This window comes from Solanum dulcamara, chromosome 9, assembly GCF_947179165.1.
Source record: "Solanum dulcamara chromosome 9, daSolDulc1.2, whole genome shotgun sequence".
Classification (NCBI taxonomy): Eukaryota; Viridiplantae; Streptophyta; class Magnoliopsida; order Solanales; family Solanaceae; genus Solanum; species Solanum dulcamara.
The window spans coordinates 66,865,632-66,937,720 of NC_077245.1; the positions used below are offsets into that span (position 1 = coordinate 66,865,632).

Genomic DNA, 72,089 nt, shown 5'->3' on the forward strand with positions numbered 1-72,089 from the left:
TATAATTAAATAATCTGTGAAAGAAAAATATAGTGTGAGCGATATTTTAGAAAGGTGGTAAATCAAAAGAGTGTTATTTTTTTTGAGTGTGTGGTAGTCATCTTTGAGTATTGTACTCGTGATTATACAGTATAAAATTCCTTATTATAGTGATATCAGTTGCTCCTCTTGGCCCGTGGTTTTTCCATTATTTAAAAAGATTTTCACGTAAAATTCTTGTTGTCATTATTTTTTTCTTTTTATTTTATTATTTTGACCATATATAATTCTGTGTTAGTCCGCATTTTTTCAACATGAAATCTAAACAAGATGAAGAGAGTGGGGATATTTGATTTAATATTTTTTCTTTTATATTTAATATCTTGTGTGATATTGTAAAATGACATGAAATTTCATGAATAGTCGTCTGTATCACACATATATTTATCGGATGTGAAAAGGGTTTAAAAGATTAAGTTTCATTGAGTTTAAGTGTCCAGTTGATAAAATCATGAATAAAAGGACTCAAATGACAAATCGAGCCAAGTATAAGGGTCTCACAGGTCATTCTGCCAAAATTAGCATATATATATATATATATATATATGTTAGACCAAAAGAAAGCACCATCATGTGTAAATTCACCTTGCTTAATATTATGTTATTTTAGAATTTTATTATTCTTAGAAAGAGAATCAAGGAGTATGATTACAACTTAATTAAATTTGTTTAGTTGAGTTCATTTGGTTTAGGATTCTTTTTATATTTTAGGACTCCATATATTTTGGGAATTTTTGTATTATAAAGATAAATTAAATAATAATTTGAGGAAAAAGGATGAAAATACGATTTTGTCTAAATAAAAAACTTTCAATGAAGACTAAAAGGTTCAAACTACATTTCTAAGAATTTTCATGTTTTTAATATATACTAGTTAAATGTTCATGCTTTGCACGTGTGTATTGAATTAAATAATAATAAACATATAAAAAAGAAAAAATTACTGTGTACGTTGTATTATTAAGTACAAAACTTTAAAAACTCAACACAATTTTAAAGATAAAAACATAATTAAAGAGAAACATGATTACTCACTATCAAACTAACAATTAAGGAGCCAAATTAAGTGTAGTGAACAGAACTTCATTGTTAGTAACTTAGTATCAAAAGTCATTGATATTGAGAATCAAAAGAACACAAATTTATACTTGGCACCAAGTAGAAAAACTTTATTCAGAAATTTTGACTTAACCCAATAAACAATTCAATTCCAAATTCATCACATGTTCAATACCTATTAAAGAATGCATCTTTAAGAATAAAAGAGTATCCAATAACTAATTAATACTAACACCTAAACACGCAATTCTGCAAACAAAAATATTTCTTTTTTCTTTCTTATTTTCCCCTTTTTTTAATATCTATTATATTAAAAATATTTGAGTCATAGTGAGTTTGTTTCTATTAATATGTATTTTAGTTTTAATTTAAACGAACACAATATGAATAAATAGTGTCAAAAGAATTTAATATGATTTTTCCTTCTCAATTATGTAATTGCTTGTGATCATATATAGTGCTAATAATATTCTCACTGATTAGATTATTTGAACTCTGTAAACCAAATGAAAAAACTGATACATTATTTATTGGAGTTTCACTTTCATTTGCACTCAAAAATCCTCGTTAACAATTGTTATTATACCTTGTATATGATGTGTCCTGATCCTCCTCTTCTACTAATACAACAAACATGGCCAATATATACACTATTTAATCATATTTAGTAAATATACATTCATTATTTTCATTACCTATCTAAAAGTTAAACATAATGACTTTTCATAAAACAGATAAATATTTAATAATTTTTCTAAGTGAAAATGCTGCGATTGAACAATTTTTCACTTGATTAGAAACATCAACACAAGATGGAGTTCCCTCATCTTTGGACAAACTTCTTCACGAGTCAATATATAATTTCTATTATTTCTAAAAATCTGATTTTGTGTTTAGCTTAATGTTTCTAAGAGCCATAGTTAAACATTTTCCTCCTTGGACATATGCAATAACATTTTTAAAAAGTCAAAGAAATGAATATTTATATACTCATTAGAAGGGGTTAGAATTGGTATAATTTTTTTATCTCTATTAAAAAGCATCGAAATCTTAAAAGACACTAAAAAGACGAATCATATTCTCAAGATTCAAGTGCCGATAAGATTTTTTTTCTTCAGAATTGATAATAAATCTTGAAAATTATATTTTAGGTTACAAAAAAAATCTTATTTAGCGGCAAAGTCGTGCTTTAGTCTTTCAGCAAAGAGGCATTACTAAACAATGTACTCTATAGAAAATTAAATTCACAAAAGAACAACCAAGTACACGATTTTAATTTGCCGGATAGAAATTATGATCAACTCCGTATCATTACCAGGGTCGTTTAGTAGAGTGTATTAGAAATAACAATGCATGCATTAGTTTTGTATATTAATGGTATTTTGTTGGGCATTAGTTATACACTCTATTGTTTCAATACATGCAATGAGATTTAATGTATGCATTAGCATGTTAAAGATCGAATTGCACCTCAAAATCTTTTTTTACATCTTTTTCACTATATTTGTGGAGGGTATATTTGTAAACTAATTTTTTTTAAAATAATTATGCTATGCATGCCATTTTAATACACCGAACCAAATAATGCAAGCATAATTAATGCAAATATAACTAATACAGTAATACACTCTATTTAAAATTATTCTTATACACCCTACCAAACGACCCCTAATGTCTTGTCCACACAAGCAAAAAGAAATTAAACGCAACATACATCCTCTTAAACAAAAAAAAAAAATTCTTTCTCATATTAGTTTGTCAACACAATTTGTAGCCCGCCTCCCTTTTTGCTTGTTAACCTTATAAATAACGTAGTAAAATTTATTTATTTTTGACTATTATATCAAACACACGTCTTATATACATATGAACAATGTGAATCCTAATAGTAAATAACTTCATCATAGAATATGAATCCTAGTGTATATCTCATATAAATCCTAAATTAGTATAATCTTATTCAATATATTAGGATAATAGCTAAATAATAAGTATTTGAGGACAATAATAATTGAAAAATTTGCCGAAAGCAATAAAGTTTTGATTGATTTTAAACTTTTAAATATCGAAAAAAATAATAAATATGGTGAAAAGACAATTTTATCTAAAACAAAATTTTTTAATAAAGGGTAAAAAATTCACTCAACATTTTAAGGACCTTCGTACTTTTAATATATATATATATATATATATATATATATATATATATATATATATATATTCTCTTTTGAATTGATCAGATGAATGCTTCATCTCTGCCTCTTTCTCTTCAAATATATTATTAATAGTTTCATATATTATTTTCCTTAAAATTTTCTGATACAAAAATTAAAAAAGAAATAAAGGATATAAAGGGGTTTCTATTATATCTGATAAATAAGATGGAGGAATCCACGGATCGTAAATGAATTTCACGATCCAATTGCGAAAAAGAAAGAAAAAAAAAATTATCAATGTGCATTAATCGCTACTAGAATAAAGTGAAATTAAGTGCTTTGTTAAAAAATACTTCAAATATTTTTAAAGTTGAGAGACAAATTTGACGGAATTGGTAAGAAAAAGGATATTATAGAGACATTTATAACAAGTTAAAAGCTTTACTTTTTTAGAGTTAAAAGTATCAAAAACACACTTAAAACTATCTCAATTTTTTGAATTTCATATCTGAACTATTGAGAGTGAATTTTCTATATGAACTATCGCCTAATAGTTAGAGAAGCACACGTCGATTAATTGCTGACGATGTGTGTACTCACTTTTTTATTTAAAAATTCTCACATGACTACTACACAAACAAAAAAACATCACCATGGCAAACATAAATAAATTAATATTCGATTAAAATTTAAGATTAGAGGTTAAAACTATCACCGTATAAATTAATCTAATCAACATCGGGGTGTTTCGCCAATCATTAGATGATAATTCAAGTAAAAAAAATGATAGTGCCATGGAAAAAGATACTACTTGTGAAGATATATGAAAATTGATGAATTCCTTTGAAAAGATCAATACATATCCCTCGCGCATGGAATATACCAGCTCATAATATAGCTAAATTCTCTCTTGTCCATTTACATAAGTGTGTATTGGAATTTTAATTGTTATTATTTGCACACTTTAACCTCAAAATCTGCCATTTCATCCCTACTGTATCTTTGATAACAGATCAAATCACATCAAAACAAACCAAACTCAGAAATTTATGCAACAATTAAGAAAGGAAATAAGGCAAGTATACAAAACTAACAACCTCTTTACATGGTCTCCTAAACTACAGTAACTGGTCAACCATAAACTTACTGAACAACTTCTAATCCTAGTTCTAAGTTCATCCATATCTGTACACAAGGGAAGGTGCAAGTCTCCAAGAAAATGCTGCAACACTGCAATGCTCGTTGCCTCCATTGCTCCCGTAAACACCAAAGTAAAAAGCCAAGAATGAATTGCCGCCCAGCTTGAAAAGCCAAGAAATGAAAACAATACCTTAAACTCTCTGTCCATACTCAAGCATCGTTGCAGTGCAAGAGCAAGTTTAGACATGAACGTTTCCTCCAATTACTTGCCTGGAAAAACTCCTTCCCTGCTTTCAGCAGATTGGTACTCATCTTTCGATTCTTGAAAGCTACTTTGATTGCCATAACTGCTACCATTTGAATAAGAAGGCTGAAGCTCGGCCAACCTTGCATTTTCATGCCTCTTTTGAATATCAGCAGCATTGAACTGCAAAGGTTCAGAACCCGATGAACTCACAGAACCAGTACCTTTACAAGCATCTGTCTTTTTGGCAAAACGTCCTCCCGAGGCTCTTGCCCTCCTCAGTGCATGCTGATGTCGAGACTCGTGAAGATATGGCTGTAACACGAGGAAAGGAGATAGTGTCATCAAACTTCAGAAATGACTACTAATGACATAACATTATATACGACATGAGGGACCTACTAAAATTACAAATATCAAGCCCGAAAATTGTGCCTCCATTCCTCCCAGTCTTGTGACTTGATATAGTTATAGCAAGGGATACAAGTTAAAGGTATTTGAGCGAAACTAATGGCACAAGACTTCCCTTCAACGAACTACAAACTCATGCAAGAGATGGAATAAGAAAGTGGAAGGGAACGAGAGCCAACAGTGAGCAAAAGTGTCAGATTTTATTTTATTTTTAAAAAAAAAAACGCAAAAAAGTAGTATAGATAGCCTTCCTCATTTCTCCTAGACAAGTGGGGTGGATTAAGGGGCACCAACTGCTATACAGTATTTATTTTGATTGAAGGAGAGAAAATCATCAATCCTTACACCTCCCTCTGCTAAAATATAAAATTCTTCATATGCAAAGTTTCATTACATGCAGTCAGATAATATAGAAATCCATTCAGGCTTAAGAAAATCTTCCTCTGCACCAAATTGGAATAGGTACAAGCACTAGGCCAAAGTTCCATATATATTTCCAGAACACTGATTTCATGTGGTAAGTTCTAGTAAAAAGGTGGCAAACAAATTCCGGACAATGAGGAGAAGAAAATTGAAAGAGTGACCCCATGAGAGGGCAGGTACTAACCTTTCTAGGTTTTATCTGCTTCTTTTCAAGTTCTGCTTTAGCACGTGACTGTCTTCGCTGCAAGATCCTTCGATACTGCTTAGCATTAACATAAACTGGTTCTTGAGCCATTTCTTGTGGCAAGGGCATCCTTGCATAGTGCATATCAAGTACATAAGGAGGAACCTGAATAGTGCAACAGTCAGTAAGGACCTCTAAAGAAAATCTCGCCATAGATTAGAGCTAAGACTAAATAATCTGTGGCTAATGAGCATGTCGAGTTTGCCCACCAACCAGATAATACCTTAGCACAACTGACATAATGCTATCTTTCCACATCATGTGTCACTTATTTTTATATGTTCTATTTTGTTCTTTTAATAAACATGGAGCAGCAAACCTCAGTATGTTGAGCAATGTAGAAACAGGTCATAAAGCATTCTAGAGTTCTTTAGAACAGAATGCTTAATATTGGACCAATGGTTTCGCAAGGGATTCTCAACTGTAACATATCATTGGAGTAGAGTCATTTATGAAGCAAAGACAAGCAAGAACTTCTAGTTCCAATGAGATTCAGCTTTCGATACTGAAAACGACAGGGGGACGTTTATAACAATGATTTGCATATGAAATGTCAAATCTATTTGATAGGATGGAATGTGGCCCTGTAAACAAGTGCTATATAGATTACAGTTGACTATGGTATCAAAACCTTCCCACTCAAAAACCAAGAGATCCGAACTCCCTTTTTACTAGCAACAAGTTGTAAATGTTCTCTCTTCTTTTCAAGATTTCCCCTTCCGCCCAATAGCACAAGCTCCCTTTATCAAACCATTTCCTGCAGCTAATGCCACTAGAAATTCTTAGATTTCTTATAACCAGGAGGTCACGGGTTCAAGCCTTGGAAACAGCCTCTGGCAGAAATGCAAGGTAAGGCTGCGTACAACAGACCCTTGTGGTCGGGCCCTTCCCCGGACCCTGCGCATAGCGGGAGCTTAAGTGCACCGGGCTGCCCCTTATATTATGAGATTGAACTTGGGTATATCTATCTCGATCATTCGGGAGGCACTCAAATGACGGTGTCCACAAAATCCAATAATGGTGCTGGAATTGTGCATTCATAGCACCATTGCAGTGATATACAACTTTGGACCAAAAACTTCCACAAGAAATGGGTCATCCCACTCTTCCTGAACATTATTGGTAAAAGTAATATACTTCAAAATATACTAGCACCATTGCAGTGATATACAACTTGGACCAAAAACTTCCACAAGAAATGGGTCATCCCACTCTTCCTGAACATTATTGGTAAAAGTAATATACTTCAAAATATACTACAAGCTCAGACAAGCTCCTGGAAGCAAGTAGTGTCGAGAAGGTGAGTGTTTCTAATGCATCAGTCATCACTAAATTGACAAGAAGCTAGTAGAGGTTCAAGAGAGGAAACAAATGTGAGTTCACATTTTTCAAGCACTGATGTGCTCTGGTACAGAAAGATGAAATACTAAACACTCACATTAGCAGCAGGATCAACATTGTTAACCAAAATATGAGGTGACCTCTCAGTTTAAAGAGCTTAGGTAAAACATTTTAATACACAAATCGAAAAAAGAAAATTGACTTAAAAAATTTCAAACACGTGCATACCAAAGGCTGGCCAAAAGCTGTCATCATCCCGCCATAGTATGGATCAACATATGGATTTGGAGCACAAGCCTGGTTGTCAATCAAAAAGAATCACTTTCACATGAGCCATAAGACTATCAATGAAGTAACTCAACAGAAAGGATAATTATAACAGATCTCAAAACTCATAGAAGGGTCAAACATACTATAGAGTGGCCAACAAGTTCAAGCTGTTGAGGCTGTGCTAGGCTTCCATCAAGTCTTGGAGGTATGGCTGGAACAGCTGGCTGAAAATTCTGATCCGTCTTCCCATAACTCCCATCTGATCTTGAAAATAGATCTCATTAGCACCAATCACATAATCCATACATTATGGAATTAGTTGCGCACCTAATGTAAGTGGATAAAAAGTATCTCTCTCTACACTGACATGGGCGCAGGTATAACCGTCGGCTTTTCTTCATCTCAGAAATTTTAGAATTCAGTAACATGGACAGAAGCATCGGTATGGCAGAGCCACAGAGGTTACCTCACCTTCCAAAGCTTTTTTAGTAAAGAACTTGTACAAAAACGGCTTGCATTTATGCTTCTCCATACTCATACCATTCAATGCCAAAATACATACATATGTATAAAATAGATGAAAGACCAAAACCAAATCTTTAGCATCTCACTACCTATGCTTGTAACCACCATATATACATACGAAAAATGCTTTTGCACAAAGAAGTTGGAGCTGTTATGATAAGAAAAAGGACTCAGTTGCAAATGGATTTGGACAGTGAAATTCTAGGGACGAAAGAACAAAGCTTTTTTTTTTCATAGAACAAAGTTTTTTGAAATCACAGTGATAAATATTTAAGGGAAAAAGGACAAATATACCCCCGAACTATCGTAAATGGTATGCGTATATCCTTCGTTATACTTTTGGGACATCAGTGTCCTTACTGTCCAAATTGTGGAGTGCATATACCCTTTATACTAACGGACATACATGTGTCTTAATCCTATCTGCCGACCCGATATTATTAACTTTCTATCTAAAAATAAAAGCCCCACCCAATTAATTAAAAAACCCACCGATATACATAATACCCACACACAAAAATATAACCCAAAAGCCCCCAAAATCAATTCAGTTTCAGCGATACAAACCCCCAACTGAATTATACCACATAAGAAGCAAACAAGAATATCTATTGACTAGCAAAAATACAAAGCCCTGCAAAACTCAGATCTAAGGACTTCTGTTATGCACCAAGAGTAAAACAAAGCACAACGATCAACGATCGATCTCACATTTAGTATTTAACCAAAAAAAAAAAGACAACAAGGTTTACAGACAAGCAACAAGCAATACACATTATTAACAAGCAATTTTAGCATCTACTGCACTTTTGCCTCCCATATTAACAAGCAATTGGAGCATCTGACGCATCCAATGAATTTTGCAGAGGCTTTTAACTCATCGAAAGCAAACTAGGGTTTCAAGCTGATGAGAGTAGGATAGAGGAAAATACAGAGAGAGAGAACTATAAGGTACTTATAAATCGATTTCTTAGCCGTGAATTCACAGGAGAACGAAGCAAAGAAGAGTAGCCGCCGGAGCTTCATCTGAAACTTAATTGATTTTGAGGGGTTTGGGGTTATATTTTTGGGTGTGGGTATTATGTATATGGGTGGGTTTTTAATTAATCAGGTGGGGCTTTTATTTTTGTATAGAAATTTAATAAATATCGGGTCAGCTGATAGGATTAAGACACGTGTATGTCCGTTAATCATCACTGCGCTGGATTTTCCTCAACCAGTATGAAACCTTTATTCCCCCAACTGGGAAGAAGCCCAAAAAGAAAAAAAGGAAGACACTATGACAATGACTAACAGGGAAATGGAACAGGCTTAAGATCCTTGAGCAAAAAAATGCCCTCAATACTGCAAAGTCAATAAACAACAGATGACTAACATACGACACCTGAACAATGAATAAATGCCTCCAAGAAGAGGAAACTATTTCTAAAGTAAAGACACACAATATCCATTTGAAAGGCCACAGAAGGATACAAATTAATCCACAGAACCTTTCTATCAACTACCATATGCTGAAGAGCATGGCATCCAATAGGCATTGTACACCGTACATGTTCAGATCACTTATATGTTGCCTATCACTACCTTGCAATAAGATGTTGAACTCATTACTTGAAGGTCCTAACTATCAAAAGCATTGACTTAAGAGTTGCACTATGTTCCCACAAAACTAGATATTTCATCCTTCTATTGCTAAGCATGCACAATTTTTCCTCTCCACTCATACATCCTTATTGACAGCATATAGATGGTCAACTGAAAATCTTATCACATACACACAAGACATTCAGCTAAGAAAGCTCATACAAGCTTAAGAAAATAGCAATACTTCCAAAACAAAGAATTTTCCATTTAAGGGAAATAAGAGCCTTTAGCTAGATTGAGCTGCTAAACTAGTTCACGCTTCAAGCACTCGCCTTAACATCACCTCACATCAGACCATTTAAAAGATGTTGGCGCTATAACAGAAAGAAGAAAGTACTTTATATGAAAATGCTTTTAACTGATTCAAGCATCCTAAAGTCCTCGTTTAGATGTCAGGAAAGAGGCCTCAAATGCTATTTTTAGGGAACATTGCAGGAGAGCAAGGGAAATCATTTACAGGCATGGACTTTGAAAAGAAAAGTGAAGTCAGAAGAAAGCATTCTTCAACTTCCCTAAAGCTCTTGTAGGACTTAATTTGCTGCATAGTTTTTCTATATGTTGCCTAGCTCCTTCAATTATCACTGGCAGCCTGTGTCGACACAACAAAATACCTGTTTGGGAACGAGATTCATACCAAATTCTGTCAATGTTGGTCGGTTCTTCCACAAAGGTGAAACAAAAAAAATGACGAAAATGACTAACTTGCTATTTCATATCGGAGCTTCTGTGAAAGGAAGTGGTTAACAACTTACAAGAATTTTCTGGTAGTATGAAGCCTCCTCCTCCTTCAACGACTTACAAGAAATTTACGGTAGTATGAAGAGAAGGAATCCTCACCTCTTCCTCCTTAATCAGATAGAGAGAAGCTTATGGAATGAAAGACAAGTTTGAAGAGAGTATGACAAGTGACTATGGCTAGGATTTCTTAACTTGGTGGACGTGATAGTCTAGGATTCAGATGCCGGGGTTTCTTCACTAGGTGCATATGGGCTAGGCTTTTAGAAAAAGATTAAAAGAACATATCTAGCGACATGTCAAGTAAATTTTAGGGCTATAAAGATCAGAGGCCACAAGCAAAGTTCATTTTCTAGCTCTGGTTATAAGCAAGACGTAGACTATGAAAAATTAGTCACACCAATTTTCTACCACTTAACATAAAAGACAAGCTTATCCAGCATTAATAAAGATGGATTTTTAACCAAATATTAACAGAAAAATTGTTAAATTTAGCGCTTCTCAATAACTTCTTTTTTTTTATGACCGAGGTGTCCGGGCCAGCTTTCACGCACCTTGACTAATTCCACAAAATACCTATCACCTCTCACCAGCAACAGGTACCAGGTAACTCTATCCACCGAGGCTAGGACAGACCGAAAGAATCACCTAGTGTTTTTTGTCTCCGTTGGGATTTGAACCTAAGACTTCATGACTCTCAACCACTTCATTGACCACTAGGCCACACCCTTGTGTGCTAGCGCTTCTCAATAACTAATTGTTGAAAAATACTATTGTTACATATTGTATTATATTCACACATTTATTAGAGGTTTCCTGGTACTTGTAACCATACTCCAATCCATCCCCTCAAATACTACAATGACGAATCCGACTTCAAGATCCTCACCCATATCAATTGCTTGCAACCAAGCAACATAGGTTTTCTTATGGGAGAGCTTTAACTTTTAACCAACTTCTATCTGATTACTTGTGCTATTCTAAATCACTAAGAAACAAGACAAAAGAATCCACAAGGAAGTTAATTCAGGCACTTCCCTTACCTGGAAACCATACGATACCAAAGTAATAATAAGATTGATTACATCTTTTACTAGATGCAGTTAGCAAAGAGAAAATGTTATCAATAAAGTTTACAGGTCAGTGAAAATGCTTGTCCATATTTAACATGTATAGTAGTATCAATGAGATTGCTCTTCAGAAAATGGATTAAGCAAAACAATTTTGGGCAGACAACAAAGGACAATTACTTGGTACTTCTCACAAAAAGTAAAAAGGCCAGACCTTGTCTCTCTATCAATGACCATGATTATTTTATCATTAGCAACATTGAAAATTGAAGATATACCTGCACGCAAAGGTGCGATACTTTGAGATTTTTCAGGAGCATCATCATCTTCCTCATTGATTCCACCATCAGAATGTGATTGGCCATCCACAGATTGTTCCAATGATGATGAATCTGATGCATTTTCCCGCATCAACCCAGGGGAAACAGGGTTATAAACAGCACCGTTCCACCAAGGTTCAGGATATACAGTGGAACGTGGACCATTATATGCATTGGTTTCCTCCCGATTGGTGCTTTTGGAATTTGATGGCATACTGCCGTAGCTTTACTCACAGAGTTCAGCGAAAGAGTGTCCTGATTGAAAAGACAAGTAACTAGTTCAGTGAATTTATTTAAAGAGTAGCACCTCCATATGCAGGTCCAGATACTGAAAACCATACATTCAGATGTCTTTTAAATCTACACTTTAATGGAGGATATATGGGATTCGCTGACTAGCACTTAACAATCATGGCCTTCATTTTCACTTGAAGAAAACAATTTTACCTTTTCAAATCTACTGTAAATGAAGTATGTAAGTTACTAGAACCACAAGGAACCTTGGCAGACTTCACACAATTGACAATAGAAGAAAAAAGACACCATTTTATCTTAACTATGGTTCTTATTTTTTTAACTAGTGGTGTTTGAACCAGCTTGCTCACACATCGACTATTACACGAGTACCTACTACCTTCCACCAATGTAGCTACTAGGTAAACCTACCCACCACCAAGGCTAAGGTAAAATAAGAAAAAGTCACCTGGCATGTTTTGTCTCTGTCTCTGTTGAGATTTGAAATATCCCCATAGTTTTCATCTCATCTCAATGACTGTTAAGACCCACAGATACCTTAATACTGGCAATTTCACCCAAGGGAAATAAATAATAAAATCCCCGGTCCTCCTGGCAAGCCTCACCTCAGCTCCAAAGACAATATTGTTAAGAGGTCATTTGAGGAGTGAGCTACATGAATTTCAACCTGGGCACTTCATCTCACTTAAGCAGCACTTTAGTGCAGGGATTCACCAAGGTGTGTGCCTCATCATCCACAAACACTACCTTGAAATAGTGGTACTGGACAATATATATCTTGGCAAAGTGACATCAATTGTCAAAGAATCATTATGAATATAAATTATTAGAAAAAGAAATTTAAAAAATGTAATACAAGACTTCATCAGGGATCTGTACTGAGCCCTTTTCTTTTTGCCTTGGTGATGGATGAGCTGACACGGTCTATTCAGGAGGAGGTTCCATGGTGTATGCTATTTGCGGATGACTTAGTTTTGATTGATGAGACTCGGGACGGAGTTAATGATATGTTGGAGGTTTGGAGACAAACGCTGGAGTCCAAAGGGTGCAGATTGAGCAGGACCAAAACAAAATACTTGGAGTGCAAATTTAGTGTTGCGATGGATGAAGAGGGTAGGAAAGTGAGGCTTGCCACCCAACCTATCCCAAGACAGAAAGCTTTAAATATCTTGGATCCATCATGAGCAGTGGGGACATTGATGATGATGTCATGCACCGCATTGGGGTAACATGGTTGAAATGGAGGCTAGCCTCTGGAGTCCTGTGTAATAAGAAAGTACCATCTAAACTTAAAGGTAAGTTCTACAGAATGGTGGTTAGACTAGCGTTGTTATATGGAGTGAAGTGCTAGCCAGTAAAGAACTCTCATGTTCTGAAGATGCATGTTACGGAGATGAAGATGCTGAGATGGATGTGTGGACATACTAGGAGTGATAAGATCAGGAATGAGGTTATTCGGAAGAAGGTGGGAGTGGCATCCGTGGTCGACAAAATGAGAGAAGCGAGACTGAGATGGTTTGGGTATGTGCAGAGGAGGGGTGTCGACGCCCCAGTTAGGAGGTTCAAGCGGTTGGATTTGGGGGTTATGCGAAGGGGTAGGGGTAAACTGAAAAAGTATTGGAGAGAGGTGATTAGACAAAATATGGCGTTACTCCATATCACCGAGGATATGACCTTAGATAGAAAAGAGTGGAGGTAGCGGATTAGGGTAGAAGGCTAATAGGGATAGAATGGTGCCTTTTCAACTATCAGTTTAGGGTGGTCGTAGGTCTAGGCGTGCCTTTATAGTTGTGTCACTATTGCCTTTGATTATCGCAGTACTTTGCTATAGTTATTGTTGTTGTCTTGTAAATTTTGCATTGCATTTTATTTTTTATGTTTATTTTTATTTATGTATTTATTTATTTATTTTCATTATGCTATATATATTGTTTTTCTCTCGTACTTGAAACTGTGACTTTTGAGTCGAGGGTCTTTCGGAAACAGTCTCTCTACCTCCATGAGGTAATGGTAAGGTCTGCGTACATCCTACCCTCCCTAGACCCCACGCGTGGGATTTCACGGGGTATGTTGTTGTTGTTGTTGTAATACAAGACTACTCATCTAACCTGAATTAGAAATTTAAAACTGAATCTTCAAATCTAAATCAAGATTAAATGGTTTTAACTTACTTCACATGCTTTATTTGACATATTTCACTTATTTAGTTACTTTTTCTTGCATTACATGCTCGTACTTGTGCGTCTATGGAATTATTTTTCCTCATTGCCCATATCTTTATTAAACACGCTTTAATTCCAATTAAAACCTCAACGAGCTTTCAGCACTTCCCAAAGCTTTTCGCTTTTGACGACACTGCTTGCAACTAGTAAAAGAAATAGTTATCCCTATTGATAGAATTATCACATGTCTCACTTGTCACAACAAGTCAGACATTTTCCCGACCTCATCTCAAAATTCAAGAATTGTTAATAATAAGAGAGACTAATTGATGAGAATTCGTGCCCCCATAGGAACCCTCAATTTTTTCGATGAAAATTCTACCTCCGTCACTTAAAAAATAAATTAGTAAATATATAGTAGATAAAAATATTAAAGTTGGCCTTCTTGATTCCTCCCTTAACAAGAACACTATGAGATCTTTCATATAGAGCTTCTTCATGCACAATAGCTATCAAAGAGCAATTATGATTATTTTTTTATTTCAACTATAGAAATTCAAGATTGAAGCACCCAATATCCCTAACAGAGCATGAGCACAAATGGATTACAAAAACCTAAACCCACAATTTCTAACACCAATCCCATGCTCAAATACATATAGATATTGCCTATTTCAAGAATTCAGAAATACCTATTTAATCAAACAGGGTATACAGAAAAAAACATCATATCAAAAATACATGAAGATTGTGACTTTTCAAGAAATTAGAGTTGCCTTTTTCAAGAAAAAGCTCCTAAATTAAAAAATCAAAGAGAAAACATGGATTCCAATACCAACACATAAAGATGGTGTCTTTTTGAAGAAATTAAGAAATATCCATTTCATGAAAAAGCTGAAATCATGAGAATTGAAGAAAATAAGAATTACCCATTACAAGAAAATTACCTGTACGTAGGAGGAACGAGAGAGAAGAGAGAAGAGAGAAGTGAGGAGTGATTAGTGATTGGTAAAAACAGAAGCCCTAGGATTTTGGGTAGAAAAAAGAGGGGAGAATTAAGCAGTCAATGAACTTTTTGACAAAATTATTATTTTTATTATTATGGATAAAATGCCTATAACGTAAAACTGATGACGCAAACAGATGAAATCGGTTCAGCGTTGATAAACTTGATATGATAGCATCATATGTGGAAGGATCTAGAATCCGTACCCCTCATCTAAGTATGTCCAAACGTTATAGGCTTCTTTTTTCCTCTTTCTTTCTACTCCTCATTTTAAGCAACATAAAAATAAGTGTCAAAAGACTTCGACCCGATTTTTGACCTGGACTCGATTTCTGACTCTGATCAAGATCCAAAATCTGACTCTTAACCACAACTCGATTCTCAACCCCGACTCAGCATCAAACCCCAGCCTAAAATTTGACTCTCGATCACGGCCAGACCTTAAACCCGAATCTCAAATCAAAATGCACTCCCGACCTAACCATGACTCCCAACCCTAGAGCACCATCATGGTTTAGATCCTGACACATGGGGATTGATTCAGCTTCAAGGATCGACCCGGGACTCACCTCTCAATTCATGCCAAGATCCCAACCTCAACTCAAGACCCTTATTCTAAATCTGATTTTTGACCCCAATCTAAAAACATACTCCCAATCCCGACTCCTACTCAATACTCGAATCCTGACCCCAACTCAACACCCGACTCTCGACCCAACTTGAGACCCAAGTCTCGACTTCACCCCTAACTCGAGACTTGAGATCTAGGATCGACCTCCTCAACTCTCAATCCTGCTCCTGACCCAACTCTCGACCTCGATCTAGGATCCAAGACCCGACTCCTGATCGAGGCTCGAGACCTAACCCTAATTTGTGACCTAACTTTCAATCCTAACTTGAATTTGACTCTCAACCCCAACCTTAAAGGCCAACTCACAACCCTAATTTGAGATTCGACTCATGACCTCGACTGGAGATTCAGGTATGGAGATCTGACCTTGCTCTGAAACCTAACTCTAACCTCAATCCAAGACTCAACCCTAACCTTGGACTCGACTCTCAAACCAGATTCAGGAGTTAGGTCCCAGGTCGAGGTCGAGTTTCGAATTGGGATTGAGAGTCATATCTCTAGTCAAGGTCGGACCTGAGTCTCGGGTCCCGTCAGGTGGTAAGGTTGAAAGAGAGTTTTGGAGAATGTTCCCTTATTTTATGTAGGAAAGTAATTTTTCTTAAATTTGAAGGGAAAAAGTTTATTTAGAAAATATTTTTCAAAACATTTAAGTCAATCAAACATGAAAAGGATTTTTTTTTTCTTTTAATAATTAATCTAAGGGGAGAGAGAACAAACAAAGTTAGGTTGAATAATTTTTAAAATTTCATTCAATATCCGATATTTATATTGTGGCTCAATTATATTAGGACTTTTGCCAAAGAATTCATATTAACCGATAAAACACTTACTAAAAAAGTCAATTTATATCGAAAACTCATGACCAAAATCTCCAATTAAGATCACAACCCCACTGGGTAGTTAAGGTTGAATAGTTTATACCTTTAAGATGCAAATTATTAGCAAACTGAGTTGTCAGTCAACACTTGAAGACATTTTAAATTCTCTTTGGTCCTGTTTACCTTGGGTGGATTTTTTCACTTTATGTCCTTTGTGTTTTTTGAACTAATAAAAGAAACACACACAACTATCTGTTTCATCTTTTGGTTTAGACTGTGTAATGTGTCAAAAAAAAATTGAGTTGTCACTTTCATATAATTTTAAATTTTTGATTTTAGTAGACAAAGTTATTTAATATTTATGTCAATTGAGGGTCTACATAGATAAGTTTAGTTTGGTTTTTTATTAAAAAAATAATCAAATTAATTATGTCGATTTACTAAGCTGATAAATCAATTTAATGGATTTTTTTGATTTTAGTTTTAATTGGTTTTTTCGAGTATTTTATTTTTTCAATTTTTTTCCAATTACACTGTAATTAAAAAAGAGATCAAATTGAAGAGTTTGTTTCCTTGATCGTGTGATTTAATGACGTTGCATTTGAAGTTTTCAAATGAAGATTGTTCCCTTGTATATTGTTTAATGACATCTCAAAAACACTTGAATAAATAAAATTATAAAAAAATAAGATGTACAATGACATCTTCAAGACAGTGTCTTAAAAAAGCATATCAAAAATTCACGAAAAGACAGAACGACGCATGTCAATATTTTTAGTTATATTACAATCTTAAATATGAAATCATTGAGAGTTATAAATTAATTTAAAAAATAATTACAAAGTACATTATAATAAATATTTTTTATGTATAAAAAAATAAAATTATATATATATATTATATTGATTTGATTTAAATTCAATTTGAATTTTTTCCTTAATACTAAATTAATAATCAATTTTTTTTATTAATTTAATTTAGTTCGTCGATTCAATTTCGTCTAGAGGGGTGTAATGTAATTTCATAGCGGTGACTTTATCACCACTCTCTTTAAAATATTATAAAATATAAAATACCTAACAGAGTGCACAAGCTGTGCTTGACGCGTGGCACATTTGTGGTTCCCACATGTCTTAACATGGTCCCCATTCATATTTATGGTTGCCTCCTTAGCCACGTAGTGCTTTTGGTGGAATAATATTTTTCTGAAAATTAAAAAAATAAAAAGAAAGGAAAACTATAATTTCGAATCTTCTTTTTATAGTAAATTGCTATTACGAATACAGGTGGATTGCGATAAATAGGATTCGGACAACTTTGAAAAAAATTATATATATTTTTTAGATTTTAATTGTGAGGTTATACTGATATATTTATTTATTTAAAAAATAATATAATTAAATTTATTATGAGATTAAGAACACACGAATTAATTTGACTTATAAAATAGAGATTAAGTAAATATATTCTTTAGTAAACGTATAAAGAACGATAATTTCATTACATAAGCGCACAAATTAAAAAAAATTGAAATATCAATTGTTTTCGTTGTAGTTTCGGTGGCAACTTTATGTGTTGGTTTCGAGATCGAAGGTTCTAGTATGAATGTTCTCTTTGAGTTTGTGTTAAACGAGAAAAATGGTGAGAGGAAACTTAGAGTTGAAAAAATATTGTACTGTCAAAATTTCAACCTTTTATAAGTGAATAGTTCCAACTATTTATAGACTACAAGTCAAGTACATCGGCTAATGATATTGCTTCGCTAGGGCCTTATAGTATATCATCCAATAGAAACACTTCATTTTGACATACTGGTATCCACACCGGCTATAAACCTGTAGTAATTCACGAGATCCTGTATGAACTAGCTGACGTGTCTGTCTTTTCTTTCTTCTAACATGATTTTGGGCTATAAATTTCTACCTTTATTAATGAAACTCTCCAATTAATATGACGGTATGATGGAAGTGGCCGATATTGGATATGCAATGATTTCGATCGCTTTTGTCGGTGATTCTTCGAAGATGACTTACCTTTGGATAATTCATTCCGCTCGCTCTTTAGCATTATTCTAATAATACATATCTTTATCCTGCACGATCATGTATTCATGGTAATTTCCCCCATATAGATAGTCATCCTAGATTTCAAATATTTCTGCAAATTACCATTGAGAAGTAGAAAAGCTTTTAATTTTTTTAGCGAAAAAGAAATTGAAACATTTCTTGCCAGTCAAAAAGACATGTTTTTCACACTAAATGTTGTTTCCCCACGTCCCCTAACACCAAGTGGAAATGATGTATTGATCGAGGTAATGATGACATTCTTCTTGAGAAGTCTATCTTTCTATCGGGAGAGACTCTGGGAAGATCATTGGGAAAGGCTTCTGGAAACTCATTCACAACTGAAATTGACTGGAGGGGTGGTGTCTTAACACTACAGTCTCTAACTCTGACTATGTGATAGATGCACCCCTTGAAGACTAACTTGTTGGCCTTAAGGTATGAAATGAAATAACCCTTAAACATTGTTGAACTACCCTTTCACTCTGAGACCGGCTCACCTAGAAATTGAAACTTGAATACTCGAGTTCTACAATCGACTGAGGCATAACAATCATACAACCAGTCCATGCTTAGAATGATATCAAAATCCACCATATCCAACTCAACTAAGTCAGCTATGATCTCTTTATGATAAATTGAGATGGTACAATTTTTATAGACTCGGTTAGCTAGAATAGACTCACCGACAAGAGTAGAAACACTGAAAGATTCTAGAAGGCGTTCGGAACAGATCCCAAACTTCATGGCTATATATGGAGTCACAAATAATAAACTAGCACTTGGATCAAGTAAGGTATACACATCAAAAGAGAAGTTTTAGCATACTAGTGACGACGTTTAACAAATTTTCCTGATCTTGGCTGCTAGAGATGGCATACAGACGGTTTGAACCCCCGCTTGTCTCTGAAGTAGCACCCTTTTGGGTAATTCAACCTGCTGGAGCCACTAAAGAAGACTGAATCTTGTTGCCCCCATTACCTTGCTTCCACATTGAATAGTCCTTTAGATAGTGACCCAACTTTCCATACTTGTAACATCAATTTATGCCATGAGGACACTCCCCCAGATGGGGCCTATCACACATGCCACAAGGTGGGCTCCGAGTAGACCCTTGTGCACACTACCTTACGATTAAGAGCTCTGACCCTTGAAGTTCTGACTGTTCTAAAACCTCTGATCGTTCCTATTTTTTAGTGCAGGTGCACTCGCTGATGACCTCTTCTGAAAGAAATACCTGTTACCATTACCATTCCTCTGTTAACTGGGCTCATGAGCCGCTGACTTTGCCCTCTTATTCTAGTGTTCTTCACTATCCCTTTTTTTTTATCTTCCTCAACCTGTTGAGCACACCATGAGCCTAGATATATTCATGTCAAAGATCAAAAGTGTAGCCTTACACTCTTTATTCACATGTTTGCCCAACTCAGAGAAAAATTTCCTTATCCTAGATCTCATATCTGGAACCATCTCCAGAGCATGACAGAATAGCTGAATAAATTTGAGTTTGTACTCTTTCACACTCAACTGAATTTGAGGATGTACTCTTTCACACTCAAGCCTTCCTACTCAGATTCATAAGCTTTTCCACTTTGGCCTCCCTTAGCTCTTAGGGAAATAAATGGTTTAGGAATGTTTCTTCAAAATTATTCCAAACAGTTGGTTCACCATCCTCACCATGATCTTTCTCTCACTGATTGTACCAAATGTTTTCTATATCCTTGAGTTGATAATCAGCAAGTTCAAATCCCTCGATCTTAGTAGCATGCACTGCCTTAAGAATCTTTCACATTTCATCAATGAAGTTCTAAGGATCATCTTCTACCATGGACCATTTAAACACTGGTGGGTTCAGTTCATATTAAGGAAATCCCCGATCGTTGTCGCAATTGAGGACTCTTGGGGGCTGGAGTTAGTGGTTGTAGTACCTTGACGACCTGACTGAGCAACAATCAAATGAGAGAGTATCTGAATAGCTCCACTAAACTCCGCCTCAAAAGTAGTAGTACGGGGATGTTGAAGAGTAGATGGTTGTGGAACCCTCATTGTGTTAGCAGGTTCAGCTTGAGTTCTAACACTTTCCTCCTAATCTGTGGGGCGATTCCCATTTCTGGTCTGCAACTTTAGGTGGAGGCATGCTTCTAACATTATTTCTAGTGGGAGCCTTGGTACTTGTGACGTTTCTCTTACTAGCGGTATGACTTGGAGGCATGATCTAAAAATATTTGAACGCACAATTTTGAAAAAAACTTTTATAGAGTTAAATTATATCGCACGAACTAGAGTATGAAAGAAGAATGATATTTCCTAATATCTTGTAACATCCCTGTTATAGATGTGGTGTGCTTCACACTTATAAGAATGACTCTACTAGACCTAGCTTCATAGACATCCTAAGACACTTGAACTTTGTGCTCTGATACCAAGTTTGTCATGCCTCGAGCCTACACACTGGATGTGGCCGTCACTCACAAACTATTTTTGGTCCCAAGTGAAAGACCCCTTGGTTCTGGCAAACGGATCACAATTACAGGTACCTGGGAGTGAACCTTTTCCTTGGCTGACTACTGAGCGAAAAACTATCATATACGCAAAAGCTTTAATAAATGAGAATTTAAAAACATTACTCAACGTTGACCCTTGCATGAACTAATGCGAAAAACTTAGTTGGTACGTAGGGATTGAACTCGACTCAGTGTTAGAGGTCCCTTATGATCCTAAATCTCTTCTGATACCCTTGCTACACTTGGTAAAGGACCTTAAAACACATGAGAAAGCAAGACATCTCCCAGTTCAAGCTCATATTCTTGCGAGGAACTATTCAGATTTTAAGTGTAAAGTTATGAGATGTTACATAATCCTCATGATCCTGTCGAGTCTGAAGAGCATAAAACCTGCATTGGCATTGCCTACCACCGAAACCAGATGCAGTACCTTGCTGATTCAGGCGACCTGAAGAAGCGTTAGGCTAAGTCCACTGACGAACATCTCTACCCTTGCTATCAAGCGAAGGGTAATCTCTCAATCTATGCCTAACCTTACCACAACCATAGAATCCATAAGTATCAATTAAGCATCTCCCCGGATGACTCTTGCCATACTTCTAGCAAGTGAGAAAACTTTGACCATTAAAAGCATTTCCTTGAGGCTTAGGGTTATACACCGTATCCTTGTTGAACTTTTGAAAGGGAGCACTAGATGAAGTGTGGTTGGAGAATTTCTGTCTGAATGGAAAACGACCTCCACTACCGAATATCTTATGAGAGTAGTCACTACTATCGGTCTGAGCCCTCTTAGTCTCCCTAACTTTCTCTTTAAGCTTTTAATCTTCAATTTATTGAAAATGAGTCATCAACCTCGATATATCCATCTCCTTGATCAATATGGAGGTTTTACATTCTTTGACCATCATTTTCAAAATTTCAGAAACAAACTTGCTCATTTGAGCTTTAGAATCGGCTACTATTATCGGAGCATACTATGATCAAATCATGTATAATAAGATCAATCACGACATAAAAAATTTAAATCAATTGAATCAATGAAAGTATTAGGAAAATCCTAGAATTGGATAAGGAATTATAAGAGAGAATGTGAGGTTTCTTTGGGACTCAATGGGTGAAGAGGGCCCAATGATTAACTTTCCATATACCTGAATGAACCCTAGCCTTGAACTTGGAAGAGGAGACTTGAAGCTTGAAGAATCCTAGATTCACCTTGAGAGAAAACTTGAAGAAGAAGACTTAGGGGTTTTTGAGAGAATGAGAGTGAATAGAGAGGGTTTGAGTCTTAGGATCAGTTATAAGTCCTCAAAATAGGGTAGAAACGATGTAGTATAGGAATTAAAAGAGTAGGAAAAGACCCAACTAACCCTGAAAAAATAATTGTCGGACAGGATCTACAACCCTCTTCTATGTCCATATTTCACTCTACGACTGTACTGTTTGTCTGTAGAAGATTGGGTAAATTTCCTGAGTTTGTGATCTTGAACCACGAAACCATTCTACGGCTCATAATTCCATTTATAGTCTATACATTCCATCCGTAGAATTCAATTACTGAAATCATCAAGTCTCTGAAAAACAAACCATGAACTCAAACTACATTCCGTATTTCTTTTCATGACCTGTAGATACCTCTTGTACAATCAAAGTACTGAAATCTCTAATCTCTGAAATTCAATATACAAAGACTATTTACGAACCGTACTTCCATGTACGACCCATAAAGTCTAGTTGCAGAAGTCAATTACTGCAAGTTCAACTTTCTGAAATCTAACCCCACAAAACCAACTACGACTTGTAGTTCCATTTACAAACCCAACTGTTGGCTCGTACAAAGAGTTTTGAGGCTTAACATTTTCCAAATTTTCAAGGCACTAACCATGACTGGCATCCACGACCCATGGAATTATGTATGACCTGTACATTCCACTTGTGGAAATCTGCTCCAGCAATATTTTTTCAAAATTTTCAACTTCCAACAACTTTTACACTTCCAAGGTGTTACAATCATGCATCACATATTGTGCTTTATGTATAGTAATTTTTTTTTATATTAATTCAATAAATGTGATACATAATTAGTAAAATACAATAATTTTGATGTAATCAAAATTAACCTTCGTTGAATTTTGAAAACACTTTTAAATTAATAAATATTAATTTATTAATTAAGTAATATCTCTACAAAATAATAATATTTTATGATTTCGGTCATATTTATTTAAAAAGATTCTATTATAAATTAATTTAATTTTGATTTTAATTAAAAATCAATCTATACCGAACATGAACGCCCCTACACATTGGTCTCGTCAAATGCCATATAAGGAAAATAAATGAACTATGAAAAGAGTTGCGTTTTACCTCTTTTGAGAGACTGCAGAGTGCAGATAAATAATCAAGACAAAATTAATATATTCTGTCACTCTCCTATCTCGCTTACGTATTTGGTATCTCCTTTAAAAATTCTCTAGTTTTATCACTTTTCTGTACGAGCCCAATATTCTTTAACAAGCATTCCAAATAATGAACCCTCTTTATTTATCAGCTTCTTTGGCTCATCAAACTCAACCAGCTTCCCTGAAAAATTAACAACGATGCAAATTTTAAGCTTCAACATATATGATGAAATAGATACTTTCTCTGTACCATCGAGGGTTACGTTGAGATGGATAAGATTCTTCTAATCTTAATTAGAGGTCTCGAGATTTGAGACCTATGAATGAAAAAAAATTAAGTACGGAACACTTTTCCCCTTGCGTGTTGCATGATTAAAAAAAAACAACTCAATGCACAAAGCATTACGTATTTATGCAGTGTTTGGAGAAGGGCCACACCCCAAGAAATGTGATATAGACAACATATCGCAAGCGTTAATGGAAGACTAGGTGTGAAACAAAAAAGAAAAGATATTTCCTCCGAGCATATTTACTTGTCCATATTTGACTTGACACATTCTTTAAGAAGCAATAAAAATAAAATGATATTATTACACTATCATCCCTAATTATTACTCTCTTTGTCCCAATTTGTATGGCACTATTGAAATTTTGAGATTCAAACGTTTAAATATTGACCGTGAATTCAGAAATAGAAGTTTTAAGATTTTTTGAAATAAAGTTTATATATTTAAAAACTACATAAAAAGTACTATAAGTTATAATAATTAATAATTTTTAAAATACATTTAACGAAATTTAGTTGAAGAAAAAATTCATTGACTCTCGTATATTTGAACATGGGGAGTCACTGCTAAAAAAACAGTCAAAACCAACCTTCAGAGTAGGTAATTAGAGAAAATCAACCTAAAATCGTAGATCGAAAAAGTGTGTGTCAAAAAAAATCCGACCTCAAGAAGAAAACCTTTTTTTTTTCTTTTGAAAAATCCCAATCTCAGGAGGTCGGCTTATATTTTTTCAGTTTTTGGCACTAAAAAAACCGACCTCCGGAGGTTTCTTTCGTTAAAAAAGAAATTCTAAAAAAATGACCTGTCGATTTTAGGCAGTTTTTAGTAGGAAGAATAAGTTATCTGAATATTGGGAATGACTAGTAATAATAAGGATAAAATAGGTATAAAATAATTATAGTCTAATGGACTCATAAAAGTGACTGAGGGAATACTTCCTCTATCCCAAATAATTATTTTGGAGTGTGACATAATTGGGACAAAGGGAGTGTAACATTATTATTAGAGTAATATAAGTAACTCACCATCATTTATTGCTAAAACTTTTGTGTAATCCATAACTGTTGGAATTCTGTGAGCTATTGTTATAACTGTGCAGTCTGCAAATTCTAGCCTGATTGTTTTCTGGAGAATTGCATCTGTGGCATTGTCAATGGATGCAGTGGCTTCATCTAGCACTAGAATTCGACTTCTTTTCAACAGTGCGCGTCCGAGACAGAACAATTGTCTTTGTCCCATGCTCCAGTTTGATCCATCTTGTAGAACTGCAATTTAGTTTGCCTTATACTACACTATTGTTATCTTCTAATATAAACAACAATGAAATTGCTATGTGATCTTATGTTAGGTGATCAACATTTTGAAAGTATTTCAAAAACAGGAGTCGTAAAGGGTGATCTTGAACTTTTGGCCTCGCTTAATAAAATATTTTTAAAATGACCTTTGTTGCTCAGCAGGCATAAGTTTTAGTTGTAGTGTATCCATAAGTTAGTTTTGAATATAGTATAATTTGTCGAGAAAAACAAGCAATTTTTAACTATGAGGAGGAACTTGTTGTCAATTGAACAGGTTCACTCATGCCCGATGGGCAATGGGAAACATAGGTCATTCTTTAAAGATCTTTTTAACCAAGGCCAAAGTTCAAGAATCATTCTTACAAATAACCCCTACATGTTGTGTTTTACCTGAGGAATCTAGTCCCCCTTCTTTTTCTTGGACAGCCTCTCTAAGCTGACACTTATCAAGAACCTTAAAACAACAAAATTCTGTTAGTAACTTAGAATCATTAGCAATGAGACAACATATATATACATATATATATATATATATATATATATATATATATATATATATATATATATATATATATATATATATAAAACTTACCTTCCATATCTGGTCATCACTATATTTTGATAAGGGGTCTAAATTGTATCTGACAGAACCTGTAAAGAGTGTAGGATCTTGTGGAATAATTCCAATACACGACCTAAGGGCATGAAGACTAATCGTTGAAATATCACATTCATCGATGATGATCTTGCCATCTGTAGGCTCAACTAGGCGAAACAATGCACTGATAAGAGTTGTTTTCCCACTGCCTGTTCTGCCTACAACTCCAATCTTTTGTCCCCCTTCAAATGTACAACTAATACATTGAAGAACTAATGGAGCATTAGTCCTGTACCTCACCTGTTTCAAAACAAACTTGCAAGAGATTAGCAGTGTTCCTGAACAAATTGACGGTTCTTGCTACTGAGAAAAAAATACCTTTAGGTCGCGAATTTCCACTTTGCCACGCGTAGGCCAACCAGGTAGAGGGTGGCTTATTTGCACTAATTCAGATTCTTCACTAGGTATTCTCATGTATTGCTCTAGCCTTTCTATAGAGATTATAGAATTTGCTACCGCGCATTGCCATCGAACACACAAAACAAGAGCTGCATTTAGTGTTAGGCCATAGGAGAATGCCATTCCAGTAAGTCCTGTTCAGCAACAAGGTTCAATCTGTGATTTTCTGATACGCGCAAGTAGGCCTGACATAATGTCATATATCAAAGCATAAATGGAACAAACCAGATATAGCACTCCCTCTGTGAAGCCATGTCATGCCAAGCATCCAGGAGGACATGATAATCGTGCATATGATCTCCAAACGTAGAATTAACCATTCAGTTGCTGAGAAAGTATGGAAAATCGGCCTAGCATTTTTATCAATAAACTCCAAGTTCTTTAAAAGGAAACGGCCTTCCTGTCCAAAAGCTCTAATTGTCATTATCCCAGAAATGCTTTCAGCTAAATGATTGGCGACTAAAGACTTTGTCGTTCCATTTAATCTCATCAGTTCTTTAGCAGAAGCATTGTAGTATCTCTGCATGACAAAATGTGTTGATAAATTACACATCTGAAAGCTATAAGGTGATATAAGAACTCAAAAGTTATAAAAATGTCTATTACCTGAACTAATATAGTTACGTAAATCATAAGCACGATGACCAACAGGACCTCTGGAGCGAAAAAACACAGGATGACATAGGTAGAGTATAAAATAATGATTGATCCAACAGTAAAGTTTATTAAGAAAGGCAATTCAATGTCAACACTGCTTAAATCCGAAGATACCTGCGCACAACAAATACATAATCTTCAATGATCAACCAAGTAAAACTAATTTGCAGTAACATTATTTTCAGCCATTCTTACCCGACTAAGCACTCTTCCTAAAGGCGTCGAGTCAAAAAAAGACATTGGTGCAAAGAAAAGAGAGCTTGACAGTGTAGAGTAAACTGATTTTGATGCATCAAGCCCCATCTTTACCGTTAATAAGGATCTTAAAATCAGAAAGATTATTAAACCAAAACCAATGACTGCGTAGACGTTGATTAGCTTTAATCTGCTAACACTGGAATCTTGAAGGTCTATAGCTAACTTGTAGCTCTGTATATACTGCCCAACTACAAACATTGTGTGAACAATGGTTGCCAAGGAGAAATACAAGAATCCTTTGTCATTCTTTAGATATTGTATGTATGGCTTCAATCCAGCATCTCCTACTTCTCGTTCTTCTGCTTTGATTAATTGATCTCCTTTTGAAGAAACTACATCATCATGTTCCTCGGAGGAGACATTATTATCACTCTCTATCTCAGCAGCTTTAGGCCTTTTATTAGAAGCATAAATTTCTTGACATTTAGGATCATCAGGAGTTTTTTGTGCATTAACAAGGTCCTGAAATTCCTTACTCTTTGAGAGCAACTCATCAAACGTACCGGATTTCATGATCTTCCCACTAGATATTAGCTGTGAAATTGAAATAGACTTGGTTAAAATGGAGATCGATTATAATACTCTTTCAAATGTCTAACTAAACTTCTCTCATAACAAACACTCAAGTTTGGCTTCCGCTGACAAGTACTCCAACTTTGAGATTGTACATCTAGATACCTCACTTTAATCTCAACTGATAACTAAACACTCCAACTCGTCCCCACTGTGTCTCGTTGAAACTTGACGCTGATGTGACACATAAATTTTGGAGGTGTCTAAATGATCATTTTGTAAGGTGGAGTGTTCAACTGACACAATGGAGTGGAGACGAGTTGAGGTGTATAGATGTGCATACTCAAAGTTGGGAGTGTTTACTTGCCAGTCGAGACCAAGTTTGAATGTTTGTTTACTTTGTACGATTGGTGCCTTTCTGATCTAGATGGATAAAGATTACTAAGCACTTAAGATGAGAGAATAAGCGGATATTACAACAAAAAACAAATAGAATTAACGGAGTTCTTCATGGAGATAACTAACCAAAATAAAATCAAATGCGGGAAGAAATTCAACTTGATGTGTTACCAGCAGCACAGTTTTTCCTGATAGAGCTCCCAAGACATAATCCTGGCAAATCAAAAAAAGCGGACAGTTGAGAATAATTTTTTCAGTACTGCATATGGTTTTTCAAGGAAGCGAAAATGGAGAAGACTTGATATAAAGTACATTAAATAGATTAGTCGAGGTATGTGCGTCTACAGCACTAAATGGATCATCCAAGAGGTAAATATCTGCATCCTGATAGAGGGCACGAGCTAGTTGAACCCTTTGCTTTTGCCCTCCACTCAAATTGTTACCTCTTTCACCTATCTCAGTAAGATCACCAAATGGAAGCATCTCCAAGTCTTTCACCAGTGAACTCCTTTCTAGAGCTTGCTGATACCTTTGTGGTTCCATATTAGATCCAAATAGGATGTTTTCTTGTATGGTCCCTGTCTGAATCCATGCTGTCTGAGAAACATAAGCTATCTTTCCATAAACATCAACCTGCAAAAACAAAAAGAAGAAACAGCAACATCTTCAGATTATGCCAATACAGTAAATAAACAATTACTAAGACTTACTGTGCCATTTATGTATGGAACTTCTCCAAGAATCAGAGACATGAGGGTAGATTTCCCGGAGCCAACTTCACCACATACAGCCACTTTTTCACCATGTTTAATATCGAGATTTATGTCCTTTAATGTGGGCTTTAAGGAGTTCATCTCCCAAGAAACATCAGTGCAGCTTATACAAATGTTCACATCATCTTGCTTTTGCTTCTTCATATCCCTTGTATGCATGTCAGGTTCGTCAAGAAATTTCACAATCCTCGACAGCGAAACCTTTGCTTCAATAAATGCCCCGACAACATCAGGGAGACTTCTAATGGGCAATTGAACAAGCTTTATAGAGGCTAGAAATGTGAAAACATTGCTGACATGAAGAGGAACTCCAAACAAGTAACAAGCTACAAAAGTGGCAGATGAGACCAGAATAGGAGATGACCAGAACAGGAGGAGGTAGTATCCTCTTTGTGTTTGAACAGATGATAGCCACTTGGTTTCTTCTGATCTCAACTTGCTTATCGTGTCCATGAAATGTTTTTCCCAAGAATATAACTTGAGAACTTTCATATGCACAAGTGCTTCTGTGATGGCCTTTAGCCTTTTATCTTGTGCTATCATGAGGTTAGTCTGATACTTAAGCTGCAACTTGGATAATGGAGAATTTACTAGTACAGTTAATATTACAATCACTAATGCTGCTGATGCAGCTACCCCTATAGAATAGTACATTACACATAACACTAGGACGAGCTGAAGAATTGTTGTCCATATCTGATGAAACCAAAAGGGGAATTCACCTATTTTATGAGCATCAACAGTCACATAATTCATTATCTGTCCAGGGGAATGAGTTTTCTTAGCAGCATTTAAGACATGTAGTTGTTTGTGAAAGACAGCTGCAGTCAGTGAAGATCTTACTTGTAGTCCAATCAGTCTAGTTCTGAAGTGCCATTGCCTCTCTGCTAGAGATTCCAAGCATTTCGCAAGGAAAAAGCCGGCCGTTAGAGCATATCCTTCATACTTAAAGGATTCTCTTCCTTCAGCAACCTCGATGAAAGTATGAAGAAACAACGGTCCTGATGTCAGCGCTATGATCTTAATTAGAGCAAACACCCCCGATATAAGGATGGATTTTTGGTGGCAGAGGAGTATTGCCATTAATATAGAAGGTTTTCCCAAAGGGTCTTTTCGTTTTAGCATATGCACTTTCTCATTGAACAGATCAAAACATGTTCCTGCTCCATCGGCTGATCTTAGATGAGGAACGTCTTCGTCCTCAAGAATCTTATTTTTACCTTTCTTCATTAATGGATTCAACCACCAAAATGAGAATTTTCCAAGAAATCCAGCATTTGCAAATGGAGTAATTTCATCTTCAAATTCTTGTAAAGGCTTATAGAATGTCTCATCATATTCACTTTCGTTTATAAATCCAATGCAGAGCAAAAGTATTGCTCCAAGAAAAGATAGTGCATTTAATATCACTTTAATACTTTCTATTACATTGCGATGATCATATTCGAATTTCCACATAGATGTTATGCAGAGAAACACTGCTAACAAGAATGCAATGATTGAATAAATCTTCACTATAAGTAAAGTTTGTTGCTTGCATAGGCTAATGAATGAACTTACAAATAACCATGTAATGCCATGGACCAGAAGCAGAAGAGTTTCATATTCTTGGTGTTGAGCTTTAAGCTTCCATACTCCAAATGCTATATATCCTAAGCCCAAACATCCATTAAAAATGGCTGAAAAGATAGATAACTTGGGAATTCCATAAGATTTTGAGTGAGATAATAACTTGCTCAATGATATCTTACAAACTAGGATAACTAACAAGATGAACAACAGTAGGAAGTCCACAGATAACAGAAAAATATGATTGAGACATGTATCTGAATTGAACATTTCAAGAAAAGAACTAAAGGATTCTCCACAATATGTATTTGAGAAATCCATATATTCAGTTTCTTTTTGAATAGACTTTTGTATCTCTTGTAACTCTGTCAAGAATAAATAGCTTTTATGAAATTTATTGCAGAGTTTTTTTTTAAATTTTTTTGTTTTTCTTGAAAAAATATTTTAATCAATCAAACATTAAAAAATTAGAAAAACATTTCATCCATACTAAGCACACCTTACTCTTCCAAGAAGTGGTGATTTTGTAATACTCCCTTCGTTTCAATTTGTTTGTCTTATTTTTCTTTCTTGTCCATTTAAAAATTAATGTTATATTTTTTGCAACTCTTTAATTTAAACTTTCCGCATAAATTAAAGAATATTTTGATACATTTAACGTATTTTTAGTTTACGACCATAAGATTCAAAATTCATCTTTATTTTTTTAAATTTTGTGTCAAGTTAAAATCAGTCAAATAAATGAAAAGGAAGAAAGTATATGTTTTGGTAGATGAAATTTACATAGTTGAGTGTTTTTTATTTGGACCATATGAATAATACTATAAGATATATAGGAGTTGAATAACATATATGAACTGTTAAAAGTATTGACCTTGAGTGTAAAATGTTTTTAGTGCATAAAATGTTTAGTATATTACACAATTGAATAAAATAATAATAAAAAAGCTTTCACGTTACAATCAATAATGGACCTTGCGTATAAAATAATTAGTACATTAATGAGCATTTAATAATGAATGTCAAATTCTGCGATAGAAGAAATGTGAGTTAAAGGAAGGTTCAAAATGTCTTTTTATTTTTGTCTAAGGATATTTTACTTAATTATTGCATGTCTTGTAGTATTTCTTTCCCATTCCTTCCGTAAGTAAGAAGTAAAAATTAATTTTATATTCCACTTAATTTGACTTGCAGGAACGAATTACTCATGCTTGTAGTTGTCACATTCTCGGGAGGCTCGATTTGTCGGACACGAAGATGTAAGGTCAGTTCATGAATTTAAGGAAGATGTTTCATCTTCCTTTAGTAAAAGTTATCAAGCTTTAGAGATATGACCAACCGATCAAAAGATTTATTTATATTTTTATTAAATTTGAAAATCGATAAAGATAATATTGAGTTGAAGGATGTTACATTAGCTTTTTTGCTCAATGAGAAGATGAGAGAAAATCATGGACAGGCTCTCATCATAGAAGTAGAGGCAGGAGTTTTCAAAGGAGTTTGAATAACTATGATAGATCAAGAGCTCGTGGAAAGTCCAAGGTCCGATCAAAATCAAAGACAAGAAATTGCTATAATTAAGATCAACTAAGCCACTTCAAAAGAGTTTGTCCAAATCTAAAAAAGGACAAAGATGAAAGCAGTGGCCAAAAGAACGATGACAATACTACTGTCATGGTGCAAGATAATGACAATGTTATTCTCTTCGTAAATGAGGAACAAGAATGCATGCACTTAGCAGGTGCAGAGTCAGAATGGGTGGTTGACACAACAACATCTTACCATACTACACCGGTAAGAGATATATTTTGTAGATTTGTAGCAGGTGATTTTGGCACTGTAAAAATGGATAACACAAGTTACTCAAAAATTGCGGGGATCAGAGACATTTGTATCAAGACTAATGTCGGATGCACATTGGTACTGAAGAACGTGTGTCATTTACCTAATTCGCGAATGAACTTAATCTCGAAAATTTCTTTGGACCGAGATGGATACTACTTTACAAATAAAAAATAGAGACTTACCAAGGGAGTATTGATGATTACAAAGGAAGTTGCTCGTGGCAGGACAAATGAAGAAATATACCCAGGTGAATTAAATGCGGCTCATGAAGAGATTTTTCTGTAGATTTATGACATAAAAAATGGGTCATATGAGCGAGAAAGGATTGCAAAATATTTTTCAAAAAATCACTCAATTTTTTTTGCCAAAGGTACGACGATAAAACCTCGTGACTATTGTTTATTTGATAAGCAACATAGAGTCTCATTTTAGACATTGTATGAAAGAAAGTTGAATATACTTGATTTGATATACTCTGATGCTTGTGGTCCAATGGAGATAAAATCGATAGGCTGTTCAAATACTTTGTTACTTTTATTGATGATGCTTCACAAAAATTGTGGATTTATATCATAAAAATCAAAGATCAGGTGTTTCAAGTATTCTAGAAGTTTCACGTTCCGGTAGAAAAGGAGACGGGTTGAAACCTAAAGCGTCTCTGAACTGACAATGGAGGTGATTACGCTTCTAGGGAATTTGAAGAGTATTGTTCAAGCCATGGGATCAGACATGAAAAGACAGTTCCTGAAACCCCATAACACAATGGTATAAATGAGAGGACGAATCACACTATTGTTGAGAAGGTGAGAAGTATGTTCAAAATGACTAAATTGCCTAAGTCATTATGGGGTGAAGCAGTTCAGACAACCTGTTATCTTATCAATCATAGTCCATCAATTTCATTGGAGTTTGACATCCTATAAAGAGTTGGGGCCAAGAAGAAAGTATCCTACTCGCATCTAAAGGTGTTTGGTTGCAAAGATCTTGCACATGTAATGAATGATCAAAGAACCAAGATACACGATAAATCAATTCCCTGTATATTCATCGGATATGGGGATGAAGAGTTTGGGTATAGACTGTGGGATCCTGTAAAAAAAAGTCATCAGAAGCATAAATGTAATCTTCCGAGAAAGTAAAGTTGGAATTGTTGATGATTTGTCCAAGAAGGCCAAGAAAAAGAATGGTATAGTCTCTAATCTTATTTTCGTTTCTTCTACTTCTAACTATTCTATAAGTGTAGAAAGTACGATTGGTGAGATTGATGAGCAGAGAGAGCAACCAAATGAGGTTGTTGAGCAGAGGGAGAAATTTAGTGATTGTACCGAGTAAGCTGAGTACCCTTCTCAACAAGAAGAAGAACAATCTCAAACTCTGAGAAGGTCATAAAGGCAAAGGATAGCTTCATCTAAGTACCCTTCCTTAGAGTATTCCTCGTCAATGATGAGGGGGATCCAGAAAATCTTAAAGAGATATTGTCTCATCCATAAAAGAGCCAGTGGATGAAAGCCATTTAAGAAGAGGTGAAATCTCTATAGAAAAATGACACATACAAGCTGGTTGAACTTTCAAAAGGTAAAAAATCGCTTAAGTGCAAGTAAGACTTTAAACTCAAAAAAAATAAAAATGGAAAGTTGGTTAGATAAAAAGCTCGATTGGTGATAAAAGGCTTGGAATAGAAGAAAATTTGCCTAGATCTTGAAGTGGAGCAGTTGGACGTGAAAACAACATTCCTTCACAGAGATTTGGGAAAGGATATTTATATAGAGCAACCAGAAGGATTTAAAGTATCTGGAAAGAAACACATGATGCGCAAATTGAATAAAAATCTTTATGGGTTTAAACAGGCACCAAGACAGTGGTACAAAAAGTTTGACTTTTTTTTATAAAAAGTCAAACGTACACAAATACTTATTTTGATTCATGTGTATATTTTCAAAGATTTTCTGACAACAACTTTATTATTTTATTGTTGTATGTGGATGACAATGTTAATTGTAGGACAGGACAAGGAGCTGATTGCCAAGTTAAAAGGAGATTTGTCCAAGTTATTTGACATAAAGGACTTGGGCCTAGCACAACAAATTCTGGAGATGAATATTGTTCAAAAATGAACAAATAGAAATTTGTGGCTATCTCAGAAAAAGTACATTGAACGTGTACTAGATCGCTTCAATATGAAGTGTGCTAAAGCTGTTAGCAAACTTCTTGCTGGTCATTTGAAGTTGAGCAAGAAGATGTGTCCAACAATAAAGAATAAGTTCGAATTGTGCAAAGAACTTGTCGGCATGAGCTCGCTCTAAGATTATAGAAATACCTCCTTCAGGTGCATGAGACTGGATAGAGAGATCTGTAAGGTCCAGTCCATGAGTTTAAGGAAGATGTTTTATCTTCCTTTGGTAAAAATTATCAAGATTTGGAGATATGGCCAACCGATCAAAAGATTTGTTCACACTTTTGTCAAAATTGACAACCATTTAAAAGATATCTTCACACACTTTTGTTGAACCGGCCAAAAAGATATTTTCACATTAAAATGTTGAAATTTCTACCTTTGCCTACGTCATCAGTGATATATGCATGGTTTTTTTTCTCTTCCTATAAATTGGGAGCTTTTGCTTATTTGTAAACACACCAAAAATAAATGAGAGAAAAAAAGAGTTAGGCATCACAGAGAAAAATAATTTATGAGAAAAAATAGAGTGTGTGAGCGATATTGTAGTGATGTGGGAAAATCAAAAGAGGAATATTTATTTTGAGTTTGTAGTGGTTTGTGGAGTATTTACTCAGACCTAAAAGTGTATAATTTCTTGCTATATTAATATCAGTTGCTACTCTCGGTCCGTAATTTTTTCCCTTATTCAAAAGGATTTTCACGTAAAAATCTTGGTGTCATTATTATTCTTTTTATTCTTATTGATTAACTGATTATTGTGTTTCACTTTTGTTACTTGTATTACCGCAAATATTATTTGTATAAAGAGTTTATTACCAACAAAAAATGCTCATCTTATCCAAAAGTTTCAAATTTAGGCAAGACAACGTAATATATTTTCAAATATAATGATCTCATATTTACAATTTAATTTGGCTTTTATTTTAAATATCACATAATATATATTAAAATATATTATCGAGTAAAATTCTGCCATTGTACAACAACAGGAGATTTTCAATTACATGATTACATCATGAGTAGTGCAAAGTGAATTGATAGACGAGTAAAAAATAAATCGGGCTTGTGTAATTTACAAAAGTAATTACATGCTTACATTTACAAAAGAAAAAAAGTTATGTTGACAAGAAGCTTTATTGGTGGTTATAATTTTAGAAAACAAGCACTTTTGGTAGATGCTCAAAACTATGAAGAGCAAATAAATTTTAACATCACCATTGAAGAAATTGTTGTCAATGATGGTAATAATAATGTAGATTGTTTGAGTGTTTGATAATTTTACGACTGTTTGAATAATTTTTTGAATGTTTAATAATGCTAATAGTGGTTTGTCATAAAGAAATAGTCTATATATAGATGTTAGATATCAGTGCTTGATAGTCATGAGCATCGTGACTATTAAAAAATGTAGTGGTCATTAAATCTTTTATTTGTTAATCTATACTTTTATTTGCCAATCGAACTTTTATGTTTCCTTTGTTACTTCCAAACTACACATAAACATAATTTATGATTAAGTGTCAAAAATATATTTTTATCATTTGAAGTCTTTGAATGACTTTTTTTTCTCGATTTCTTTCGTCATGGTTATAACTGCCGACTTCTACTCTTTGATATATGACTTAATGGTGATGAAAATAGAAAAAGGATCTTGAAAGGAGAATGCCTCCTGAAATTTGTAAACATGAGACTCACAGATAAACATCTTAAGCTTTTGTCATTCTTATTTTAATCAGTGTTGATCATCTCAACATAATCAGAGGAATCAATGTTACTTATATTTGGTGTTTTTTTTTGATGCCATCAAGCTGTACCATTTCTATACTTACTTTCAAGTATGTGATTTCACACTGCAATTGAAGATCATTTCAGTATTTTTCCCTGAATAAGTTTTCTGCATTCATCTATTTCTACAATATACACTATAGTAAAAGGTAACTAAATTCTCGAATGTTGTCTAAATGTATCACTTGCATAGTATGAATCTGTACGTGAAAAATTAAGTTTCATTCTTCTAACTATGTATTCATTTTCTTGAACATTCCAACACATTTCTTCTTATTGTACGTGCCCTTACGATTTTATTTTCGCGGTGTTTCTTTAGGTATGTTAGCATGATTTATCATCTCCGTCCCTTCAAATAAATAGTAATAGTCAAGAGTGGAAGAGAAGATGACATTATATTAGCATACATCAACTACACCTCTTCACCAAGGAAGTGCACAATGCCTACAACTGATAATATTAACAAATATACTATAGTATTGTGTTTCATTTATTAACCTCTCAATTAAATGTAAGATATACAAATTTTAATCTCTTAAATATTAAAGGAAAGATTTGAAAGGCACAAAGTTGGGCTCGTGCTCTGCCGGGCAATCTCTGTCTAGTGTCAATGGATATATGAAGTAGACCTAAGGGTGATCTTTTTTCTCACATGCTCAGCAATATATTTTCTTTTCTTTTTCATATGTTATTTTTCTCCCTATAGTTTCTAAGAAAGCTTCACCAGTGAAAAATAATTCAAGTGATTGTAATATAACCGACATTTTAAAATTGAGGAAGTACGTTGTTTTTTTATGTCGTTTTTTTTCAATTGAATTGATACTTATATATTTTAAATAATCGATGGATATCCCTCGATTTTAATCGAGATATCCTGTTGGTTTTCTTCAAACTGGCCCATCACTTTACGACGTAATCTAGTGAAATAAAACTAGCACTTAACTATCTGAGTAATTCTCTTAATATCGATTAAGATTATTTGTCACACCCCGAGAGGGTACCATAGGCGTGGCCGGCACTCAAAAATCATTGTTGGTCCTCAAGTGAACCACTTGGTCCAATCACACGTTCATTCATTCAACGGAAAACTTAAACAATAGGAAAAGGGAACTATCATGTGGGCTAATCAAATTAACAACTCATGATTAAACTAAATCATAACTCAACTCCATGTCAAAGAATAGTTTCGAAATCCAAACCAGTAACTCAACAACATCATTGTCTGTCTATGAAGCCTCTAATACTATCAAGAAAGTGCCAATGACAAGTCCATGGCTACCTAAAAAGAAATACTCAAAGGGAAAGATAACAATCAAGAGTGCCTCCGGATGCAGGGATGACTCACCAAATCTGATGATAGAAATGATCTTCAATGATACGCCTGTTGAGGATCTCTAACACCTATATCTACATAATGAAATGATGCAGGCCAAATGACGTTAGTACATATAATGCACTATTATGTAAAATGACAGGATGAAACATACATCAAGTTAGAATCAAATCAGTTTAAATATCTCAAATCAGGAAGGTGAATAACTCAATCAGACGATGTCCTAAATCTAAAGAAATAATAAGATTTAGACAGAGACCAATCATATACAATTCAATCCAATTAGAGTACTTATCAAGACCTGTATGAGAGTTTCTCTTATCCGACAACCATCACTTATGAGTCAGTGACAGTACAACAAGCCGACATTGTTTCCACGTCCATTCAATACCTTACCAGGGTAAGAACGAATCAACCAATCATGGATCCAAAACCAATCGAGTCCTATCATATCAGGAACTAACTTAGGAAATATCCGACTTAACGATTCAATCCTCTCCTATATTTGGCGATGTAGTTATTGGGTTCGAGTTATTACTTACTCTTACCTAATTCGGTGCTCGATACTCCTCCCAAGACTTAAAGCTCATAAGACAATCGATCCAAATCAAACCAAATCAATGTCTCATATGGACTCTTGTTAGTTCATCAGTTCTATCAAACCAATTCTTTCAAGCAATCAAATTTTCAACCATTCCCAATCATTTATTTAAGAGAAGTTTGGACAATCATTTATGACAATATTTAGTTGAGACCATTTACTTGGGTTCAATTATGAAAATATAAAAAACTATCAAGTTCATCAATACTATCATCATACTCACAATCCAATCACAATCATACATTCACAAATTCAAGGCTCAAGACCCTTAAACATATACATGGAATATCTATCAATATGCTATTGAGGTTTATGAAATAAGTACTCCAAATCATTTATTCAAGGAACTAGTTCGTAGAAAAGCATCAATTTCTCAATAATCAGTAAAACATGTTAGATTTAAGAAAGAAATTCTTAAGAAACACAATCATGGAGACTCAATTCATTCACAATTAATCAATCACAATCATGGTCACCTGGAGGAACAAATTCCTTCAGCCTTACATACCTGGAAGTTAGAGAGAACGATCGAAACTCGAAGGGATTGCTCAAAAACCTTGAACCCTAGCTTTCTTTCTTTTATCCAATCACTTCTCTTAAGAAAATATAAGTGTGAATAAGAGAAAAACCTTATTGGGTATGATAAGGTACTAATTTTTAGTCCCTGAACGTGCATGGTTCAGTTGGGAAAAGGTAAAAAAAGACCGAAATGTCCTTCATTATAACTGGGCAGGCACTCTCCATAGAAGGCCACCACGGCCCATGACGCTCACCACGGTCCATGGTGGGTGTCGTGGACCTAGAGTTAGGATGGATAAGGGAGAGGTGGCCACTACGGAGACCACCATGGCTCATTGGTTTCTCATCACGGGGCGTGGTGCTTACCTATGGTCCTCGCATGTCTCAAGGGTCCTGAGGGTCAGGCTCACATAGGGCTTCATGGACCATGATAAACACCACATGACGTAGAGCCTTCTGTGGTCCCTTTCTTACCCTATTTCCCATTTGCTAGGCCTATTCACGGGCACTCTTCCCGGATCATGAAGATCAATATGGCCTGTGAAGGGTCTCGTGGCCAGACTCTGGTGCAAATTTTTAGATCATTTAACGTTAGTTTAGGCTAAGGAATTTGGGGGTGTTACAATATATCTCCCTTAGGGTCATTCATCCTCGAATGACGGCCAAGCTAGGAACTCACTCAAGATACGAATGCAATCAAAACTCAATTACTCAATCGATTGAACAATCACTAATCTGACTTTAGAATGCATAACAAGTATTCAAACTCAGGTTGAACATCAACTCAAAGATTAGAGAAAGAAACATTACCCTCAATATCATCATTAGGAGGCAATAATAGATGCGGGTATCGAGATTTCATATCCTCTTCAGCTTCCCACATAGCTTCTTCAACAAATTAATTTCGCCATAGAACTTTGACTGATGCAACCTCATTGGTTCTCAATTTGTGAAATTGATGATCAAGAATCTGAATTGGAACCTCCTCGTAAGTCAAATTGTCTTTTATCCCAATGCTCTCAGTTGGAATAACAAGCGAAGGGTCTCCCAAACACTTCTTAAGCATAGATATGTGAAACACAGGATGAATAACTACTAACTTTTTGGTAATTCTAACTCATATGCTACATTACCCACCCTTTACAATCTGATAAGGACCAATGTGACGCGAACTCAACTTCTCTTTCTTGACAAACCTCATAAATTCCTTCATGGGTGAAACTTTCAGATACACCTAATCATTCACCTTAAACTCCAAATCTCTCCTTCTAATATCAGTGTATGATTTCTGGTGACACTGTGTAGTCCTTAACCTTTCTCGGATGATTTTCACCTTCTTCATGGCTTGGCGAATTAAGTCTGGTCCAATCAATTTGGCTTCACCAACTTCAAACCAACCAATTGGTGATCTACATCTCCTCTCATACAAAGCTTCATAAGGAGCTATCTGAATACTCGAATGAAAGCTATTATTATATGCAAACTCGATAAAAGGTAAATGGTCATCCCAATTACCTTCGAAGTTGATGATGCAGGCTCTCAACATATCCTCCAAAGTCTGAATTATGCGCTCTACAGATGGAAGGTAGTGCTAAGGTTCACTCTTGAACCCAAACCTTTCTAAAGCGACTTTCAAAACTGAGAAGTAAATTGAGCTCCCTTAACTGAGATGATGGACAAGGGGACTCCATAAATTCTGACAATCTCATGAAGGTACAATCTAGCGTAATACTTTGCTGTATCAGTAGTCTTAACCGGTAAGAAATGGAATGACTTAGTCATCCTATCCACAATTACCCAAATGGAATCATGTTGTTTGCAAGACCGCAAATATTAAGAGCAAATACTACATTTGCCAACTCAAGGTCGTAAGTTGGGTAGTTTCTCTCATGAGTCTTAAGCTGTCTAGAAGCATATGCAATAACCTTGCCTTTCTGTATTAACGCATAACCCAATCCAACTATAGACGCATCGCAATAAATAACAAAACCACATATTTCCTCAGGTAGGGATAGCACTAGAGCAATAGTTAACCTTGTTTTCAACTCTAGTAAACTCTTCTCGCAAGCATCTGACCATTAAAACTTAGCCTTTTTTTGAGTTAGCTTAGTCAATGGTGAAGATATAGATGAGAACCCTTCAAAAAATCTACAGTAGTAGCTGACCAAACCCAAGAAACTTCTTATGTCAATCGAAGACGTAGGTCTGGGCCAGTTCTTTATTGTCTCAATCTTCTGCGAATCAACTCGTATACCCTTACCAAATAAAATATAGCCTAAAAAAGCCACAAAATCAAGACAAAATTCACACTTTGAAAACTTTTTTTTGATGATTTTTTTAACCTCGTTCATTTTTTTTGATGATTTTTCTTTTTTGATTAGCGTACAATTCCCTATCTTCGAGAGTTTGAAGAACAATTCTGAGATGATTGGCATGCTCCTCCTCATTTTTGGAGTAGATCAATCTATCATCGATGAACACAATCAAAAATATCCAAATACTATTTGAACACTCGATTCATCAAGTCCATAAATGTTGCAGGAGCGTTAGTCAAACCAAAAGACATAACAAGAAACTCAAAGTGACCATATATAATCAACTTGGAAATATCTATGTTAGAAATCAGCAATTATGCTTTGCACTCCTTCATCATATGTCTTCCCAATCTGGAGATAAACTTTCTCATCTTAGACCGCATATATGGAGCCATCTCCGAAGCATATCTAGACAACTGGATAAACTTAAGACTGTACTCCTTCATAGTCACTTCTTACTTCAGATTCACAATTTTTTCCACCTTTACTTCCTTCAACTCATAAGGAAAGAAGTGATCTAGGAAAGCTCCCTCAAATGTGACACCCCAGAATTTTTTTTCGCAAAGACTCAAACATTTCTTCATGTGTGGGTAGACTCGGACCAGAGGACTTGTAATTCTACATATGAGTTAGGATTAATTACCAAGTATTTGAAGTGTGTTATATGTGTTTAGGAGTCATAAGGGATCTCTAACACCAAGTCGAGTCCAAAGAACTCCAATCAATTAAGTTTTAAGATAAGTTCGTATAAGGGGTCGACTTCTAATGACCCTATCTTTTGAAAGACGACAATCTGGGTGGCCCACGACCCATTAAATTAAAGGTCATTGAGTCTTCTTTTCAACGCCACCAAGAAGGTAATTTTTGGAGTTCGGAGTCAAAAGATATGATGATCCTAAGACGAACTAGCACGGTAGGGATTTTTAGGCCTGAGTTGCAATTGCTGGAAAACTGGGCTTGGCGCCGCAGTAGCGCGATGCGCCACTATCGCGCCAGGAACATGCCTTAATAGTTTGACCCCTGGCGCGGTGCGCCACTACGAGGTGTGCAGAATTTTTCAAGCCAATTTCCAGAACCGAGAAAATATGGCCTTGGCGCTGTAAGGGCGTAATGCGCCACTATCGCGCCAAGAATGTGCCTCAGTAGTTCGGTCTTTAGCGCGGCACGCCACTAACTGATGTGCAGGTTTTAGGCATAATCGGCCTGGCGCTGCACTGGCGCGATGCGCCACTATCGCGCCAGGAGCATTTTTGCCTATTTTCAGAACTTTTAAGAAGGGGCAATTTGGGAATTCAGCTAAATTATATATGTATCATCCTTGAGAATTTTGGGATCACAATTTGCAGCCTCTCTCTTTCTCTAGAAAAGCCCTAGAAAACTCTCTCTTCTTCATCCTCTTCTTCTTCTCCATTTTCAACAAAGATTTGTCCCAAGAGCTTCAAGAATTCAAGCCTTCCATTGAAGGCCTAACATCAAGGTTTCTTCAAAGTCTTCAAACAAGGTATGTAAGGCTAACCTAAAATATGGATTGAGTTCTTCCATATGCCCATAGATGTGTTGGTTAGGAGTTGTGAAAGAGTTGCGCCTTCTAGAAAGGTTTTCTTGAAAGTTTTCCCTAAACTATGGAATATTTTTAGATACAAATGGTTGATTGATGATTTTAATGAATTGAGTTACTAAATAGTTATTTTTCATATTATTAACTACAAATGTATCTTTATATATAGATTTATAGGTGTTGATGATATTCTTGAGTTGAGTTTTGTTGGGAGTATGGATTCATGTTTCATTCTCATGAACCCAAGATGAGATTTCTTTGTCATGATTGTCTTGAGGTTGAGGTGGATGGTTTTGTGCATATATGTATTGATTGGATGAAAAGAATGAATTGGATAGTTGAGCATGCCTCTTTGTTTCTATAAATTGAACATAGGACTAAAATAAGGATTGTGGAGTAAATGTTTGACGATCGATGTGATAATAGTATTTGATAATGACGTGGATGGTGATGTTTGATAATGGTGAGAATGATGATATATGATGATGATGTGATGATGATATTTGATGATGATGTGAATGAAGAGGTTATGTTGATGAGGATGTTGTGTGATGAAGTGGATTGGAGTCTAATGTGATTATGTGATATGTGATTTACCTAATTTGATGTAATTGGAGTCTTATGAGCATTTTGAAAATAAATGATTTTTGGAACCATTTTTGCATAAACTATTTATACACTATTTTGAGTTTAAAGAGTAATTATTTTCGTTTATGATTCGAAAAGAGTTTAAGCATGAGTTGAGTTTGAGAAGTCTTTTAATTATTTTTGAACACGAGTATTTTGAGTATAAGTGAGTTGAGTATTTTTACTTTAAAATGTCGATTTTTTTCTGAGATTGTATAGCTTTTAAAGACAAGAGTTGGATGATTTGAGATGAGTCGATTTGGAAGAAGGTCTAATGAGGCCAGATTTGATTGAGTTTTGAAAAGAGTCCAATGAGACTAAATGAGTTGATTTGAAAGAGTCCGATGAGACTAAATAAGCATTTTGAGTATTTTACTTACTTGATAGATATGAGCATATTGAGTCTTGAGAGGAGTATCGAGCACAGAATTGGGTAAGAGTATAGTCCATACTCGAACCAATAAACTACGTCCCCAAACGTAGGAGGGGATTGAACCGTTAAAGTCGGATGCTTCCCCAAAATATTTGTCTTGACATTATAGGACTTGGTTGGATTGGATCCATGATTGGTTGATTCGTTCATACCCTGGCAAGGTATAAACGGATGTGGCAACAACGTCGGCTTGTTGTACTATCACTCGCTCATATGGTGATGGTTGTCGGTTAGAGAAACTCTCAATTGTATGGATTGTGCTTGATATGATTGGCTTGATTATGATTGGAGATGATTGAGTTGAATTGTAAAACATTGCATAATTCAATGTGCATATTTATTGAGTCGAGTCCTTTGAGTTGAGTCCTTTGAGTTGATTGTTGAGCTGATTGTAAATGATCAGATTGGATTCGATTGTATGATATATGATTGGATTGTGTATGATTATATTGGAGTAGGTGATATGTGGTGGATTGGATTAAATGATATGTGATCGGATAATGTATGATTGGATTGGATTTAATATAATGATGTGTGATTGGGTTGAATAGAGTGGTGTGTGATTTGATGGGATCGAATTGTAAATGATTTGATTGAACTGTATTCTTACTTTAGACTTATGACGCCTTATTTGAGTCTCTTTTATCTTTCTGATTTGGAGATATTTGAACCAACGTTATTCTTTCTTGAGGTATGTTTCATTCTGCCATATTACATACTTGTACATTCCATGTACTGACGTCCATTTGGACCTGCATCATTTCATGATGCAGAGACAGGTTTAAGAGATCGTCAATAGAAGCACCATTGAGGATCTATACACACTCAGCGTATTGGTGAGTCCTTCCCTACATTCGGAGGACACCGCTTATGGATTCTTGCGTCGAGTTAGCCCTTTCCATTTTAATTTGAGGTAGACATGAACATGTCATTGGCACCAATTAGATAGTAGTGATAGAGGCTTCATAGACTAGATAGTTATGGGTCGATTGAGTATTTATTTTCTTGAAATTATTCTTGTCAAACTATTTTAATGATGAAGATTGAAGTTTGACTTATTGGCCTATGGCCTTTATTTTTTAAGTTAGACTGACAATTGGAGTTGCCTGCCAAATATTTCTCTTTATTTTAAGTCTTCCGCTGATTGAATAAATGAACGGATGTGTGATCAGGCTATGTGGTTCGCTTGGGAGCCAAAAATTGTTTTGTGAGTGCTGATTACGTCCAGGGTACCCTCCCGGGGCGTGACAAAACTCATCCCAAATAGCAGACTCCACATTCTCACCTCTACCTTCTTTCCATTGGTTATACCACAGGTTCACCATATCTTTGAGCTGATAAGAAACTAACTCAGCCCTCTCAATTTCAATAGCATACATTGCTTTTAGTATTTTCCACATCTCATCGATAAAGTTTCGGGGGTCCTCTTTAGCCTTAGAACCCATGAAAATGGGTGGGTTCATTCTCAAGAAGTCTCTAATCTTCGTTTTAATAGATGAGTCTTGAGAACTTGAGCTAGGAGCTGGTGAACTCTGCCTACCATTTTGAGCAGCTACCAACTGAGTGAGCATAACAATCGCTTCTCAGAAATTGGCCTCTGAAGTTGACGCAGGCTGAATAATAAGCTATTGGGGTGCCTCAGTAGACCTTGCGGGTCAACCCCTAGTTCTTACGCTAGATGGTGGGGGCATCTCAGATTGTAGAACCTCAGTATTGGCGGCATTCCTCTGGCTAGTGGTGCGCTTTGGAGGCATTATCTACAAACATGTAACACACGAATTAAGAAGGAACTTTTAGAGTTAGAATCTTTAGCATGAAATAAGAATGTGAAAGATGTTAAATAAATCCTAATGTCTTATATCCTCCTAATTATAGGTGTGGTGCACGATACACCCATAAGCAAGTCTCTACTAGATACAACTTCATAAACTCTCTAAGATCTTGAACCATGCTCTGATACCAGGTTTATCATGCCTCGAGAGGGTACCCTAAGCGTGTCCGATACTCAAAGACCATTGGTGGTCCTCAAGCGAACCACTTGGTCAAGCACACATTCATTTATTCAGCGGAAGACTTCAAGAATAGGAAAAAGGGACTGTCACGTGGCCAAATCAAATTAACAACTCATGAAAGAATAACGTATTTAAACTAAATCATAACTCAACTCCATGTCAAAGAATAGTTTAGAAATCTAGAACAATAACTCAACAACATCACTGTCTGTCTATGAAGCCTCTAATACTATCAAGAAGGTTCCAATGACAAGTACACACATACCCAAAAGGAAATATTCAAAGGGAAAGATAACAATCAAGAGTACCTACGGATGCATGGAGGACTCACAAAATCTAAGGATAGAAATGATCTTCAAAGATACACCTGTTAAGGATCTCTAACACCTTTATCTGCATTATGAAATGATGCAGGCCAAATGACATCAGTATATAAAATGTACTAGTATATAAAATGAAAAGATGAAATATACATATAGGTAGAATCAAATCAGTTTAAATATCTCAAATCAGAAAGGTGAATAACTCAATCAAGATGTCCTAAATCTAAAGAAATAATAAGATTTAGATAGAGACCAATCATATACAATTCAATCTAATCAGAGTACTTATCAAGATATGTATGGTAGTTTCTCTTATTCAACAACCATCATTTATGAGTCAGTGAAAATACAATAAGTCGACATTGTTGCCACATTCATTCAATACCTTGCCAGGGTAAGGAAAAATAACCCAATCATGGGTCTAAAACCAATCGAGTTCTATCATGTCAGGATAATAACTTAGAAAATATCCGATTTAGCGGTTTAATTATTTCCTATGTTTGGCGACGTAGTTATTGAGTTTGAGTTATTACTTACTCTTTATCCAATTCGGTGCTCGATACTCCTCCCAAGACTCAAAGCTCATAAGACAATTGATCCAAATCAAACCAAATTAGCAAGTCTCAAATAGACTCTTGTCAGTTCATCAGTTCTATCAAACCAATCCTTTCAACCAATTAAATTTCTAACCATTCCCAATCATTTATTTAAGAGAAGTTTGGACAATCATTTATGACAACATTCAGTTGAGACCATTTACTTGGGTTCAATTATAAAAATATTAAGGACTATCAATTTTATCAACACTATCATCATACTCACATACCAATTCCAATCACACATTCACAAATTCAAGGCTCTAGACTCAACCCTTAAACATATACATGGAATATCTATTAATATTCGATTGGGGTTTATGAAATAAGTAGTCCAAATTATTTATTCAAGGAACTAGTTTGTAGAAAAGCCTTAATTTCTCAATAATCAGTAAAACATGTTAGATTTTAGAAAGGAATTCTCAAAAAGACACAATCATAGAGACTCAGTTTATTCACAATCAATCTATCATAATCATGGACACATGTAGGAACAAAATCAATGTTTTAATTTATCCTTACATACTTGAAAGTTGGAGGGAACGATCGAAACTCGGAGGGATTGCTCAAAGACCTTGAACCCTAGCTTTCTTTCTTTTGTCCAATTGCTTCTCTAAAGAAAATACAAGTGTGATTGAGAGAAAAACCCTATTGGGTATGATAAGGGACTGATATTTAGTCCCTGAACGTGCAGAGTTCGGTTGAAAAAAAGTGGAAAAAGATCGAAATGCTCTTTATTAAAACTGGGTGGGCATTCTCCACGGAAGGCCACCATGGCTCGTGACGCTTTCCACAGTTCGTGGTAGGTGTCCTGTCCTTGGAGTCGGGATGGATTGGGGAGAGGTGGCCACCACGAAGACCACCACAGCTCATGGTGGTCACCACAGGGCATGGTCCTCACTTGTGGTCCCTGTATATCTCAAGGGTCATGGGGGTCGGGCTCATGGTGGGCTTCACGGACTGTGAAAAGCACCACGAGCCATAGAGCCTTCTTTGGTCCCTTTTTAACCTATCTCCCACTTGCTAGGCCTCTTCACGGGCACTCTTCATGGATCGTAAAGATTAATACGGCCCATAAAGGGTCTTGTGGCCAGCCTCTAGTGCAAATTTTGAGATCATTCAGCGTTAGTTTAGGCTAAGGACTTCGGGGGTGTTATATTATTGTTCAGCTTAAGGAACATGTTTTTTAAATAACAACAACAACATATCTTCTGAAATCTCATAAGTGGGGCCTGAATAGGTTCTGTAAGTACAACTAAAAGAGTATTGTAAATAACATACAAATATATCATGGAAAACCTTATTGTTCAAGGGAGTAAAAATTATGACCTATGTTGAGTAGGGTTGTCACGACCCAAATCAGATCGCGAGTAGCACCCACACTAACTCTCCGATGGGAGAACTAATACTATATCCCAACTAAAATCCTAACACAGAATAGGCAATTAAAAATATAAAAATATAGTTTTCATATAAATTTTAGAATGAGTTCCCATAAACTCAAGAATTAAAAAGACAAACATAATATAGTCAAACATACGGAAGTCAACTCCCCTAGAACCTAAAAATTATTGTACCAAAACTACTACATAGAAAGTCTAAGAGCAAGAGGATGCTACCCCAAAAACACTAAAATAACTAAAGTCTGAAAGGTCTAAGCTAAAAAAGATAGGACTAAGATCTTAGAGGAATCCACGACAGCTTGAAAGAACTGGCTTACCCTTGGATTCAAACAGTCAGTGGTCTCCTAGTTGATGTTTGTCACCAGCCGTCTGAAGATGCGTTGTACTAAAAAAGGAAAGAGCAAGTACAATATCAGTACACGTAGTCCATGGTGTACTGATAAAATCACGCGGCCAGCCCAGTAAGTGTAATATACATAAGTAACTATAACATAGTAAAGATAGTCATACACAAAAACACATTGTCAACTATCATTTAATCAATAATAAACAATTTTACGGTGTCAATCTCAAATATAACAGTCAACAATGGTCTTCTCATGGAACCCATTAATAGTTTATATCAACATTGTACCCAATCAAATATCGATGTGACACCTAATCCAATACGTAGTAGCATGGTACTCGATCCAATTATTTGTCGGCATGACACCCGATCCAATATGTATCAGCATGATACCCAATCCAACAACCAAAATTATAATCAAAATCACAATGATAGTTCATAAACTTGCACAATTAAGTATCTGATTCTTTCCATGCAGTTGATCATAATAGTCATTTCATTAAGTTCATTACATTTTTACCTAGTAACATACATGCATGCTATACTATCAGTTAACAGGCATTTATAACACAAACATGAAATAAATTATTACCTACCTCGAAACCAAGCCTGAATGCTCTTAAAGAACTAGGGCTTTCCCTTTCCGGAGTCTCTTGGCTTGTTCTTGGTCTACGACAAATAATTAATGCAAAGAATCAATGAGAATGGCCTAATTTATCCGGTTTATATTAAATTACCAACCTTTGTCCAAGTTCATGATCCTATCACCCAACTAGGGATATTTCCCACCATTAAATTCAGGCGAAAAACACTGCTCTAAGATATTTACCACGTATTCTAGGTTCAAAGAATCAAAATACAAGTTATGAAAGTATTTCATTTACCTTTGGCACAAGAATGAGTGGAAAAATGAAAGGAATAGCCCTAGGTCATCCTTTTTCTCTCCAAAAATGAGAATTGCAGAAAATAATGTTTTAGAACTTTTCTCCTTTTAAATCTGCCACTGTCCCGCCATGGCGCTAGTTACCTATCCATGGTGGCCCCACTATAGAGAGAATAATTCCACCATGACATGTTGCGCAGAGACAGAAATTTAGGATTTGCGTCCCCAACCTTCATTTCATAATACACCCTCAAACCTTGACTTTCTAAATAACTCTTTTATGCTAAGATCAATTACGGGAGTTCTACTTGCCTGAAGATTTCGTAAAGTCGATCAGGCTCCTTAACGTCTTGGTTAGCAACTTTAATGATTGAATTCATAGTTAAATCCCCCATCTATTATCAGAATACCCCACACCTCAATTGACTTAAATTTTATACAAGTCTGGCTTAGGCTTAAAATTTTCAAGTTACTACTTAGAAAGATCTGGCCTAGATTCCTTCCCCATTGGCCTATCCATAATTATGGGATCAGGTCATTACAATAGATACCAATTTACTCATTACTCATCTCCGAGTGATCAAAATAGGAAAACTGGGTAAGGCAAGAATAAAGTAGTACCTGAATCATCAAACAACCAGATACTTATCTCACATGACCTTCTAGGCTTCCCAAGTAGCTTCCTCAAGTGGATGGTTCTTCCGTTGAATCTTTACCGACTTAAATCTCTTTAGTCTTCAACTTTCGGACATCACGATCAAAATTGCAACCAGTTCTTCTTTATTCTGAAGATCTTTGTCTAATAAGACCGAGTCCTACTTAATGATGTTATGTCCATTCCCATGGTACTTCTTCAACATGGATATATGTAACACTAAATGGGATCTAGATAGGCTAAGCGGTAGAGACAACTTATAAGCCACTAACCCTACATAATCAAGAATCTTTAATGGGCTAATATAGAGAGGATTAAGCTTGCCTTTCTTGCCGAATATCATCATACCCTTTATGGGTGACACCATCAGAAGAACCTGTTTGCCCACCTAAAATTTCAGATCCCTCACCCTTTCAATCTGCGCACTCTTTCTATTGACCTTGATTACCAGAAGCTTAGATCTGATACTTCTTACCTTATTCTAAGCATTCCTTACCAGATCAACCCCTAAAGGTTTCACATATCCAGCCTCAAACCACCCGATGGGTGATCTGCATCCCCTCCCGTGAAGTGCTTCGAAGGGTGTCATCTTAATGTTGGAGTGATAACTATTGTTATAGGAGAACTCACATAAAGGTAGGAATTTATCCCAATGTCCTCCAAAGTCAATTACATATCCTCTTAACATGTCTTACAACACCTGAATTGTTCTTTTTGACTGCCCATCAGTTTGTGGATGGAACGCTATACTGAAAATGAATTGAGTCCCTAACTCATCATGCAATTTCCCCAAAACTTTGATGTAAACTGCGTACCATAGTCTGAGATGATAGAAAGGGGCACCCCGTGCAACTTTAATATCTCTTTCATATAAGTCTTGCCAACTGCTGAGGATTATAATCCACTCTAAACAGAATGAAGTGGGCTGACTTCGTCAATCTGTCAAGCACAACCCAAATGGAGTCAAACTTTTCCAAGGTCTTAGGAAGACCCACCACAAAATCCATAGCTATCCATTCCCACTTTCATTCAGGAATGGGCATCCTCTGAAATAAACCTGCAGGTCTTTGATTCTTATACTTCACTTGCTGACAATTTTGACTCTTAGACATAAACTCAGCTATGTCTTTCTTCATGCCAGGCCACCAATAAAGGCACTTCATGTCCCGATACATCTTAGTCTACCCAGATGGATAGAGTACCGCGAACCATGAGACTCTATCACCAACTTTTGAATCAAGTCATCCATCGAGGAACACAAATTCTTCCCCTAGAATTGAGCACCCACCTACATTAGGAAATACATTCGATGTTTTTCCATACACTGTCTTCCTGCAAAGCTTATTCAAGCTCTCATCTTCAAATTTCTTGGCCTGAATCTTTTCAATAAAAGTGGGCCTAACGTCTATAATGGCTAGCACCCCACCTTTCTCTGAGATGACTAACTTTATGAACTTGGTCTCCAAGGTATGAATCTCTCTAGCCAAGGGTCTCTTAAAAATACTCAAACAAGCTAAACTACCTATACTCACCGATTTTTGGCTTAATGCGTTTGCCACCATATTAGACTTACTTGTATGATATTGGATGGTGACATCATAATCTTTAAGAAGCTCCATCCACTTTCATTGTCTCAAATTCAAGTTTTTATGAGTTAACATATGTTTTAGACTATGATGATTAGTAACACAACACACTTGACGCCATACAGATAATGTCGCCAGATCTTGAGGGCAAATACTACTGCTACCAACTCCAAATCATGCATCAGCTAGTTTCTCTCATGAACCTTCAACTTTCGTGAGGCATAAGTTATGACATTCTTACCTGCATCAACACATCACCCAATCAACACTATAAAGCATCACAATAAATAATAAAATCCTTACCTTTAACTGGTAGTGTCAGAATAAGTGATGTGGTTGGATGAGACTGTAATAGCTGCCAAGACCCACAAAACTCCTAACCTTAGTCACAAAACTAAGCCGGACCCAATTTTTGACTGCTTCAATCATTTAGGGATCTACCATCACCCTTTATTTTGAAACCACATATCCAAAAAAGACCACAAAAGACAACTAGAATTCACACTTCGAAAATTTTGCATACAATTTCTGTTTCCCCAGGACTCCCAGAATAATATGAAAATAGTCTACATGTTCTTCCTTACTCTTTGAATAGACCAAAGTGTCATCTATGAATACGATTACAAAAGAATCCAGGAGTGGTTTGAATATCTCATTCATAACACCCATGAAGGATGCAGGTGCATTGGTCAACCCAAATGACATTACCAAGAACTCATAGTGCTTATACCGAGTTTTGAATGTCGTTTTAGGTATATCCCTCGGCATAATCTCTAGCTAATGGTAATCAGACCTTAGATCAATTTTAGAAAAGGCCTAACCTATCAATAACCCCCCTAAAGTTTGTACCAAATTTCGCTTAGACACCTTAATCAGACTTTGTTCATTTTAAATACCTTATGTAGCGCCACGCTGTGTTATTTTGATACTTTTTTTATATTCTCAGATCCAGTTAAGCGCGTATTGACAAATGCCTCTACATGAAAAAATAGATCAATTTGTATGTGACACGTGTATTTTTAAAAAAGAAAAAGGAAAAATTCACTTTTAATTCTTTTGTTTCTCCAAATCTCTAATCTCATGGCCCCACACCCCCTTTCTTCATCTTCTTCTTCCCAAACTTCAGCAAAAATATGAGAATCTCTAGCAATTTCATTCTCAGTTTTTGTTATTCATCTTCTTCTTATTTTATTCCTTGAAATTATTATTTTTTTCTTCTTACTTATTTCATTCCTGTTTTTTAATTTTATTTTATCATCTTTTCCATTTTCTATATATAATCTCCCCTTCTCCCAACCCATTTCCTCCATCTTCTTTTTTCTTCTGCTGTTATATATTTTTTTTCCTTTTTTTCCATTTTTACGAGAAGTCATTATAATTGCAGTGAAAGATATTAGTATTAAATGATGGATAAAAAATTAAATTTGATTTTCAAGAAAGAAGAAAAAATTTAGTGTAAAAACTCAACAAAAGTTATAAGTTTTCTCAAAATTTGTGTGGTGATGAAGGGTGAGTCTATAATGGCAGAGAGAAAGAGTGAGAAGGAAGAAGAAAGAGAAAAAATTTATACAAAAAAACTTCTCAAACACGCTTAATATTCGTGTTGCACACACATTATGCTCAGTAAGCACAAAGTGTCAAAATGACACATCGGGACCTTTTTTGAAGTGTCTAAAATGAACAAAGCTTAGTTAAGGTGTTTAAGTGAAGGTTGGTGCCAACTTTAAGGGTCCACCGATGGGTTCTGCCTTTAGAAAATACTGATGCACCCTGAAATTGGTCAAATAGATTATCTATATGAGGCAATGGGTACTAATTTTGAATGGTGACCCTGTTCAATTGCCGATAGTCTATGCACATTCTCATACTATCATCATTCTTCTTACCAAACAAGATCAGAGAACCCCACGGGGAAGAACTAGGGCAGATGAAGCCTTTATCAAGGAGTTCTTGGATTTGAGCCTTAAGCTCCCATAATTCAACCGGAGCAATACGATAAGGATGGATAAAGATTGGACGAGTGCCCAACTCCTAGTCAATATAAAAATCTTTATCTCTATCCAAAGGCATGCTAGGCTAATTAGCAGGAAACACCTCCGTAAACTCTGACATTATAAAAATAGACTCAATAGATGGGCACTCTGCTTCGACGTCCCGAATATTAGCCAGTTTTCTAGCCAGAATGAAAGATATGACCTTAGATGGATTATGCTTGTAAATCCCTTCCCACTCTAACCTTTCCCTACCCTGAATCTCTAGAGTCACTGTCTTAGCATTATAGTTAAACACAACATAATAAGGGGACAACCAAGTCATTCCTAAGATCACTTAAAAATTAGTCATATCCAAGATCATCAAGTCAGTCCATGTTTGAAAACCCATAAACATAATAGAACAAGCATGATAGACATGGGTGACTACAACAGATTCTTCAACTGGGGTGGAAACTAGATTGGGGCATCAAGCATATCTCAAATCACATCAAAACCCAAGGCAAACTCTACTGACACATATGAGGAAGTAGAACTCAGATCAAACAAGACAAGAGTTATCCAATCACAGACAAGAATAGTAATATGATCACTGCATCAGACGCCTCAGCCTTTGTCCTGCTTGAAAAAACATAAAATTGGGCCTTATTATCTTGACGTAAAAACTCTCTGCTTGGTTGTGCTGATCCTCTACATGGATTAGAATTTTAATGGCCTTCATGGCCTCTCTGATTTCCTCTATGCCCACCTTGTGGATGTCCTCTGCTATTATCACCTCTCCCTGTTGGTATAACTGCTCTAGTTTGCTTCTACACGGGATCAGTCATGTAAGGGTGGGGATAATTTCTCTTCATGTGCCCTGGTTCCCCACAATTATAATAATTGTGGTCAAGGGACAACCTGCTGCCTGATGCCAATGAAGCTCCCTAACCATCCTGAGTAACCACCGACAGTAGCAGACATAGCTGACTGGATTGGTTAAGCTTCAAATGCTGGCCTACCCGAACCTTTGGAGTTAGAAATATTAAAGTTACCTGTATTCTTGGGCTTCTTAGCCTGCCCATCCTGACGAGCTCCTTCCACTTTCTTCACAAAGTATGTAACTTCATTTAAGCTTCTATCTGCAGAGGTTTTTTGAAAAATACATCTAACTCGAGATTCAATTCCTTGATGAACAACTGAATTCTCTCCTGCTGAATAGTCACCAACTAGGTAGCATATCTGAACAAGGCATGGAACTTAGCCTCATAAATAGCTACACTCAGGCCATTTTGCTCAAGATCCATAAATGGGAAATCTTTCTCCTGTTACATGAATCTAATTTTCATTTCATCCGGGAAAAGCCATCTTTTTCTCAACAATGTCTTTGTCATCCCTCTTGGGATCTGTCAGAGTCCTAGAAACATACTTCTCCAAAAACAGGTTATATAACTAAACCCAAGTGAGTGGAGGCAAAATTGGCGTTCGACATTCCACAAAGGCTCTCTATCACTACTTAGCCTTACCTTGAAACTGAAAAGTCATGAAATCAACTCCATACTGGTGTAATATACCCAACTTATGAAGTCTCTCATTGTAACACCCCGGATTGTTTTTGCAAAGACTCGAACATTTCTTCACATGTGTGTGTAGACTCGAACCGAAGGACTTATAATTTTATATATGAGTTAGGATTAATTCTAAGTATTTGAAGTGTGTTAGATGTGTTTAGGGGTCATAACAGATCTCTAACACCAAATCGAGTCCAAAGAATTCTAATCGATTAAGTTTCTAGATGAGTTAGTATAAGGGTAGACTTCAAATGACCATATCTCTTTGAATATAATGAACTGGGTAGCCCATGACCTACTCAATTAAAGGTCTTTGAGTCTTATTTCCAACGCCACCAAGATTGAAACTTTTGGAGTTTGGAGTCAAAAGTTATGACCCTTTTTCTACAGACTAGTACTGCAAGAATTTCAGGCCTGGACTTTAACTCCAGAAAATTTAGGCTTGGCGCTGCAAGGGCGCGACGCGCCACTATAGCGCTAGAAACAAGCCTCAGTAGGTTGGTCCTTGCCGCGATGCGTTACTATTAGGTGTGCAGGGTTTTTAAGCCCATTTTCCAGAACCTAGAAAATTTAGGCTTGGCGCTGCAAGGGCGCGACACGCCACTATAGTACCAGAAAACAACCTCAGTAGTTTGATCCTTGGCGCGATACGCCACTATTAGGTGTGCAGGGTTTTTAAGCCCATTTTCCAGAACCCAAAAAATTTAGGCTTGGCTTTGCAAGGGCGCGACACGCTACTATAGCGCCAGAAAATAGCCTCAGTAGTTTGGTCCTTGGCGCGATGCGCCACTATTAGGTTGTAGGGTTTTTAAGCCTATTTTGACTTGGCGCTGCAGTGGCGCGGTGCGCCACTATAGCGCCAGGAGATTTTTAGCCTTTTTTTTCTAGATTTTTTAGGAAGGGCAAATTGGACTTTTTCTCTAATTATATATACCCTAACTTGTAACGTTTGGACCATAATTTTTCAATCTTTTGCCTCTCCAGAACTCTAAACTTCCTCTTCTCTCTCAAGTTATCTCCAACAAGTTACCCTCAAGCTCAAGGATTCAAGATCTTCAAGTCAAGTTTTGGTTTCCGGTGAGATGATCTTCAAGCAAGGTATGTAAAGCTAACCTAAAATATGGAATGAGTTTTTATATATGCCCATAGATGTGTTGGATAGAAGTTGTAAAAGATTTGAACCTTCTATGAAGGTTTTCTTGAAATTTCCTAAACTCTAGAATGTTTTTATGTACTAGTAATTGATTGGTGATTTTCATGACTCAAATTCTTGAATAGTTATATTTTATATTATTGACTACAAATGAATCTTTGTATATGAATTTATATGTATTGATGGTGTTCTTAAGTTGAGTTTTGTGGAGAGTATGTATTCATGTATTCATTCACATGACCCAAGATGAGATTCCTTTTGTCATAATTGTCTTGAGGTTGAGATTGATGGTTTTGTGTGTATACATTGGTTGGGATAAAAAGAATGAATTGGGGTAGTTATGAATGTGAAAGGCATAAAAAGGAACGAAACCTTGGTAGAGTTAGAATGTTCTTTTGTTTCTATAAATTGAACATAGAATTAAATAAGGATTTTAGAGTAGATATTTGATGATGATGTGAATGATGATATTTGATGATGATGTGATGATGATGTTTGATGATGATGTGAATGATGAGGATGTGATGATGATGTTTGATGATGATGTGAATGATGATATTTGATGATGATGTGAATGAAGAGGTTATGTTGATGAGGATGTTGTGTGATGAAGTGGATTGGAGTCTAATATGATTATGTGATTTGCATAATTTGATTTGATTGGAGTCTTATGAATATTTTGAAAATAAATGGTCTTTTGAGAAGGAGTTTTAAATAAATGATTTGTGAATATTTTTGCATAAACTATTTATACACTATTTTGAGTTTAAAGAGTGATTATTTTCATCTTTGATTTAGAAAGAGTTTAAGTATAAATGGAGTTTGAAAAAGTCTCTTAAATTCTCATTTTTGAATATGAGTATTTTGAGTATAAATGAGTTGAGCATTTTTACTTTAAAATATCGATTTTTGAGATTGAGTTGAGATGAATCGATTTGAAAGAAGATCCAATGAGGCCAGATTTGATTGAGTTTTGAAAACAGTCCAATAAGACTAAATGAGTTGATTTGAAAGAGTCCAATGAGACTAAATGAGTATTTTGAGTATTTTACTCACTTGATAGATATAAGCATATTGAGTCTTGGGAGGAGTATCGAGCACCGAATTAGGTAAGAGTATAGTCCATACTCGAACCAATAAACTACGTCACCAAACGTAGGAGAGGATTGAACCGTTAAAGTCGGATGTTTACTAAATTACTGTCCTGACATGATAGGACTTGATTGGTTATGGATCTATGATTGTTGATTTGTTCTTACCCTGGCAAGGTATGAACGGACGTGGTAATAACGTTGGCTTGTTGTACTATCACTCACTCATATGGTGATAGTTGTTGGTTAGAGAAACTCCCAATTGAATGGATTCTGCTTGGTATGATTGGTTTGATTGTGATTGTAGATGATTGGGTTGAATTATAAAATATTGCATAATTTAATTTGTATATCTTTTGGGTTGAGTCCTTTGACTTTATGGTGGAGTTGATTGCTTATGATTGGGTTGGATGATATATGATTGGATTGTGTATGATTGGATTGGATTAGGTGATGTGTGATGGATTGGATTAAATGATATATGATTGGGTAGTGTACGATTGGAATGGATTGAGTAGAATGATGTGTTATTGGGTTGAATAGAGTGGTATGTGATTGAATGGGATCGAATTGTAAATGATTTGATCAAACTGTATTGTACATGATTGGATTGGATTGTATGGTATATGATTGGTCTTTATCTAAAAATATATTCTTACTTTAGACTTATGACACTTTGATTGAGTCTCTCTTATCTTTCTAACGTAAGATATTTGAACCAACGTTATTCTTCCTTGAGGTATGTTTCATTCTGCCATATTACATACTCGTACATTCCATGTACTGACGTCCATTTGGACCTACATCATTTTATGATGCAGACACAGGTTTAAGAGATCGTCAATAGGAGCACCATTGAGGATCTATACACACTCAGCATATTGGTGAGTCCTCCCCTACATTCAGAGGACACCGCTTATGTTATTCTTGCGTCGAGTAAGCCCTTTTTATTTTGATTTGAGGTAGCCATGAACATGTCATTGACCCCAATTAGATAGTAGTGATAGAGGCTTCATAGACTAGATAGTGATGGGTCGATTGAGTATTTTCTTTCCTTGAATTATTCTTGTCAAACTATTTTAATGACAAAGACTGGAGTTTGATTTGTTGGCCCATGGCCTTTCTTTCTTGAGTTAGATCATTGATTTGGATTGCCCGCCAAATTATTTCGTTATTTTAAACTTTCTGCTGATTGATTGATAGTGAATGGATGTGTGATTGGACCAAGTGGTTCGCTTGGGGACCAATAATGGTCTTCGAGTGCCGGTGACATCTAGAGTAACCTCTCAGGGCGTGACACTCATAGCAGTCCAAGATGAATTCATAGGCATCCTCATTCTCATAACCATGGAACACTGGAGACTTCAATTTTAAAAACTTGGTCAGCATCTCGTGTCGTGCTTAGTGCCAGTCATCACTGGGCCTAACGGTGGACAGAGGAAGGCAATAATGCCCACTACTCCATCCATATGAGGGACTTCAGCAGCAACAGGACGAGCAATTGGATCTTGAGCAATGGGCATCGTGGGAGTGGTTCTAGAGCTGACTAACCCACTCAGAAAAGTGATAATATGTTGAGATATAGCTGGGTCCAAAGGGGGAAGTCCTGCAGATTCAACCTCTGCATGCTCCTCCTGCTCAACATCCTCCTTAACCTCTACTTCCACATTCTCTTCTACTTTACCCTGGGGTACGGGAGGGGCCTCTCATCTCAGAACATCCTCAACTTGAGCTTCATCCCTGGCGGAAGCTGCCTTTCCCCGGCCTTTGCCGCATCCCCTTCTCTTACCGTTGCCTTGGCTAGGTCCTCTCACTGCAGGTTCCTCTTTTGGCTCATTGATAGGTGCTACAACACCATTGTATTGCATGTTAATCATCTATGAATAAAAAAGTGAAAGAGGTTAGATATCAATTTAGATCCCCAGATACTAATTGGAATTAAGTTATAGCACGAAGGGAGAAGAAGATAGAGCGATTTCCTAAAGTCTGGGTAGCCTTCTCGAAGAAAAGTACAGACACCTCTGTACCATTTCGCAAGACTCTACTAGACTTGTTTTGGTATAAACAGATCAATGAGCCTAAGGCTCTGATACCAACTTTTTCATGATCCAAACCGGGTCGTTAGTGACACCCACACTAACTCTCTGGTGGGAGAACCAATACTCTACTCGACTAACATCCTAACATAGAATAGGAAATTAAAATTGTGAAAACATAATTTTTATATAAGTTTTAGACTGAGTTTCCATAAACTCAGGAATTAAACGGACAACCATAATCTAGTAAAAAAATATGAGACGCTGGATTGAAGCCTTACATACAGTATCTAAAGCATGACAAAGGATTCTTGTATTTCTCCTTGGCAGTCTTTGTTCACATAATGTTTGTAGTTGGGCAATATATACAGAGCTACAAGTTGGCTATAGACCTTCAAGATTCCAGTGTTAGCAGATTAAAGCTAATCAGGATCTACACAATCACTGGTTTTGGTTTAATAATATTTCTGATTTTAAGATCCGTATTAGTGGTAAAGCTGGGGCTGGGTGCATCAAAATCAGTTTACTGTACACTGTCAAGCTCTCTTTTCTTTGCACCAATGTCTTTTTTTGACTCAATGCCTTTTGGAAGAATGCTTAGTCGGGTAAGAATGGCTGAAAAAACTATTTACCTATGTTTGATCTTAGTTTTACTTGGTTGATCTATTTGTTTTGTGCAGGTATCTTTAGATTTGAGCATTGTTGACATTGAGTTGCCTTTCTTACTCAACTACACTGTTGGATCAATCATTATTTCATATTCTACCTATGTCATCCTGTGTTTTTTTGCTCCAGAGGTCCTGCTGATCATCATGCTTATGATTTACGTAACTATATTAGTTCAGGTAATAGACATTTTTATAACTTTGATGTTCTTATAACACCTTAAAAGTTAGTAGATATTTTTATGTTGAATAATCTTAGCATGATAACTCTAGCAGTTGTGTAATTTATCAACACATTTTATCATGCAGAGATACTACAATGCTTCTGCTAAAGAACTGATGAGATTAAATGGAATAACAAAGTCTTTAGTTGCCAACCATTTGGCTGAAAGCATTTCTGGGATAATGACCATTCGAGCTTTTGCACAGGAAGGACATTTCATTATTGAGAAAAATGCTAGGCCAATTTTCCATACTTTCTCAGCAACTGAATGGTTAATTCTACGTTTGGAGATAATATGCACAATTATCATGTCCTCATGGATGCTTGGAATAGCATCGCTTCATAGTGGGAGTTCTGGTTTGTTCCATTTATGCTTTGATACATGACATTATCTAAGGCCTACTTGCGCGTATCAGAAAATCATAGATTGAACCTTGTTGCTGAACAGGACTTACTGGAATGGCATTTTCTTATGGCCTATCACTAAATGCAATTCTTGTTTGGTGTGTTCAATGTCAATGCACGATAGCAAATTCAATAATCTCTATAGAAAGGCTAGAACAGTACATGAGAATACCTAGTGAAGAATCTGAATTAGTGCAAATAAACCACCCTCTACCTGGTTGGCCTACGCGTGGCAAAGTGGAAATTCGCAACCTAAAGGTATGTTTTTTTTTTCAGTAACAAGAACCGTCAATTTGTTCACTAATGCTGCTAATCTCTTGTAAGTTTGTTCTCAAACAGGTGAGGTACAGGATTAATGCTCCATTAGTTCTTCAGGGTATTAGTTGTACATTTGAAGAGGGACAAAAGATTGGAGTTGTTGGTAGAACAGGCAGTGGGAAAACAACTTTTATCAGTGCATTGTTTCGCCTAGTTGAGCCTACAGATGGCAAGATCATCATCGATCAATGTGATATTTCAATGATTAGGCTTCATGACCTTAGGTCGCGTATTGGAATTATTCCACAAGATCCTACACTCTTTACAGGTTCTGTAAGATATAATTTAGACCCCTTATCAGAATATAGTGATGATCAGATATGGATGGTAAGTTTTATATTACATATGTTGTTTCATTGCTAATGATTCTTAAGTTACTAACAGTATTTTGTTGTTTTAAGGTTCTTGAGAAGTGTCAGCTTAGAGAGGCTGTCCAAGAAAAAGAAGGGGGACTAGATTCCTCAGGTAAAACATCAAAATGTAGGGGTTATTTATAAGAATGACTCTTGAACTTTGGCCTTGGTTAAAAGATCTTTAAAGAATGACATATGTTTCCCAACGCCCATCCGACATGAGTGAACCTGTTCATTCGACAACAAGTTCTCCCTCATAGTTAAAAGTTGCTTTTTTTTTTCTCAACAAATTACACTATATTCATTGTTCGTAACTTCTTCAAAGGTCCCAATCTCTTGCTTCATAGTCAAAACGAACTTATGAATACACTACAACTAAAACTTATGCCCGATGAGCAACAGAGGTCATTTTAAAAATATTTTATTAAGCGAGGCCAAAAGTTCAAGATCACCCTTTACGACTCCTGTTTCTGCAATACTTTCAAAATGTTGATCACCTAACATAAGATCAAATAGCAAATTAGAAGATAACAAATTAACAATAGTGTAGTATAAGCAAATTAAATTTCAGTTCTACAAGATGGATCAAACTGGAGCATGGGACAAAGACAATTGTTCTGTCTGGGACGTGCACTGTTGAAGAGAAGTCGAATTCTAGTGCTAGATGAATCCACTGCATCCATTGACAATGCCACAGATGCAATTCTCCATAAAACAATCGGGCTAGAATTTGCAGACTGCACAGTTATAACAGTAGCTCACAGAATTGCAACAGTTATGGATTACACAAAAGTTTTAGCAATAAGTGATGGTGAGTTACTTATATTACTCTAATAATAATGCTACACTTCCTTTGTCCCAATTATGTCACACTACAAAATGATAATTTGGGACAGAGTAACTATCCTTTCCTTTTGGCTTCTACCTAGCCTTCTATTCATGCTTGAGATAAGAGTAGGCGCGTAAATGCGGGATGCTTTGTGCATCAACCTGCTCTTTATTTATTTATTTATCTATCTATAGTGTAAGACCCATTAAATGGGATTCAAACTTGAGATCTTTAATTAAAAAATGGAAGAATCTTATCCATCTCATAACAATCCTCGATGGTACAAAGAAAGTATATATTTCATAATATATGTTGAAGCTTACAATTTATATCATTGTTAATTTTCCAGGAAGCTGGTTGAGTTTGATGAGCCAAAGAAGCTGATAAACAAAGAGGGTTCATTATTTGGAATGCTTGTTAAAGAGTATTGGGCTCGTACAGAAAAGTGAAAGAACTAAAGAATTTTGGTTGCTTAAAACAGCCTTTTTATCCTTATATGGCTAAATTTGGTAGGATGTATTAGAGAAAATAATGAATATATTAGTTTTGGTATTATTGGTCTCTTGTTTGGTGACCTAATTGTTGGTAAGATAATGATCACATTCTTAAAACTTGTTGTATCCTCTAATACTATAATCAAACAACGATACATGTATAGATGATACAATACTTTATAAAATTGATATATAATGCAAATGATACATGTATTAAGTTTACTAAACATAATTATTGTGCATAGAATATATGTAGGAAAAATTACGTAAATGCATAATTTATTTTGCCATATTCTCTAAAATTTCCTTTCATTTGAAAAAAATACAAAAATTCCCTACTCTCTTCTATTCTCGGATACATCACTTTACGCGATGTATCAGTCGGATACATCACTTTATGTGATGTATCAGGATATTTTGGGATGTATCCGGATTTCACCAAATTTAAGGAATTTTTGTAATTTGAAAAAGAGTAGGGATATGATGTAATTAGCTCTTAACACTATGAAATTTGTGTAATTTTTCCATGTATGTATAGGTGATAAAATACTTAAAATATTCGATACAGTATACAAATGATACAAGTATCATTCAAGTTTGCTAAATATAATAATTGAGCACAGAGTTGAAACAACAATACATATATTGCATTCGAAGCTTTAGGTTTTATACTTAAACCAGAGTTGAAACATATATATATATATATATATTTATATATATATATATATATATATATATATATGTATATCGTATTCGAGTAATCTATATGTATCAAATACAACATGTATCATATTGTATTTGTTGATAAAACTTGTATTCATCGAATACAACATGAGTCTAGCATCTCTCCTCTCTCCCGCTCAAAGCTCGCTCGCCATTTTCCTCCTTTTACCAATCTCACTCATCTCTCACCTTCCTCGAACATCATGTATGTATCACATAGAACCTATATCAGCTTATATGTTTCAGACTATGTCTAGCATCTCTCATTTCTCTCCAAAGTCCAACTCACCTCTCTCTTCTCTCTCAATCTCGCTCTCCTCCCTCCTTTCTTAAACTATTGATATGCATTATAATTATACAAACTATAATTACTAATGATAATTATGATCCAAACTATAACTTAATTATGTAAGTTTCCCCAAATAAAAATCTTATTATATTTTGTCAATTATAGTTTAGAAGATTACACATAAATTCAATATCTTGTATAGTAGGGATGTCGTCAAATTACACCTTGCAATGAAATATAAAGCGATCATTGATTAATTGTAAAACTCAACTAGGTTGGAGTCGATCTCATAGGGAATCTGACTTTTCAAAGTAACAAGAAATAATTTATAACTTTAGTAACTAATTATCAACATATCAAAATATTATTTGTATTAATTATGAAAATGTTAGGAATGTGTTCCAAATGATTTCATAACTCAGTAAGCGTAAGACTAGTGATCTATCTTAGTGCTTAACATGCAAAATTGATAGGATGAGTTCACCTAGACGTTTTTCAATCCTACTCAGATGAATGCCACTTTAAATATCTCTCGGTCTTCGAGTTTTGAATCTTAGGGGTGTTTGTCATAGTATTGGCCTTATTTTTGTAGTTTCTTGCTTTTGATATTTATAATCATATGTTGCTTATTATCTTTGGATTATCTTAATATTGTGTTGTTATCATCGTTTCCTTATTGGTTGCTTTGTTTTCTTCATAGTAATTTCTTCTTTTCATACCTACTTTAATCTATTTTACTTGAACAGGTCCTTCGAAAAAAAATCTCTCTACCTTCTCCGAGGTAGGAGTAACTGTGTACACTTTATATTTGCAGACCCTACTTGTGGCCTCTCACTGAATATATTGTTGTTGTACCCTTATTTATATTTAAGATATAATCTCTCTTCACTGAATATTTACTTTATTTATGTATCGGAATTGAGGTGTTTGTAGTCTTTAAAAATAATTTATGTTAAGTAAATTGAGAAAATACAATAAATTTTGCTTTGAACTTTTAAAATGACAAATAAGATAAATATTTATAACAAGGACGACTAATATATTGAGATGGAGGGAGTAAACTTGTGACCGTATAAGAACACAACAAGGCATATTTTTTTAAAATTCAAAAGACTCATTATAATACATTGTCCTTTAGATGGTAAAGCTCTTTGTGTTCTAAAAATACACTAAGCAAATGAAGATTATTCTTTTAATGCATATACTTTTTAGATCTCCATATGGCCCCCAAAGGTGTATAACATTTTCTTTTTGATACACTTTTATTCTTACGTTTGGTTCAGTGAAAAAAGAGAAACATGTCCTCTCTTTTTTTTCATCAAAAAGCTAAATTTATAATAGTGTAAAAGTTCAATGTTTCAGAACTAAAATCTATATAATAAATTTTCAGATTATCAAAGGATTTATAAACTATTTCCAAGAAGTCTAATAAAAGACTTAAATTTGCAAAATACATGAGACAGTAAAATATTCAGCACTAGTAAGATTTGAGAAGGGTAAGATGTACATATATCTTATTTCCATCATTGTAGAATAAAAAAATTAATTTTGATAAACCCGCAACTCAAAAAAAAAGATACTTGAAGCAGGGTTTAAAAAAAATACTAACAACAAAATATCAAAGATCTTACCAAACAAATGAAACAATTGATAGAAAAATGATCATTGAAATATAATTAGGTTAATTTCCCTTATTATTTTAAGAATAAATTTATCAAAGCATCTATATATGAAAATGTTGTTGTCTCAATGGTTTTACTTAAAAGCTAAAGAAATTAAACAGTTGAAGCTTTTGTGAAAGAAGAGGCAACCTCGGATTCTAGAAAAGTGCAATGTTGGCCATAGTGAAAAAAAATACTTGTTTTTCTTTCTTTTATTTTTTATATATAAAAATACAATCAGATCAAGGGTAAATAGTCCAAAGATAATGTTTTTAACAAAGGTGCATTAATCAGCTTCTATTATGCGCGGAATCCAAGAAGAATCAAATTATAAAGCTAAAGTCTATTATAAGCAACCTTACGGCCTTATCATGCATTTCTATAATAGATTGTTTGTACAGCTCGAACGTGTAACATCTTAAAAACACCATAATAACTTTACCAGCCACACCAAATTTCTGTTTTAAATATATATATTAATGTTCGATGATCGTGTAAAAATTATTCACATAATTAGGTCAAGAAAATCTCTTGTGATAAACATTAATCACTTCAATTGATAATTTGATATAAAAAAATAATTAATTTATTTATTATGATAAGTTAAATAATACTGATAATGTAATTAGTTTTTACAGTAAAAATGTACTTAATAATAAATCGAGGCTGAGATGGTTCGGGCATGTGTAGAAGAGATGCACGGATCCTCTAGTGTGGAGGGGTGAGAGGTTAGCTATGGATGGTTTCAAGAGATGTTGAGGTAGGCTAGACATGCATGACACAATTTCAGCTTACCGAGGATAAGATCTTAAATAGAAGGTTATGGAGGACACATATTAGGGTAGGAGGTTAGTTAGTTAGTTGAGTGTTGTATTACTCTTGCAGTTTCTTTATCTTGTTATGACATTGTTTAGGATGATTTGTTAGATTGTCTTCAGTGTTTTGTGATTGTCTTCATTTTTGTTATTTCTTTTTCTATACTATTTTGAACTAAATTTTTTTCTTGCGCCGAGGATCTATATATAGGAAACAACATCTCTATCATTAAGATGGTGGTAAGATTTACGCATATTTTAATCTCTTCAAATCTACTTTATAAAATTACACTGAATATATTATTGTGTTAATATATCTAATTTAATTCATTTAGTTGTTGTATATTACTTATTTTTTGACATCATTGGAATTGAAAAACTTTAGGAAAAAGACCAATCCATATGCTGCTTTCTTTATAGATAAAAGAAACCAATCCTCATTCCAAGAATTTCCCATTTCCCAACTGAAATAAACAGACACTTCATATAATTTCACGTTATACCCTTTTGTTCTTTCAATATAGTATAATTTTCCCTTATATGTAATATCAAATATTTCAGGACCCTTCCTTTTAATTTATCCAAAATACTCAAAATTGGTTATAATTGTCATATAGAAATATTGAGAAAAAATTAAAAGAAAACATCAGCTTGTTTGGATGGTTGTGTTGTATGTCACGTATATTTTAAATATAATATTTATTTAAATTATTATTTAAATATTATTATGATGTATAATTAAATTAATGTCACGATCCAACCTATCGGGCCGTGCGGACATCTAATCTAATACTGTCACAATTCTGACTCGCTGTGATTGACACCCATTCTAATCCTCCGATGGAAGAACCACTATTACAACCTAGACTAATCAATAATAACAAGAGATAAGCAATTTTAAGATGTGGAAATATGTTAAATAAGAAAAAGGTGTTGAGTCCCCATAAACTCGGCCAATTCAAACTAAACATGCAGAAATATACCTAGAATCTGAAAATCATTATACCAAAACTCTTACAAAACAACATTCTAAAGAAAGGGGATCGCAGAGTTACGGAATTTAAGAACAAAAGGTCTCTCACGAAAGAAGGGACCAAGATAGAGAAGAACTCATGATAGCCTGAAAGAACTAGCTCACCCTTTGTCACGTCCCAGGAGGGTACCCTAGGCGTGGCCGGCACTCGAAGGCCATTTCTGACCTTCCGAGCGAACCACCTGGTCTAGTCACACCTTCATTCAATTGTACTATCTTAGCGGAAAACTCAAATAATGAAATACTGATCATACATATATATATGGGGGCCGAAGGCCAAACATTTACAACCCAACAAGACAATAAAATAAGACTCATCAAAATAACAGTTCGACCTCCCCACACTCCAGTCTATGAAGCCTCTATCAAAGCCTAAGAGGTGCCCATGACAAGTCCATGACTACCAACAACCAAAATAAGAGAAACGACAACAGACTATACAAGAAAGCTCAACATTCCCCGGAAACTAAGAGGACTCACCAACTAGCTGGGAGCGTATGTGGATCTTCAATGGAGCGCCGGTTGATAACCGTTAGTACCTGTCTCTGCATTATGAAATGATGCAGGCCAAATGGCGTCAGTACATGGAATGTACGAGTATGTAAAATGGCCGAATACAACGAACATTTAGGAAGAATTTATCAACTCGGAAGCTCAACTCAAGAGGAATACCAACTCAATCAAATGTCCTAAGTCTAAACAATAATATGATTTAGACGGGACCAATCACATACAATTCAACTCAATCTGACTCAGAGTACTATCAAGACCTATTTGGGAGTTTCTCTTATCCGACAACCATCACTTATGAGCCAGTGAAAGTACAACAAACCGACGTTGTTGCCACGTCCGTTCATACTTTGCCAAGGTATGAACGAATCAACAAATCATGGATCCAATCCAACCAGGTCCTATAATGTCAGGACAAATCTCTCGGGAAAGCATCCGACTTTAACGGTTCCATCCCCCCTACGTTTTGCGATGCAGTTATTGGATTCGAGTACGGACTATAATCTTGCCCAATTCGGTGCTCGATACTCCTCCCAAGACTCAATGCTCATAAAACTCCATCCAATCAACTCAATCAAATCACATCAACAAGTCTTATTACAACCTTGTCAACTCATCAACTCTATCACAATCGAATCTCTTCTAATTATACTATCCGATCAATCTCAATCATATCTTCAAAAGAAATTTAAATGCACATATATAGCAACATCTAGATATAATCAATTATTTCCTCCATCCATATGAGAAATCTTTGAGACTCATCATAATTTCAAGACTTTAAATTTACATTTTTATAATAAGCAACATTTTTAAGAAAATAGCATCCTTTATCAAAATCTACGTAGTCAAGAAGATCAATAGAACTTATTTAACAACCCATTTTCATCAACTCATAATCACATAGAGGCTCATTTTGGGAACTTCTTAACTCAACAACATCAATACATATAGAATCAAATAAATATGGGACAAAACTCATTTAAACTTAGACCATACCAAGAAACTCCATTTTCATGAACATCTAACCTCAAAGCAAGAATAGGGCACATGGGTAGACTCAACCCATGTTTTGGATAGCCTTACATACCTTAGTGAAGACTTGAAGAAACCCTTGTGGTTGGGTCTTCAATAGAAACTCAAACCTTGAAGCTCTTGGAACTCTTCTTGTTGGGGAATGATTTGGAGAGGAAGAAGAAGAGAGAGAGAGAGAGAAGAGGTTTCTAGGGCTTTTAGAGAGAGAGTGGGGCTGAAGAAATGATCCCAAAATAGTCTAGGGTGATACATATTTAATTTGGGGCAATTCCCAAATTGCCCCTTCTCAAAAGTTCTGAAAAATAGGCAAAAATGCACCTGGCGCGATAGTGGCGCATCGCGCCATTGCAGCACCAGGCTGAAACACGCCTAAAACCTGCACATCTCGTAGTGGCGCGCCACGCCAGAGACCAAACTACTGAGGCATGTTTCTGGTGCGATAGTGGCGCGTCATGCCCTTACAGCGCCAAGGCCAAATTTTCTGGGTTCTGGAAATTTGGCCTGAAAAACCCTGCACAACTTTTAGTGGCGCATCGCGCCAAGGACGAAACTACTGAGGCATGTTTTTGGCGCGATAGTGGCGCGTCGCGCCCTTACAGCGCCAAGGCCATTTCCCCACCAGTTGCAGCCTAGGCCAAAAATGAAATTCCTTTCGTGCTAGTTCATCTTAGGATCATCATATTTTTTGACTCCGAACTCCAAAATTCACGTTCTTGGTGGTGTTGGAAAGAAGACTCGACGACCCTTAATTTGATAGGTCATGGGCCACCTAGATTGACGTCCTTCAAAAGATAGGGTCGTCAAAAGTCAACCCTTATACGAACTCGTCCTAAACTTAGCCACGACAGATCTTTTGGGCTTAGCTCGGTCCTAGGGGTCCTTGGTGACCCCACATCACCTCTAACACTACTCAGTCCCTCAGAGACTCATCTTAACTCACGAATATATTTCAAGATACTCGGGTTCGACCCCTCCCGAACACAAGAAGGGTTCGAATCTTTGGAAAAATTTGAGGGGTGTTACACCCTTGAATTCTATAACTCAGTGATAGTCTACTCGATGTCTCTCAACATTCGTCTGAAGAAGTCTTGTTCTCAACAAAAAAAGAGCAAGTGCAGTATCAGTACACAAAACAACGATTTACTTGAAGGTTTATGTGGCTATTCGAGTGAGATATAAAACAAGTAACTACAACATAGTAAACACACATATACAGAAGTCTATAGCTCAATCCAATACATAGTCAAAGATTACTTCTCTCATGGAACCTACACTTTACCTATTAGTGTGTTGAAACGTGACACCCGGTTCAATGTTGTGACAGAATGTGCCACCTGATCCAAATATGTGTCGAAATATGATACTCGATCCAGTTATGTGTCAAAACGTGACACTCGATCTAATCAAACACAACACAATCACAAACACAATGAATAGTCTCAACAATCATAAATACCAAAAACATGTTCATTGCATGTCATTGACAATAAACAGTCATTTCATTTAGTTCATTTTATCTTTCCATATTCATGTACATATATGCATACAAATGAAGGAGTTAACAAGCACATATGACACATATGGAAAGACAAAATCATCACCTACCTTGAAACCAAAACTTGGAAACTCTAAAGAGCTAAAGCTTTCCCTTTTCGAAGTCTCTCGGCTTGTTCTTGATCTTAAAAAAACTAATGGCCTACAATACCCAAAATATATCAAAATCCTAAACTTGGCCACCTTCCTGATCCTATCACCCATCTAGGGCTATTTCCCACCATTAAATTCAAGTCAAGAGACCTCCCCTAAGATATCTACCATGGATTCTAGGTTCTAAGAATCAAAATACAAGTTAGGGGAGCGATAAGGAATATCACCCTAGGTCGCTTCTGGTCTCTTAAGAACGAAGTAGGAGAAATAAAAATAGTTTTGGGAATTTTCCCTGTTTAAACTTACGACTGGCCTACCACAGTAGCCTTAACCTAGCGGGATTAATCCCACTCTGACGAGATGCACGAGACAGAATATTGGGATTTGATTCTCAATCTCCCTTTATTGCAACACAACCTCAACCCATGACGTTCTAAAATCAATACTTCATGCTAAGTTCAATTACAAGAGTTTTACTTGACCGAATACGATTCTGTAAAGACTACAGACTCAGTATCGTCTTAGCTAACAACTCAAATGATCAAAGTAAGAATTCAATCCCCCATTCATTACTGGATTATCCTATACCTCACCTGCCTCAGATTTGGTCCAAGTTTAGCCTAAGCTCAATATTTTCAAGTCACTACCCAAAAGTTTTGTTGCCCAATTTCTTTCCCCATTGGCTTATCCATAATGATGGAAATAAGTAGTTACAAACACCTAAGTAGGAGAACCATCGATCCCCAAAATGATTATAACATATGGAATTTTTTAACGAAATACAAAATAACAACCTAAAAGAGTTATGAAGTCGCCATATATTAATTTAAAAACTCTAAGGTTAATTAGAATAAGCATTCTAACACTCCTAAAAATACTAGTCCAAACAGATACAAGAACTTCTAAGAATACAGTATATAAATAAAATAATGACACAACTCCCACCAATAGGAAGAAAGAGTAGAAGCTATTGGAGAATCATTTTTCTCTTCACCTATGGAACATCACTGACGCTGCAACCAGACTATGTCAAGTGGCATAACAAGAGTAGTATCAATACAAACAATACGTACTGGTAGGCATCATCGGTCAACCCGATACCCTTCACATAATATAAAGAAATCAACCAGAAGAAGAATATGCTAAAATAGATATCCTGAGCCAGCCTTTATACACTCACTCTAACCACCCTACTTGTATATATCATGATAACAACCTTCTATTGGATCCCCTGCCCACTCTAATGCAGATCAAGGCCTAGCCCTTCTATCACTCATAGAGGAGTTTCCGACTGCACATCACCCCAAATTCGTTTAATCCACCATGTTTATTCATACAAGTTTCCACTATAACAATTCATCCCTTGACCACGTAGTATACCATAGCAAGGCTTCACTAATCATCCCGAATTGAACTTCTTTCACAAGGCATAACCTAGTGACTTCCTTCCCATATAGACCACTCTGCTTCTTACCCTACACCTTCTCATACCTGGGATGCAGAAACACATCTAACCACCACAATATAGTAACACAACTAATACCACCGCAATATAGTAACACATATAACACCACCACAACACGAAAATGGTAACATTAAAACTTCTGGTCCTTTCACATGAATTATTACACAGAATAGGCACGGTTAGATACGATTGTGTCAATTACAAATACAATAGTCATTACACATGAAATCATATTCATTCACAAGTAATCAGAAAACAATGGTTCTCTCATTGAATCCATACCCAAATTGTCCAATAGTTAGTGTGTCAGTTTAACATCTGATCCAATATGTACCGCTGTGGTACCCGATCTCATATGTATCGACGTGGTATCCGATCCGATATTTAGTGTGTTGGCATGATACCCGATCTAATATGTACCAGCGTGGTACTGTATCTAATATGTACTGGCATGGTACCCTATCTAATATCCACAATCACAATCAACAATGAATGGTTCACACACTTGCATAATCAGGTAACAACTTCATTACATGTAAT

General features: G+C 35.5%; 3 protein-coding genes across 5 annotated transcripts; 1 reads left to right on the forward strand and 2 right to left on the reverse strand.

The window, feature by feature from the left end:
• Window positions 1–4,185: 4,185 nt before the first annotated feature.
• On the reverse strand, window positions 4,186–15,224 carry LOC129902603 (nuclear transcription factor Y subunit A-1-like). Of its 3 annotated transcripts, XM_055977932.1 has the most exons (7): window positions 12,482–14,776; window positions 12,325–12,393; window positions 11,580–11,876; window positions 7,471–7,586; window positions 7,286–7,354; window positions 5,657–5,821; window positions 4,186–4,953 (listed from the first exon to the last, which is right to left on the reverse strand). In XM_055977932.1, exons 3-7 carry the CDS (start codon window positions 11,833–11,835, stop codon window positions 4,657–4,659), a joined length of 903 nt encoding a protein of 300 aa, XP_055833907.1. In that variant the 5' UTR covers window positions 11,836–11,876; window positions 12,325–12,393; window positions 12,482–14,776; the 3' UTR covers window positions 4,186–4,656. The 3 variants fall into 3 exon arrangements, with proteins under 3 accessions (XP_055833907.1, XP_055833905.1, XP_055833906.1); XM_055977930.1 differs by lacking the exons at window positions 12,325–12,393; window positions 12,482–14,776 and adding an exon at window positions 14,986–15,224; XM_055977931.1 differs by having other exon boundaries at window positions 12,325–14,776.
• An 8,133-nt stretch (window positions 15,225–23,357) lies between these two features.
• LOC129904683 (ABC transporter C family member 10-like) lies at window positions 23,358–30,558 on the reverse strand. Its single transcript, XM_055980260.1, has 11 exons — window positions 28,636–30,558; window positions 28,238–28,558; window positions 28,052–28,138; window positions 26,951–27,547; window positions 26,705–26,869; window positions 26,324–26,618; window positions 26,018–26,232; window positions 25,634–25,939; window positions 25,432–25,495; window positions 24,772–25,011; window positions 23,358–23,640 (listed from the first exon to the last, which is right to left on the reverse strand). Exons 1-11 carry the CDS (start codon window positions 30,535–30,537, stop codon window positions 23,540–23,542), a joined length of 4,293 nt encoding a protein of 1,430 aa, XP_055836235.1. The 5' UTR covers window positions 30,538–30,558; the 3' UTR covers window positions 23,358–23,539.
• A 28,786-nt stretch (window positions 30,559–59,344) lies between these two features.
• On the forward strand, window positions 59,345–62,326 carry LOC129903734 (ABC transporter C family member 10-like; the record flags this gene model as incomplete). The annotated part of the gene is made up of 8 exons (XM_055979277.1): window positions 59,345–59,689; window positions 59,765–59,929; window positions 60,059–60,329; window positions 60,421–60,635; window positions 60,717–61,022; window positions 61,097–61,160; window positions 61,620–61,863; window positions 62,227–62,326. Coding segments are annotated over 8 exons (1,710 nt in total), but the record flags the coding sequence as incomplete, so codon positions are not given.
• Between the last annotated feature and the right edge of the window lie 9,763 nt (window positions 62,327–72,089).

Bases quoted from the DNA above. Each gene is read 5' to 3' on its own strand.
- LOC129904683 (XM_055980260.1), bottom strand. From the start codon at position 30,537: ATGTTCAATTCAGATACATGTCTCAATCATATTTTTCTGTTATCTGTG. The intron at 28,559-28,635 runs GTAAGTCTTAGT...TTGTTTTTGCAG, and splicing joins TTCCATACATAAATGGCACA to GTTGATGTTTATGGAAAGAT. The intron at 26,870-26,950 runs GTAAGAATGGCT...TGTTGTGCGCAG, and splicing joins TAGGAAGAGTGCTTAGTCGG to GTATCTTCGGATTTAAGCAG.
- LOC129902603 (XM_055977930.1), bottom strand. From the start codon at position 11,835: ATGCCATCAAATTCCAAAAGCACCAATCGGGAGGAAACCAATGCATAT. The intron at 7,355-7,470 runs GTATGTTTGACC...ATTGACAACCAG, and splicing joins AACTTGTTGGCCACTCTATA to GCTTGTGCTCCAAATCCATA. The intron at 5,822-7,285 runs GTATGCACGTGT...TGCACTATTCAG, and splicing joins CAGCTTTTGGCCAGCCTTTG to GTTCCTCCTTATGTACTTGA.